The 71,597-nt window shown below is 38.3% G+C and overlaps 5 protein-coding genes, 1 long non-coding RNA gene and 1 other non-coding gene across 18 annotated transcripts in view; 4 read left to right on the top strand and 3 right to left on the bottom strand.

Moving 5' to 3' along the window:
- The first annotated feature begins 17,205 nt into the window (after positions 1-17,205).
- On the top strand, positions 17,206-18,882 carry LOC116263127 (EIN3-binding F-box protein 1-like). The gene has a single exon (XM_031642732.2). The coding sequence runs from the start codon at positions 17,206-17,208 to the stop codon at positions 18,880-18,882; it is 1,677 nt and encodes a 558-aa protein (XP_031498592.2).
- A 12,280-nt stretch (positions 18,883-31,162) lies between these two features.
- Positions 31,163-35,271, top strand: LOC116262583 (uncharacterized). 2 transcript variants are annotated; one of them, XR_004174509.2, is made up of 3 exons: positions 31,176-34,341; positions 34,500-34,602; positions 34,698-35,271. It is a non-coding gene; the product is annotated as an uncharacterized LOC116262583 (long non-coding RNA). The 2 variants fall into 2 exon arrangements; XR_007574490.1 differs by having other exon boundaries at positions 31,163-34,602.
- A 2,994-nt stretch (positions 35,272-38,265) lies between these two features.
- Positions 38,266-40,377, bottom strand: LOC116263367 (homeobox-leucine zipper protein ATHB-7). Its single transcript, XM_031643081.2, has 2 exons — positions 39,894-40,377; positions 38,266-38,828 (listed from the first exon to the last, which is right to left on the bottom strand). The coding sequence occupies exons 1-2, from the start codon at positions 40,236-40,238 to the stop codon at positions 38,448-38,450; spliced, it is 726 nt and encodes a 241-aa protein (XP_031498941.1). The 5' UTR covers positions 40,239-40,377; the 3' UTR covers positions 38,266-38,447.
- Positions 40,378-45,856: 5,479 nt separating this feature from the next.
- Positions 45,857-55,681, bottom strand: LOC116262410 (mediator of RNA polymerase II transcription subunit 10b-like). Of its 11 annotated transcripts, none has more exons than XR_007574475.1 (10): positions 52,678-53,074; positions 50,601-50,841; positions 50,432-50,512; positions 50,220-50,322; positions 48,330-48,419; positions 47,840-47,908; positions 47,574-47,651; positions 47,345-47,451; positions 46,251-46,336; positions 45,857-46,150 (listed from the first exon to the last, which is right to left on the bottom strand). XR_007574475.1 is itself a non-coding variant. In XM_050080105.1 (9 exons), the coding sequence occupies exons 4-8, from the start codon at positions 50,795-50,797 to the stop codon at positions 46,265-46,267; spliced, it is 543 nt and encodes a 180-aa protein (XP_049936062.1). In that variant the 5' UTR covers positions 50,798-50,841; positions 54,803-54,942; positions 55,022-55,160; positions 55,252-55,681; the 3' UTR covers positions 45,857-46,150; positions 46,251-46,264. The 11 variants fall into 11 exon arrangements, 6 of the variants coding, with proteins under 6 accessions (XP_049936062.1, XP_049936059.1, XP_049936061.1 ...); XR_007574476.1 differs by having other exon boundaries at positions 47,854-47,908; XR_007574473.1 differs by having other exon boundaries at positions 47,574-47,908.
- A 197-nt stretch (positions 55,682-55,878) lies between these two features.
- On the top strand, positions 55,879-55,958 carry TRNAL-UAG (transfer RNA leucine (anticodon UAG)). Its single transcript has one exon. It is a non-coding gene; the product is annotated as a tRNA-Leu (tRNA).
- Positions 55,959-56,858: 900 nt separating this feature from the next.
- LOC116261847 (pyridoxal reductase, chloroplastic) lies at positions 56,859-62,086 on the top strand. Its single transcript, XM_031640741.2, has 8 exons — positions 56,859-57,083; positions 57,418-57,640; positions 59,384-59,477; positions 59,753-59,876; positions 60,403-60,504; positions 60,615-60,766; positions 60,879-60,972; positions 61,706-62,086. Exons 1-8 carry the CDS (start codon positions 56,952-56,954, stop codon positions 61,889-61,891), a joined length of 1,107 nt encoding a protein of 368 aa, XP_031496601.1. The 5' UTR covers positions 56,859-56,951; the 3' UTR covers positions 61,892-62,086.
- Positions 62,087-70,700: 8,614 nt separating this feature from the next.
- LOC116262838 (cytochrome P450 78A3-like) overlaps positions 70,701-71,597 on the bottom strand; it is a 2,112-nt gene continuing 1,215 nt past the window's right edge. Inside the window, exon 2 of the mRNA XM_031642355.2 lies at positions 70,701-71,580. Within this exon, the coding sequence (XP_031498215.1) occupies positions 70,960-71,580 (621 nt within the window). The 3' untranslated portion in view covers positions 70,701-70,959. The remainder of the gene's footprint in view (positions 71,581-71,597) is intronic.

Raw genomic sequence — 71,597 nt, 5'->3', positions numbered from 1 at the left:
TTTTTTTCGAACCACGTTAATTCTTTTGTTCATCATCTTCATCCTTCCTATTTCTTTTTCAATAAAATATAGTGGAACCTCAACACAGAATTATGAGCTGCTATTGAGAGAAGAGGACTTAGGTTTTATACCGAACCTCTATAATTTGAGTGCCTAATTTCCTTTTTTTCTCTATGCTTTAATAATAATTATCACCTTTACGTGTGCTTTTAACTAACCAGAATGTCGTAGCAATTCAGATATTGGTCAGTGAACTTCGCAGCTGAAATTTGGTAAGATGTTAGTGCTAAAAGGTCTTATACTAGCCTGAACTTGACAATTGCTTATTCTATAATATGAGATTTGACATATGACAGACAACATAACTGCTGCTTGGAAATTCTTGTGATGGTAAAGTCTTGAATCAGAACTATTCAAACATTTGTTCTTGACATTAGTGATCGTTTTTTTATTAATTTACAGAGAACACTAACTGTCCAAATCATGTGGTTTCTACATTGGCAGTGTGGACGCCTCTCTCCAATCTTTTGAACTCTTCGCAGAAGCCCATTGTGCTAGTACTGTTGAGAATGTTCGTTGGTATTTCATTTTACGCATACCGTTAGCTCTTGTGGAGATTCTCTATTTCAAGGTCAGCAATGTCTTCAACCATGTCGGTACTGGTCATTATGGTTCTCCAATTTTCTGTTCTATATATTCATGTACTTATAATGTCGCTAAATGTTATATATATTCATCCATGTCAATACCTGTTAGGAAATTTTGCTAAGATAAATGAGATCGTGTGCATGCCTAAGCAGAACTTACACTGCCTACTTCTGATCATGAAGCTAGAGTAGACAGTGAAGAAATATGATGTCACATTGTAAATCGAAGTTGTAAAAATCAGAACGCTGTATGTAGTTATTTTACTTGTAATATGAGATGTAATGTATAATAACAATGAAACAATTAGTGGTTTTGTTTTAAATAAAGGACTAGCAGTGCTGCTACGTATATTGTTGGTGCTATTTAACATACATTAGAAAGGAGATAGATCTATATAACTGTAATGTATTAGAAGCAGGTAGGACAAGATGGTAAATTAGATAGTCGCCCTTCAATTGTGCTAGGTTTTTCGTAGATGGATTCATTCATTGACGATGAGACATTATCTTCTTGAAAAGATTAAAAAGCACTTTCATATCCGGCTTTCGGAGCTTTAAGCTGTCTTGGGACCTAAGTCACTGGACTCTTCTATTTTACTGCCGCACCCGAGTCGCATCGAGTCGGGTGCGCACCAGACATGGGTGTGGCTCCGACTCACACCCGAGCCCAGTTAGAATGTCATATTATTAAATTACTTATATAATATATGTTGTTTTGATATTTTCCTATACAATACAATTATTCAAGTATGTTATATACATTAATAACTAAATTGTAATAATAATATATATACGTTTATTCTGTTATTTATATAATAAACTAAAAATAATAATAATAATAAAATATCCTCGCCGCACCGTCGCACCTAAATTTTTTAAGATGTGCCGCACCGGCACTGGCACCCGCACCCCGCACTCTGGTGACATAAATTGGGACCTGGGTGAAGTACGGTGTACCTATAAACTTACAGCTCAAGGGAGTACCACTTATGAGAATCAAATGAGGGAGACACATTTTACATGTCACCTACCTAACCAGCTATGCTCTACCCTTTAAGTGGTGCCTCTGCAAGATCATCGATGGCAGCAACAACTACAATGGTACTCGTGACTTGTTTTCCTCATGGAGGTTACAGTTTCTTGAAATTCTTGTAGATTCCTTATTTCAATATTTTAAAAGAATATTGATATTTACAATTATTTTATATATTCCTTCATGATTTTATTTAAAAAATGAGCACATTTTTTTTAATGCTTAGTCATAACCAATTCAGCTGATCCTGAATTGGCAGTCTGACTCATTAAATTTAATTTCTGATTTTTATAGCACCGATAGGTAAAAGAGGCTATGCAGCCGTAGGAATTTTCTGCCTCAATCATAAACAAAGAAAAAATGAGAACACAGTTTTGACTTAAAAACTGCAAAAAGGATCCAAACTTAGCTATTGTACTAAAAAATGAAATGGTGACCCATGTTCGATTGTTCGTCACGCATACTGTTTATCAATTAATTTCGTGATGACAATCTGCAACTCATTTCACAATCAGTTGAATAATCAAATGTATTAATTGGCAGATATTTCTCCAGTTGATCTTCAACTTGGTAGAAAACGTTACTAAAACCTCTTCGCAATGGCTGCGACCCTTGAATTAGTTCTGCACTTCCACATTATTAAATCTTGGAGTTGCCCTACTATTTTATTTAATGATCTTCACGGTCATAACTTCTAATTAATGCAACTTGATCATGTGCCATTTTAATTTTAAGTTGTGCTTCATTCTATGTACCTAACCCGACCTCGATTGAAAAAGAAGAAAAACAAATATATAATTTATTCACTATATTAAAAGTTCTAGTTAGCCTCCAGTTTATTTAATTATGTTTTGTGCGGTATATTCCTTGTCAAATTTCCTACTCTTAAAACAAGTTTTCTTCCAGCAATGAATTACCTTATTATCGTCGCATAAATAATAAATGCAATGATGACGAGTTGATGCCGCTTCATGAACTCTAAAAAGAATTCATTCCAGGTACACATACGTTGTATCATGCTTATTTAATTTATTTGAATATTGGACGAAATTGGAACTTGTAATCAACTTGAGATTTTCTTTCTCATTAAATAACAATGGCACCGTCTAGCTTTGTTAGAAGTTCAAGATGCTCAAGTTGATTCCTAGCTACAGTTGTTTACTAATTTTATCTTAGTATTGAAATTGGATGCTTCATCGATGTCCGGGAAAAGGGGAATAATTAAACGATCAGGATTTGGCGCTAACGTTTTATGTCGAACAACCATTTTCACATTGCTTCTCTTCTGTCATCATCCCTTGTTTTCTCATGGTAGAAGGATTAGAATTAACAATTAATGGCAGCCGCGTTTCGTTCTTGAGGCGCATAAACCAGAATATCTGGTTACTTGGGGGACGTTTTAACGTTGCCCATAATGCATCGCCTCCGAGTTCCGAATAATTTTCGATCTCAACATTTTCAAACAGAGAAAAACTGACTCTGCCATTCTTCTCCTTCAATCTTCTATAACTTTTTCTCTCATTTGTCTTTTGTTTCTTGATCCAGCTTTAACTGACCTCGAGGGAAGACACAGTAGAGGTTGGAGCCATCTGTCAGTTCGTTGGCAGTTGCAGATTACCATTAATGGCGCCCCCGTGAGCGGGTACCATTGATTTCTGAAGTTGAACAAAAAACTGTTGCATACAATCCTTCCGCACAGAACAAGAAACAGAAATTAATATTCGTTTCTGTCAATTGAGATTTTAAATTTTTAGAGTGCAGAATTCGATAAGATTCAGGTCCAGCACCGCGCAGACTTGAATATATTTAATTGAATGGTGAATCAAAAGTCACTCAGCTTGCTCGTTCGTAAGAGATGGTATAAAGAAACACAAAAAATGATTGGTATTGTCGTGTATTATTTCACGCTTTTTTTTTGTTTTCACCGCAATCGTCGATCAATTAGATCGGAAGGCCTTCATGAATGAGCAAGGATTTAAAAAAACATAGTGACCACCGAAAGGACCGTGCAAAATGGGCGAGTGTTTCGGTCTTACCAGACTTACGAGTGCCAGTTGTTATGAACAAGTTGTGCCGCTTTCCCCGCCAAGCCACGAATTTCTGCCATCCGTAGCTTGTATAAACCACAAAATAGACAACGGAAGCGTCAGAAATTTCCTCAATTTCATTCGTCCCATTTCGTAGACCAGACTCCAAAATCAGAGAAGGGGTCAATCTACACCAAAGGGCACCAGTCAAGTCAATGATTTAGCCTTGCATGTATTAAAGAAATGAGGAAAACCGCTGTCTTCCGTTCCCCTTGAATCCGATGTTTTTTTAGCAAATACACAATGAAAACTCCATCAAACAGTTTAGGCTGAAAAGGAAACGGCTGAAACTTTTGAAGCATTGTAAGCCCTTCGCCTAACGTGATCAAACTGCTGAACAGTTGCTCTAACTTTTGCAGGTGACACTGCTGATCAGGGATCTCTTCAGGTTTTAGAATTAAGAACATACTATACAAAAGAATGTCATCAACTACAGAGACTACATATAAGCATTTAACGATTGTCTTTACAATATTCCAGAAGATCAATTTCCAATCTGGGGTTCCAAGGATGAGAACCTCAATCTAAACGCTGCACTGCCAGGGAGCGGCATTGATAATTGATACTCTCAATCAAACCAACCCTGCCTGCCTGCCTTCCTATAATGCGTCACCCATCAATACTCATCAAAGTTCAAAAACATCGATGCAAGATGATGATTGACCAGCTAGAGAGAATCACGACGGACGATCACATATTCTCAAGTATGATCCGATGTCCCTCTCCCCAATGCCTCCCCTTTAATTTCCTGATTCATAAGAAAAGTTACCTTTTGCATGGTAACTCTTCCTCCATGAATCATCGAGAAGATCCTGTTACATATCGAATTAAGAAGTGGATGTAGCGGTGGAGCCTGATACTCCCACCCTCTGCTTATTAATTGTAGTAGTTAATAGTTTATCTGTTACTCTTTCACCAGATAGTTACGTTCCATGAATTGTTCTAATAAGTCTTTTCCCGCTTTATCTCAGTAACCTTTGATATTGCGATCAAGCTGATTTCCGACCAAGCTTATGAAATATTTGATCACACAATAAGAACATACAACGAGGGACTGAATAAATGTTCATCAATGAAAATGGATCATGAAATAAGATATTGCATCTTACCACTGTATTCATGCAACCATAAATAATATTGGTGTTTGATGACTAGTAGATGATATGTCAAACTAAATGCTTTATTAGATCATTTTGTTTGTTATTCTTCAATTATAAGTTCTTCAATTCATGTGACAGTGATTAAAAGATATTCTCCAGTGAGTCAGTTCATTGTATTTTATCAGATATGTTTAGTGTATTCGGTGTCCATGTCGGCGATATTATATATTTAGTTGACCATTATAACATTTCTCAATTTTTGTGTCGGCATTATTTTCAGCACTCTAATTCGTCTTTAATATGATCAATACAATGCAGGATCGTAATGAAATCATCTAATCATTAAGGCATATAATGGTATCACAAAATACCAATACGATACCAAACACCAAGCTAGTACAGTCCATATTTCACATTTTCGCACGCAGTTTTTGAAGGTTGATCTTTTTATAAAATTTAATTAGGCGTTTTCACATCATTCAATCATCCCCATTATATGTATTCGACTACATCGTCTTCATAGTCACAGCTAGTGCCGCGCAATATATATGTCCTCAGAAAATGAGAACAAAAGAAAATAGGATATCCATTTTGCTCCAAGTCCAATTTGGAGCGTGAAAAATATAAACGTACAAATCTAATTATGGGGATGTTGATCCATAAATCAAGTTTGGACCAATACTAGTTTATATTTCAAAACTAATACAAACTAAGATGAGTCTCTAATCCTAATATTGAAAATTATTCAAAAAAGGAAAGCATATGATTCCCATTCAAATGGAGTTTATTACCTAAGGGAGTGTTTGTTGGTCTTGAATTTTGATTCTAGAATTAAAATTCTATAAACAAAATCCTACCTCTAACTGGAATTGGAATGAAAACTCCAGTTATAGTTTCCCTTTGTGATTGGTAGTCTGGAATTTTAATTCTGGAACTGAAAATGACGTGTTTGATAATCAAGGGTTAAAAAATCTATAATTGATGAATTAAAACCATCACTATAGCTGCCCAAAAGAGAAATGGAAGAAATTCTAAAATTCTGGAATCATAATTCCACTCCCTAGGGTAGAAATCACAATTCCAAAATTTTGATTCAAGAATGAACCTACAATTCAGGATTCAAAATTCTTTGTTTGATAATGCAATTCCTATTTCATTAAAAATGTGAATATTAATTTTAGAATTCCAAAATTCCAGCATCATCAGACACCCCCCAAAGGTATTCCAATAAATTTATGCGCATAGGACCATGAGATCCACAGTGTCCTGCCCTGAAGATCACGAGATTGATACGAATCTATACAATTAGCATGTTGAATTGTGTATGCATCTGATAAATGGTATTGGCATCAACTTATTAACCATCGTTCTTAAAACAAACATTGTGTCTACATAAAGTCTCATGAATTTGGGGCAAACCATTTACGGGTTGTTTGGAAACAATAAAACATTGTTCCTGCCTCATGATCTGCCCTAAAAAATATGAAACATTTTAACGAGTATCCCATGAATTTGTCCTATACTTTGGTGTAAATTCATTGGATAGAAACAGTGTGACCCATTAGGTTAGCGGTAGATCACGTTCAGTTACTTGTTCATGACCAATCTCATCTGCCTACTTCATTCAAGCTTTGGCATCACCAAGATGATCCTTATGGAGCTGAATGTCGTTAGCTAAAGGCTAAAGCATCCTAATGAGGATCAAGCAGACTTATGTTGACTCCTTCCAACTTAAAGAACGTCCTTACCATGGGCATCCGTTTGGCAGCTTCCAATCTCAGGCCCGGTTGTCAATCTCACCACATTCTGCATACAAGAAGTTCAACAGGGTACAGGGTGTACCCTAAAGATAAATCTTGTCCTGTTCAGATTGTGACTTGATTTTTGTCATGGTATCTCTTAGTAGTCTAGTCATATTGGTAGAATAACAAATAATGCAATTATAAAAGCTTTCATATAGCCATGAATAGTCTCAAGTTTACACATCAAAAACACCTCTAATTAATAGTTGAATTTTTAGCTGGATTTATTACATGGACAAATCGCACATGGATGATGAGACTTCGTTTATTTTCCTAGGGACAAGAACTTTGTGCCTACATATTATACCTGTTTTTGCTTGTATGGAGATTTGATGACCATGGAGCTTGAACCACAATTACGTGTCCCCTAAAAACTAGTTTGGACGTAGTAACCTTTACTGCATTATTTTGATAATATAGTTCGTCAAACGGTTTAGAGTGGTTTTGATGACCCTTTCACATATTTTAGTTAGTATGCACTAGTTCCTGATCAAGTACGCATGCTATAGAAATATGAACATGAATACTATTGTAGCATGATGAATATATATATGTATATATATATATATTCATCATGCTACAATAGCATAAGTAGCTAGCTATTAAACTCTCATGATAACGTATACTTTCTTCTTCTTTTTTTTTGTTCTTCTTTACCTCATATATCAAATTGGTGGGAACTATATGATCCATCGATTTGAAAGAGCTTGGATGGTTGATATTAGGTTGAGAAAAATAAAAGCCAAGTTCTATTTTCAAGAGTCAGAAATATCCTCGTAGGAGGAAACAATTCAGGTTCCTCAATTGAGATCTTTGCCTTCTTTCGAAGAGTATTTATTTCTACTCTTAAAAATGCAACTTGGTTTCTATTTTTCTTTTCAACTGGTATGTCATTTAATCTCCTCAAAATTGATGGCTGATACGATTTCAATCAAATTTGATATATAAAGGTGTGGTGGGTATCTTTTTTTCCTATATATATCCATCCGCTGATTAATGAACTCGCAAAATTGACAAGAATAGTAACTGTTCAAAAAGTTGGAATCACAACTAGCTGATGAATTCAAAGATCAAATTCTGATATGGCAAATAGAAGTCTGGATAAGAAGAGTGGATAAACTCGTAAGCTGTAAGTGCATATGCATAAGAAAACGTTCAATTCATAATTCATGAGAACACAGTCGGCAGACCTGCGAATGAGGACTCACCACCGACTCCCTCGATATATATATATATATATATATATATATATATATATATATATAATGCTTGTGCTGAAAGGACTAACCCCAACCACACATCCTTCCCAATGAGGTGGAGAAAATCATTTTCCCGAATAAGAGAAGGATTGGAATGTCTGTGGAATGAGGACAAATACACCAGCTAACTCACTGGTTCGACAACCAAGAAAAAGATAGGGAGAGAGAGTGGCAGAATAATTTAAACACGTGCATCTCCTACTTGAGGAGGGAACCGGTCGTCGTTGTTAGGTTTGGACTGTTGCAGAGTCCCTTTCCGATATGGACGCTGGCGTGCGACAGACGGTTAATCTGACGGACTGCCTCCCAACCTGGGTCCCCTTCTTTCGCCAAACCATTGGCTGCCAAGATGGTTTTCCAGCCTCAACCCACAGTTTTATATATATATATATATATATATATATATATATATATATATATGAGAGAGAAAGGAAAAAAAAAAGAAAGTGAAAGGAAATGATGATTTGATTATTAAAACTACTCAGTCATTTAACCACGGCCTTTCAATAAAGAAGAGAAAAACAAAAAAAAAATGTGAACTAAAACAACATGACAGAAATACCTATCATTTTTTCTTTTCTTTGACGGTATAATGAGATCGGACGGTTATTGAATGGCTAGGTGACATTATAAAGCCAAAGTCACAATTATATATATATACATAATATATATAATAGATTTCTTCATCCAAAGTTAAACAAAAAAAATCTTCTATCCTCTCATAACATACCGTATGAGTAACATGTTTAATCATACCTACCTAATACAATGTATTGAACAGCCATTACTGGAAGGAGCTCAAGCTCAACAAGCCCGGAAGACTTCAGTCCCATATATATAATCACCTAATGATCTTATGGATCTGTGCACATGATGCAGGGTGTGTTCCTGATATATGTGGAATAACTAAAAGTAGAGATTTCGATTAATTTGATTTCCATTCCATATGCAGTTTCACAATTATATCAGAATTCAAGTCCAATATCTGATTGAAATCCAGGAAATGTCCAACTTAATTCGAAACTCGTTTACAGAGTAAGTTCTGGAGTTCGAGTAAAAGGTAAATAAAGCTGGTTTTTTTACTATTGTACATCAAATATTAACTAAAAAGGCTTATTTTACTGCCATGTTCAAATTGTATTACTATGATTAATCAGAAATCATATTAGATCCAACTTCAGTGTCTGAAAATTAATAGGATGCAACTTACCTTATCACGTATTACATGATGTAGAAGTTATTTCCTATTTTGTTTATCGTAAACAAATGTTTACATACCCGAGTTCCAATGCTTTAGAAGACGATAATGTGACTATTGTTTCTATGATTTGTACGTAGTTTGATGTTCTCTCCTCCTTTACGATACTGTGACGATTGTTTCTAGGATTTGTCTATAATTTGATGCTCTGTCCCTTTAGCATTTAATGTAAGGGAAAATAAGCACAGTTGTTATGGTGTCATTTTATATACATACATATATAATTTAGAATTGATAATTATAATTGAAGAATGCACATGATTGATACCAACATAAAGAAGGGCAAGTAGTAGTAGGTGCACTGTTGAATTCAGATGAACAGAATCGATCGACGTTAAAATAATATCGTTTCAAGCAATGGTTTTAGTGGTTTTGTTGGAGAAACAATGGGCAGTGATAGTATTAAATCTGATGCTACGATTAGTTTATTTCATGTCATGAGTTGTCGGTCCTTGGAGGGGCCGCTTCGTTCTTTTTTTTAACAATCCCGACATATTCGGTCTACGTTTCTGGTCAGACTGGTTCGAACGTGAGTGCTGCTGACAGTAAGACCAGCGTCACAATTGCCCTATATATATATATATATATATATATATATACACGAAGCTTTTGTGTGTTTTGTATCACAGTAAATATTATGGTTATTGGACAGAAATATGCAACCAAATATCAGATGGACGAAAAATCTGCATGGTGAACAAATTAAACTTATTAGTTGTCCTAATAGTCATTTCTTTACTACACCTTGCATCAAAATAGAAAGTATATTTAATTACTGGCAGCCTGTGGTCCGTTTATTATACTTTCATTGTGTTCTTAAACTTACTCATTGTTTTGATTAACCAAAGTCGATTATAACGCGCCTGGATATGGAGAACAACGGCTGGCCAATATTTTAAATTAAAGTCTTCGCATTAGGTCCCATCATGTTTCAATCCTTGCATGATCCGATGAGCATCGGCCGGTGGGGACTGATACTGCTTAAACTCTCCAGTTATAATAAGGGAGGAAGAAAATGGCATTTTGTCGACCAGCTTTTCCATAAATTTTAAAGATAAATTTTAACTTCAAAAGGCAATCTCCCAAACTACAAGCCTTCCACCTTTTCGAACATAAAATTTTGGCCAAAAGGTTAGGTCGAGATTTCCTCTTTCTTTTCTTCATTTTTTTTTCTTTATTAAGTTTCTGGAGCGCAACTCCTCCGATTGCAAACGGTAGGTAAAAGAAAACAACTTGAGTTTATGTTAAATAATATTTTAACATATGAAGCAACTAATGCAAGGTCTAGATTGTTACACGAGTTCGGTTTGTGGCCATACAAAAAACCAGACAACTTGAGTTTATGTTAAAAATATATTAGAGGTGAATATGCTATAACATGTTGATATATATATATATATATATATATATATATGAAAACCAAAACTTAGGTGACTTTGGGTAAGTCAATATGATCAATAAAAATACATCTAATGATCCACATATTCCGTTTTTAATAAAATCAGACCAACCTAATGCACCATGTTGGAGGGGACTGTTTGGCCATAAGGTGTACGATTTAATCAAATTGGGAGACCGCCAGCGACTTTCGTGCAATTCTCACGTTTCTTAATGCTCGTACTTACGTAGCTTGGCATCCTATAAGGAAGATATCTACACTCGACATGCCTCCTATTCCACGGCTCGATTTTTTTCCTATAACCTATTGGTCTTCAATATTTAAAAGCTCGTTACTTTCAAAGTTTAATATTTACAATATAAATTTTCTGAAGATGCTCACCACCATCCTCATGTTTAGTTTACAACTTAAGTTAATGCAACATGGAGTTGCGTTTCCTTACTCTCTTTAAAGCATACATATATACCTATCCCACCCTAGTTGAGCATCTTAGTCTTGGGTAGTCATCTTTTGAGGATAAGAAGTTAGCCACCTAATTTCTTGGAAGATGGGTGATGGGTAGTTTGGTAGTAGGAACACTTTGTAAATGTCTCATAAATCTGAACCTGGTTATATGTACTGGCTCTTGTGTATATTATGTACTCATAAAAATGGGCTATGGGTCCAATGAAAGCACGCTAGGAATACAGTTGTCATGCCTCAAAAGCTGCACACAGCCGTGCACGTAACTCCTCCCGTAAATCTATCCCAAAAAGTGTGGTACATTTGTAGAACTCTGGAACATTCCAATCTTTAGGGCAAATTCATATAAATGTCCCTATTACCAAACAACCTCCAAGTGGCAGAAGCACAGCGAACCTAATTGGGGATTGTTCTCTCTTGTTGGGTACTGACTAAAGTACTGGTGAGTTTCATGCACACTTATAATAGTTGGACAAGCCTTGTTATATATAAAGTGATCTATGACTCCCACATCGCTTACTGCAACAAGACTTTATTTACCCTATTTACCTGATGATAAGCTTGTATGGGACCTCACGGATGTCACCACCCTTGACAGCAGCACTATGTATGACCTCCTTAGAGCACGTAAGAATGGAAGACAATGTTGTGGAAGACAATGTTGTAGACTAGCATTGCCTCATTCTCTTCAATTTGGTTCCTTTACCATGTTTGGCAAGGCATGTAACAACTCAGCCCACTCTTTTAGAAGGCTTCAGTCTCTTGTTTGATGAATCTCAATTTGTCCCCTAACCGTTTCTATTTCAATCCTAAGAAGATTAAAAACGAGGTCAACAAACCACTTAACAACCTCGTAAGTTTCTCATGATTTTCAATGTGGAACTAAACTTATTAAAGTGTGGCATTATAACCTCGTCTCTTCCTCTTAAAACACACGCGTACCTACATGTAGGTCTGCAGGTAAAAGTATTGAACCATGATCTGACCTTATATACTCCAACATTGGGCTTGAGCGTTGGTCTGATGGATCCCAATCCACCGGCTAGCAGCTTCTGTTCCGACTCAAAAGTGTTACAAACAAGGGCAACTGGCCATTTTTTATAAATTTAGCCTCGTGTCAAATATTGTTAGTCATTCAAAGGCTTATAAATAGGTTGTTTGTCAAATATTGTGAGTCATTCAAAGCCTTATAAATAGGTTGTTAAGTAATTGATTGTTTTGGTTCTTAATCCTTTTAGTTTAAATTGAAACTATTAGATGATTGATTGGGAAGTCGGTTGTTACAAGACAAGCTCCTAACATTGCACAGACATAAAGAACTTGGTTTTTCCTAAGATTGCAGAGACATAAAGAACTTGGTTTTCTTTGGCTAATAAGTGTAGTATGTGGCAATCTCGAGGAAGAACTGACCTATCATTTATTCTAAAGAAATTTTGGATATTCTTCTTGGATAAATTTGGGATTATCCTCTCTCCTATTACCAGTGTCGAAGAGCTTATGATGAAAAGGGTGACACGTATGTACCAAAAAAGGGTGACACGTGCCTTTAGAAGAGATTTGCTAAATGAAATGTGAAGAATGGTGCCAGCCCTAGTGGTAGCCTATTAGGTTGCTTGACAGGATTCTTTCCATAGTTGTTCGCCGGAGTCTTGGGAAGATATCAAAAGCAAGTGGGTGGGAGAAGGAGGTGGTTAGATTGGAAGGAGAAGAGGTAATGTTGTGATTTGGAACCTAAAATTCTTCCTAGATGAAGTGAGTGGCCAGGTATCAGCTACATCAATTGTGTAAGTACTGATCATGCTCGAAACTGGGAGGACAAATAAGATAGATTCTGAAACTAAAAGCCAAGTTGGATGCGTAGAGAGATGGTGTTAGCTTGTGGCAATTGAAAACCCCTGTAGATTTTTCATTTTTTAAGTTTATATATGACCATATTCTTAGACAGATTCAAACTCCCTTTGCACCAATTGATATGCATTAGGTTCGCATATGCACTAACCCTAGAGGACCATGGGGGAGAAGAGGGGGAAGGGGAGGATCTCTCCTCCGGCATCACAGCCCCATGATGTTTGCATTAGACATTTGATTCTCATTGTTAAATGCAACCGAGCCATTGACGTCGTCATATTGCTCCTCTCAAACCACATGGTCTCGCCGTGGGCAGGTCTTGAGTCTCTCCTCATCAGTTATATATAAGAGTTTACTGATCGATTTTTTTTTCTTCTAAATTTTGTGTCAGTATTTTTTTAGCAATAAAAGCGACGGCAGAGCGCTGCCCGCTTGGTTGCACCTGAAGTTACTGTGAGTTAATTTGTTTTCCATAATATTATGGTGATTCTCGCTACAAGAAATGGGTGGAATCAGTGACGCTGAAAAAGTGCCTCAAATGCGCTTTGCTAAATGACCATCATACAGTTTCGTACTTTCATCACGTAATGCTGTTATGCATAGCTAGTAAAGAAGATTTTTACGAAAATGTTTATTATGTTCCACATTTTGTAAATTAACAAGAAATATGTTGATACTCCATCTCTGTCAGATTCTAGTCGTCGAAAAGAAGGAACATATTTTGAAGCTTGCACAACATGTGTTGCAAATTTCTCTTGATTCTTACAAAATTAGTCATCAAATTAAAAACCACTTGTGCAGTCAGCCTTCTGCTGAAAAAATATCTATGACAGCATTAGAATCACGTTCTCAATATTCAAATACTTTATTTCCCCATTGTACCCAAATCAAGATAGCTGTGTTAGGGTAAGAAGTACCCATACCTACGGTTGGTTTAATTAATCATTTTCACATTTAACAAAATCCTAGCACAAAGCTAAACACAATTTTCAGTTTCAGTTCCGTCAGCTGGTACTAGACTAAGATATGTGTTACTATCAAGTGCCTTCATCACACGAGTCCCCAAAATTAATTAATATAAGATCATTTCATTTCCAGTTTATTTTCCTTTCATTTTCCTCCTAAAGAATTAAGGGGTGGATTCGCATAGCTGAAAATAAAATAAAAGACATGCATATACCGACTAACAAGTTTTGTCTTTATCTAATCTCAAAATCTTTTTTTTCTGGTTTTTTTTATCCCTATTATCCCTACAAAAAGTTTTTTTTGTTTCTTGTCATTATTAAATCAGCTTTTGCAGTTAGATGCATTGCATTGGGACACACTCATGAGTAAAAGCTGCCTGGCTGAATGAATGACTACAGTATGGGAGGATCTACATACAACGATCAGAAGAGGGATGCTATGCATCAGAAACAAAAAAAACGCACAAAGAACTAGCAAATAGAACCGCTAATGCCTTCGATCAGCGCCAATATCAAGGAACAAGTCAATCAGCAAACCAAAACCATCAAAAGACAACCACCCAAGCAAATAGAACCGCTAATGCCTTCGATCAGCGCCAATATCAAGGAACATGTCAATCAGCAAACCAAAACCATCAAAAGACAACCACCCAAGATCGTCTGTTGCTAATCTTCAGTACTCAGCACCATACCAAGAAATTGACGAGTTTTAGTTTTCAGTCAATCGGAAGTCGGTTCGGATGGGGGACATGTGCCTGTCAGTGCATTAAAAAACAAGAAACTTGCAACTGAGTCAGAGCAAGTGGAGCCAAAGTTTCGTGTTCCAGGACAAGAAGGGTACTGTGGTAGATTACATTCCTAGGAGACCATCAAGTTGTTATAATCTTTTCCCAAAAAAAAAAAAATCAAATATTAGATCATTTTATGTAGCTGATATGCACAATGGCCCCAGCTCGCTATAAAGATCCATAGGCGAGCACTTGTCATGGTGGGATTAGATAATGATTCCAGCCAGTCTCGAATAAAGCTTCCCTGTCACTCAAGTTGCAGAACCTATCATTTAATGTTGGCTGTCCGCATATGGGTGATGAACTGCATGTAGTCTTGAAGGGGGAGGGTGCCTGGTAAACGGGTCGTAACAGACGGTCCAAGCGGCTAGCTAGATCATTAGTTGGTTCAGAAGAACCAGACAAGTGCAGTAAATTTAAGTCCCGTCTTGCTTTTTACCGGATTAGTTTGGCAGTAAAGATCGCTGCAGTTTAACTCTGTAACATGATGACACTTATGTGACCACTTTGAGATTGGTTGGTCACTGTTTGAGGAAAATGAAGGCGGTGAGCAACTGGCTTGTTCACATGCAAGTAGAAGAATCCTGCGCATGGCTTTCACTATTGACATGGGCAAGCAAGTGGAAGTAAATATCCACTTTTCCTGATCAAGGATGAAGTGATGATTCATATGGTTTTTGATAGTTAACATAGGTTGATGGTGAGGAGAATGAAGGAGGTCGTGGAGATACAGTGGTTGGTGGTTCCCTAGGAAAGAATAATTGGTGGATAGAGAGGAAAGAAATTGATACTAACTGCTCTCTTGAATACATTTATTGTCCCGTATCTCGCGATTAAATTATGGAATAAACTATGAAGAGCCACCTCAACTTTTAGAACTTATCTCTTCATCCGTTTACAGAAGCCAAAAAAAAGAGGGAAACTTGCTTAAGAACGCTCCCATATTAACCATGACAAATTTGGAAGGATGGCATTCATCAATATCTATTCAAGAACAAATATAAAACGGCCGAGCCAAGAAGATTCATTGTCAATCCATCAGGCCCTGTTCGCAATCAATTAAGGAAAGAAAAAGAAAGAAAATTCGTTATCCTGTCAGTGTCCTGTTTGGGTTTGATTAATCCATCTAAAATTAGAATTTGCTGGGAAAGACAAAATCTATTTTACCCCCATAGATTATTGGGAAGGTAACCGAGATTAGCACAGATCAGAGATGAAAATTAACAATTTACAGCACGCACGGTCATTTCCTTTATGAAGGGTTCAAGAAGTAAAGTCCTACAGATCACTTTCCTGAGGCTTTAGTTCAAGTAGAAGAAGAATTTTAATGCCTTTCCAGTTTTCTCGTGTTGATGAATCCTGTGTCTTCTTCGTTCCTCATTCATGCTCTCTTGTCTCTATTATTTTCGGCCTTCTTCATATAGTTATTATCCTCCTTTTTTCCATATTTCTCGACAAGGAATCGTCCAAGTTGCATTCTGCAAAAAAGAAGGGCAGAAGGAAATGCCATCTGAATTGGTGCTTTTGAGACACCCCCATATAAATAATGAACCCACTTGTTCAAGTTGGGCTGCTCATTTTCAGCAGAGGTCGGTCCAAAAACATTCATAATGGTGATTCAGTAGGGCACACAGGCTCAGTTACTTGAACCAACTTGATCGCTTTCTCGTTAATGACGTTGAATTCCGTGATACAACTTGCAATGGGAGGCCGGCCAGGCTCGACCAGACATGGTTTCAAGCGTCCGGGCCGCACCATGAAAGCTCATTTTGAAAATCTAGCAACAAATATCCTTTCGCATATGAATCTCTAAAGGTCGAAGCTTCACTTGCGCAAAGGGACAGTTTGATCCAGTTTGGCTAGTATGAGCTTAAGTTGGTTCGGTTCAGGACTCCCCACCAAAATTAGCTAGGTTTGTCAAACTCAAACCAGTAGGAGTCTCAATTGAAAGGCCGAAAAGTTTGCCAGACTGAGCCAACTCCAAGTAGCTACTTGTAAAAGCTTCTGGTTCTCATGAACTGTCATCTCGGTTTGTGCATCGACGTCGGCGGTGCAGAAGGAGCAAATACGATTGCCCTTCATTCTGATAAAGGGGGTCAACACGCACACGGACTATGACAAGCAAATGGACGAAATTTTCCATTATAGAAGAACTGTTTGGCACAAATTGCGCGAGCAGAAAAACGAGAAGGCCTCCTTTTCTCTTCTTTTTTTTTTAGCTTCCATTGGTCGCTTGAGCAGCTGTACTGTTTCTTTATGCTTTCTATTATTAAAGGAAGAGAGAGAGAGAGAGGACAAAAGGGTGCGGCCCTCATAGCCTGCGATTTTGATTTTGCAGTTCTGATTCCCTCTTTTAATCTTCAAAAAACCATCCAACTTCTTTCTGCATACGAGACTCCCCCATATCAGGATTGCTTCTAATCGATAAGTAGCCTCTGCACTGCCTCCATTTTTAGAGACCACCTTCCTTCTTTCTCTTGCTACCGCTCAAAAAACCTCTCTCTCTTGTATGGGGTTTGGGTCTTCCAGGGGGAAGAAGACCAGAAAGACCATGAAGATGGAGAAGGACGACAGTGACAATAGAGGGAACCCATTCAATGGTCTGCCGGATGAGTGCATCCTTGAGATATTCAGCTTCAACCCTGGCCCTGCAGATCGTTGGCAGTGCGCAGCGGTGTGCAAGAAATGGCTTCTGCTGCAAGCCCACATGAAGAGATCAGACTTCAAGATGGAGCCGCCCAGCCAATCCAGCCGCCTGAGAAGGTGCCTGGAGGGGAGCCATGCAGTGGACACAAGGCTGGCTGCCATGGCCGTCCGCAAGTGGGGTAGGGGCATAGTTGGCGACCTGAGTATCAGAGGTGATTTCTTGGAGGAGTCGAGCTGCTTACCACCTTACGGCGTCACCGACCGTGGGCTTGACATAGTCGGCTCCGGCTTCCCTTGCCTGAGATCACTGTCCCTTTGGGGCTGCCTTCATATCACCAACAAGGGTCTGGTTTGTGTCTCGAAGGGATGTGCTCAACTAGAAAAGCTTGATCTGTGCGAGTGCCCTTTGATCACAGACGAGGGCATGGTGGCTGTGGCCAGAGGGCTCAAGAAGCTGACCACATTGAGCCTGGACTCATGCCAAAGCATCGGAAACATCAGCCTCAAGGCCTTTGGGACGCACACCCCTACGCTACATTCAATATCAGTGAAGGGATGTCGCCTGGTGGGGGATGAGGGTGTGCTTGCAATCCTAGCAGGCCTGCCCAATTTGAAGAGGCTCAGGCTCGCCCAGCTCCGCTCAAACCTGCACGCAGTGCTGGCAATATTGCGGCACTGCAAGACCCTAACGTCCCTCTCGCTGGAAGACTGCAGCTTCCAGTCTTCCGGCGCCGGCCAAAGGGATAGCAATTGCACCATTGGGGAGGACCAAGGGGTCGGTTTCCCGGAGAGTCCTAGCAGGTGGGGATTGACTAGGATCGGAGCTCTTGGAAAAGAGTGTGCCAACCTGAAGAATGTAACCATTAGTGGGTGCACAACATTGAATGATGAGGAATTGATAGAGTTAGGCCAAAGGGTGGTTGGCCTAGAGAAATTGACATTAGAGGGATGTAAAAGGGTTTCTTTCAGTGGATTGGTGGAGTTCCTTACCAGGCATGCTAAGAACTTGAAGGCTCTTAAGTTAGTCAAGTGCAGCAGGGTTGTGGAACCAAGAAACTGGTTGCCTCCAACCTCATCACCTTCATGCAACAGATTAGAATCCCTGACTGTTGGGTTCTGCTTCAGTCTAAGAGACGGTTTCTTTGGATGGCTTGGGAGAGTGTGTTGTAATGTACGTGAAGTTGAATTGGTTGGCTTAAGAGACCTCTCAGATAGGGGAGTTACAGGCCTGCTCATGGGCTGTGGTAAGAGAACCAGAACCTTAGATAGAGTGGGCTTGAATGGTTGCAGTGGGTTGACGGATCTGGCCATCCTCGAGATTGCTCGTTCCTTTGGTGCGGAACTTAAGTCGGTAGGCCTAAGCGAATGTGTGGGACTGACCAGCCTAAGCTTGCAGATCATTGCATTTTACTGCGCAGAGCTGAGAGATCTAGACGCTTCTGGAAATGCTCTTAAAGATGGTGACTTGGTCCATCTCGATAGACTAGTATGGCTGACCAATTTGAACCTGAAGAACTGCCCCGGTCTCAGCAAGAAGGCACTTAATTCCTTTGAAGGGAGCCATTTTGAATGCGATCTAGTTTACTAGAAGTTTGGCAGTCGCAAATCTTTAAGAATTGTATCATACTCATCCTGACTCCTTTGAAGGGAACCATTTTGAATGCGATCTAGTTTAGTAGAAGTCTGGTAATCGCAAATGTTTCAGAATTGTATTATATTCATCCTGTATCAGAGGCTTATTGAGAGGAAGCTGTTTCCTTCTTTTTCTTTTTCTTTTCCTTTTTTTCTTTCATCAAAGATTAGTCACGGAAGAAGCTTTTGCATATATCCATTTCTCACTCTTTTTTTTTTGACGTTCTGTCTTTTCTCATCTTTTTCCTGGTCAGTGCGCCTGACAGTGGACCTAATGCTCTTCCACGAAGTGACGGATAAAACTATTGGTGCATTGAAATCTAGGAGACACTTGGCAAGGGAAAATGAGGTGGGGAGGAGCTCAAGGCCCACCTAAGCTTGATTTTGGGCTTGGCATAAAAAATATTCATATTGTAGAGCAGAGGCACAGGGTCCTTCTTCCCACCGCATCCAAAAGACTTAATCATTTCAAAGTAGCTTTATCCCCCTTTTTCTCCATATCCCAAAGCGACAAGGAAAAGCGAGAACATGACAAGAAGCTCCGGGAAGGAATGAAGTTTTAGTTCAAAATACCCAGTACTAGGAGGTAAGTTTTTATGTGATCTGTTCTGCCTCTTACGGATCTTTGCTTCCGTGTGACAATTTTCTCGCTTTTCTCTTGAAACGTCTAGGCGTCCAGTACTTCAGAATGGGCATAAGGAGCAGACTGCGTATTTTGGCAGAAGACAGGTCGTGATGAATTAGCTGCTCTTGGGTCAGAAATCAATGTGCTGAAGAGCAGTGTAAATGTACTTTGCCCAAAGTATGTACTTGAGCATTCCGGTAGATTGAATTAGTTGTTCTTCGGTCAGAAAATAAAGTGCTAAAGTCCATAGTAGTAGACGTACTTTGCCCAAAGAACGTATCTGAGCATCCAAAGTTATTGGGGCTACCAGCCTGAAGAGTACCCTTTTGGAGCTACACGGTGAATGTGATTTCCTTTTGATATTGGGTCCGGTTGGTAACACTTTGTGAGAACGCTCTTTACGTAGTAAGCCAGAAATTTTCCGGACACTAGGAGATACAAATGAGTGGACATGTGGATAAGGAAGAAAAAGGATGAGCACAACTATTGAAGCGAGTAAACAATTAGGAAGTAGGAACCGGGAGTTCAGAACTTATTATAATAACTATCTATCAGTTTATGTATATATTACTAGACATACCAGAACCGAGTAGTCCTGCTTCCCACCATAGAGCATCTAGCTGACACATAGCGACAGCACAAGTGCGATGCTTCCAATTTCCAAGCACGCCTTACAGAAAGTGGATTTAATTTCTAGGCCCTGAAAAGCACTGTTAGTCATGTTTGACGTGTAGAAATTACAGGAACGAGAACGAGAACAGTGGCTACAGATGAGGTTGCAGATTTTTGGAAACTGGTGAGAAATGTTTGTTATTCGGGCCGGATACAGGATTCGTTTTTCACCCAACTTCCAGTTTATTTGATCTTCTGAAGGCATTTGCGTGCTATCCCTGTAGCTAATAAGCTATATTTGGCTGAAAATGGTTACTTTTCTTAACCCAACTTCCAGAGTATTTAATCTTTCTGAATGCAGTAGTAGATTTATATTTGGCTGAAAATGGTTACTTTTCTTAACCCAACTTCCAGTGTATTTAATCTTTCTGAATGCAGTAGTAGTTTTGCATCCCTACATCTAATTTAGCCACAGGTTATACGTCCTATCACATCGGGCAGTATGGATCATATGCATGGTCGCCATAAGGATCGCAAGAGAACGATACCAAGAAAGAGATTCTAATTGCCTCCACTGAAAAACTTGAAAACGTATAAGGTTGCTTCAGTTCATGAACCAAACGTGTCTGAAAAGAATGTGAAGAATCCCCGAATCAAACTGTTGTCCGTAACTTCTGTGAAATACTCATCAAGTTGCTTCACGTCGTCTCTGCTCTTTCGCGCTCTTGAGTTGGCTTTGTCATTTTCGAGTTTCCTTGTCTGAATGCAAGAGTTTCCTTCACATCAACTATATGTATATATACAGTAAGTGCCTTGATGAAGTGAGCTCTCAGTGACATATGTCTAACTTGTGGATATTTTAAGCCATTTGAATTTCTGGAGCGCTCAGAGGCATTGAATTATGAGGTGGAAGTTCCTTTCTGGTTTGTCAGTTTATAAACGTTTCAGCAACGGCTTGATTGGAGGTAATGCTATATACGAGGCGAGATATAGACATTAGTTTTGCCCCGCTAGCTACTAGAAAATGCGTTTCCGATGCAAATCAATTTGTCGGGAGACTAGTGGAAAAATGCCTCTATAAGAAAAAAATTATATTTTTGAACAATGCTGTCAATGCACATACGTATGAAAACAAAAGCTACAGCATGATTACATATTACTGCCAATAAATCCTTAGATGATTCTCATCATTAAGAAGGTGACAGGAAGGAAATCAATGGGGTTCAATCATCAAACTATCAACGCGGATAGGGACCAAAAATAAATGATGTAATTAGCTACTTTTATTTAGCAGATATGATCCTCATTTTTTTTTTCTAAATTTTTTGTTGTGTGGTCAGATATATTTGCACAGAACCAAGAATCAAGAAGGTTGGCATATTTCCCACTCCTTTGGTTTTCTTAATGGCCCTGCATGATCTCATTTGTCCTTTTCCAATTTGTTTGATCAGTAAATGTATATCTTTTTTCAACTTTTTGTTCTTGATTGTATAATTGTTGACAAAGCCTTAAAAATAATCAACAAGGATGTTTAATGCGGTTTTTCGCCACTGAAGGCCACCATCAATCTAGAGTCGATGGTGTGCTTGGTAATTGACATTTATACATTTTTTGTGCTACATTAACATTCAGAAGATTCTTCTCCTATGACTAAGGGACTGTTACACAGTAACCGATTTGCCTCAGATTTGTTTTCCCAGATTTATTGCTATGCCAGAAGTTATCATCAATAACTTCCTGCACATTCAACAACTTCCTTAATGTTGGTATTTCTTTATCCTTAATAGTAGCATGATTATTTCCTTCTTGAAAGTTCTAGTTTTCTGTTCAGATCGCTTTGGTAAATAAGATGCCGATCTCTTTGCTGACGTCTAGATCTTCTTCAACACAAGTATTTTTATTCTCCACACTGCAGAATCCGTCCTGACTTGAGCCTCGCTTCAAAATCAAGATCAATCTGCTGTGCTCACTATGGTTTGGGATGTGAAGATCCTACTTTGTTATCAAGTTGGAAAATACAAAGTAAATAAAAATGATTGAAGGTGATTTTTTGCCATGACCGCAATCGATAGAGCGGTCATCTCTTTCCTATATATGCTCTTCTACCATGGATATCTTCTTGTTTTAAGGATCAATATAAGAGAATTACTGTCAGCATTAAACAGCAATTCCTTGATTTGTGCATTACCTTTAACCATTCCCCCCAGATCCATCGTAATCTCCATCTTACTGGGATCATTGTTAATGCCTCTTTCTGTGCTGCTATGTTGACCGTAACTTTACTGCTTTCAATAAATTATATATGTTCAAGAAAGTACACGAGCATAAGCTTTTTTTTCTTTTTTTCCTGTCTCTTGGAGAGAAGGAAGGGTCGCATCAAATTTGGGTGCTGCTTCCAAACAAGTTTGATGCAGCAGAATCACTGTCAGATCTTGGAAATTTGTAACTGGTATGATTGATACCAGTGTTCCGTCTATTAGCATGAGGATATCAAAAGGAATTAAATTATGCCGCTTCTACTTGGAAGGGTTCATTTGGATGTATCTAGAAAGTGTCATTGGGTATTTGATTGGCTCACTTAGTGCAAGCGTTATTCATATATGTAGCTCCTAATTTGGAACTGAAGTTATAGTTCTCACCTTAGGTTAATGTGCTATTCTTAAAAAATGACACGGTTTGAAAAAACCCGGTTTTTCAAAACGTGAAAACTTGACCTCCTCATATTATTCACAAAAAAGTTGGTTTTGGGTGTCTCTTACAAACACACAAACTAGATTCCCTAAAACTTGGTTTCAAGAAATTAAGTTTTTAGAAAACTGGGTTAAATGCGGGTGTCATCCAAAGGCCCGATCTGGTGAAGCTTATGGATTAAACGAACATGACATCCATGTCCAATAATGAGATGGAGGTGCCTCTTTAGAAAGAGGAGACAAAGAAATTTTGATCATTGAAACCCCACTGGTTCTAAGAAAGAAAAGTGGCGTCAAATTGAGAATCTTAGACCAATTTTCAAGTCTGCAACTCAATTTGTTTTGTAACATTTCGTGGTCGGCGCTCGTCTGAAGCTTTCCATGCTGAATGGCAGCTTTGGCCTCCTGGCGAAGGGCAGCATTATCAGATCCTGAATCGGCCCATTCGAATAGTCGAGATCATTCCCAAGACTATTCGATGCAGGCATCTGTTTTTAAATATTTTCTATAAATATTATATCATTTTCTATTATTTCTTAATATTTGATGAAGATTATGCGATGGATCAGTAGCTTCACCGCTTAGCTTCAGTTGCTAAGCTAAACGAGCTCATGGGCATCAAATTTTTATGATATCCCATCTTTTGATATGTGCCGTTCTCTTACCAACGAGTAGAAATGCTCTGGAAATCAGATTTTGGATCAGAATTTTCCAAATGCAATAGAACTGTCTACAGTTTTACACCCGTTGTGGAGAAAATTGCGCCTCTAATGCTTTTGTATATATAATAAAAAGGGAGAATTAGCCTTCCTCACTCCCGTATCCATCCATGACGTGATCCTCTTCTAATAATTTCTTCCAACTTCAGGATGCCAGACTTCTCTGCACAATCAAGCAAGCGTAAGCTCTGAGAGCAAGAGCGAGGAGATTTTAATACCATCATGCTGTTCTTGTTTGGCAACAATAACGTACTGTTTCTTTGTTCCAAAAAATAAAGTAGATTCATGAAACCAAGGATGAAGATAGATGGAGTCTTTGGGCCATGTGCCCCATAGGGCTAATCTAAAACTTTAAATCTATAGTTGGATTTAGGTAAGTTTGTGTCCAATTTTATGGGCAGTTCCACAAAACCCATGTCACTACCCCACGAACCTGGATGAGCTTTGTTGTTAACTATCTATTTAATGCCCCAGTAATATATGGAACGCTTGTCAAAAGTATTTCATGAACCTGCCTTACTTTCTATACTAGATTCATAGGATATTACAATGTGGTATTGTTGCCAAGAAGCAATGCAGACTCTCAACTTGGTTCGTGGCTTTCACACAAAAATAGAGCTCAAAAAATATTTGAGTTATATTTTCAAGAGTCATAATATCGGTCTAAGCCAACTTGGAACTGAGCAATTACGATTTTGAATGTTCTAAAACATAGACAGATTCCAGAAAGGAAAAGCTGGTTAATGTTTTAAAATTAATAAGTAAATATTGAATGATAGAGTTCTTCAATCAACAGTACTGGAACAGAAAATCTAAACAATTACTGAGTAACAATAAAGGTGTTGCAACACTAATCAAATAACAACTAGACAGTGCCAATTAGCTTAATAGATGCATTTACTGGATTGTCTTTGGATCCTTCCGATTGCTGCGAAACGTAAGGACATAGATTCAGGTGATAAAAAGATCTTGTCCCTCGTCAAAGGATGAAAACCAAATCCCACACCGGCTCTCAAACAACAAGACAAACTAGAAGCCAGAACCAGCGCGATGTCTGTAGCAATTGCTAGTAATCCTGATTTAGATTAGTAGTGATTGCATGATCCCATTGAGCCTCGACCGTAAATTGGGTTCGATTCACTATTATTTTTTGTTGAATCAAATCTGACCCTGATTCAAAGGCGAAGCTAGGAAATTTTTTGTAAAGGAAACTGAATTATAGTTTCGAAATTTTAATAGGGGTCAAAATATCATTTGTCAAAATTTTTATATAAGAAAAATGAATTTTTTTAATTTTTTTTTTTTTTTAAAGGAAACCAGGACCCCTGCTAGCCGCGTGGCTCGGCCCCTGCCCCGATCTGACTGCCCCATGTACTCAGCTGATTCAATCTGTCAGGTAAGTCTCTACTACAATTGATCAATTTATTTTAGATAGCCTGATGATGATAGATGTAGAGAATTATATAAAAATTGGCACATTGCTCAAGGTCAACCCAAGCACACCCTGACCAAGCTTGGTTCATGGACTTACACAACAAATCTCAGTTCCTCGATGAACAACAATTTTAGGGCTGTCAATGCTACAACAAGAAATATGGAGTTTCTCAGATGTTTGCATTCTGTGTTATTATTGGCTTTGAAATTAGAATTGATTCGAACTGGATCTCAACCACCAATTTGGAAGCGGTACCAGTAGATCAATCTCTTGGTGCACTTCCCTAACCTCATCGGCGCACAATATATTATTACCGCTTCAGTTTCTGCAATCTAAGAGTGATGCTCATGGGAGTTCTCTACAATTCAAAAGCTGAAGTGTGCCCCTTTATAATACTGGCCTCCCAAATACGTACAATTTATAGTTCATTGTCCGTGAAGGAAGCACTACGTCAAGCTTGAAGACAGTTGGGTAGTTTGGTGAGTAGGAGAAGTATTTCATCTTGTTGGATTGCCCAACAAGAAGACTGAAGCCCCAACATACGAAATTAAGTTCAAACGAAATTGTGCATGTAAATCGAGAAAACAAATCCGGTAGGATCTGAAATCCATTCTCGAAAAGCATAAATACAAACTTAGAAAAGAAAAACATAGACTTGTTTATGCGGATTTACTTAAGATCTTGTTATTCATTAGATTCCCAAGCAATATTTTGCTCCGTGATTGAAGTCCACGAATCGAGTCTAAACCCAAATCAAATCCAATTTAAACGAGATTTGACTTGGTTGAGCTCTGGTCCGAATCAACAAGCTCTCTTCGATTGTTTTGTAGGACAAAAGGAGCCGAGGGGGTGAGCTGCGGGTGTTCGATGGTTTGGAATTTTGATTTAGTAATGAAAATTCCAGAATATGGAATCAAAACTTATAAGTTTTAGTTTCTTAATTCTGAAAACAAAATACCATGTTTGTGGCATTTCCCTTTCTTTTCCGGCATCTCAAGGAGGAGGACTGAAGGGGGAAGAAGCCAAAGGGAAAGAAACAAAACATGAGGGAAGAGATGATTGCAGGCAAAGAAGAAAGAGCCAGGGAAGGGAAGGAGTGGGCAAAAGCAAAAAGAGAGAAAGAAAGCAGGAAGATCTACAGGTGCAGGTGGGGATTCCAAGGCAAGAACAAATTTCCCTCGCAAAGGGAAAAGGCGACAATGGGGAAGAAGTCGGTCTTCCTTTTTCCTTTCTTAAATTTTATTTCAGTTGTCCATAGAAACTTCCACAAACTGATTTTGCCATAAGATTCGATGATGGAGAAGATCTGCCTTAGCTTTCCAACTGTTGGCGAATTAAAAATCATACTTCATTCTGTTCATCTTTTATCCTTTGATACTAATGCAAATTAACGAGTCAAAGAATCTGAAATACCTTTCGATTAAGTTAGCTTTCCTTTTTTTTTTTGTTTTTGCTGGCTAACATGTTGTGATTGACGTTGCTTTATAGCGAAGTAGTATCTAATCTGGAACCATTTTTACATGAAATCTAGATCCATGTCTCGAATTTTCGCCCCGGCATCAACAGTTATTAGTTACCAAAGTCAGTGGATCAAGATCGTCGTCATCAACGAGATGAAAGAATGAACTTCCATGTTTGTCTTCTGCTCTTCCTAACAAGCATAAAAATTACGCAAGCAAGCACTAAAATCACTATTGAAGCTTATATCATGTGCTGATTTGGTATTTTGGAGTACAACATGTATGCTCTACATCCATTCAACTATATAGTTTTCACTCATTTTAGACCTTTTGTAGCAGGTCCTGATGTCTTCCCAAATCCATATATTGCCTTTCAACACTTGAAAAAAACAAAAAAAAAACCATATAGAAGAAAGGTCATTGATGTTGTAAAAGGCGATAAAGAGTGGCAAGGCATCGAGCTGAGTGTGAGGCGAGGCGTAGGCCTCGAGGCCTTCAAGTGTAAGTTTCTCGTTCAAAATAGTCAGATATATAATATTTATAATTATAATCAGTAAATTAAAAAACCACAATCAAGTTACTACATCGATGGTGCCCTAGAAAGCATGTTCAAGCTAACAAAGAAAGAAAAAAAAAAAAAACTGTCTCATTAAAATAACTTTCTAACCAGATGTGTTAACTAAGTAAATGAGTTGAACCGTGTAAAGAGACGAAACAAAAGGTGAAATAACTAAACAAAAAAAAAAAAAACAGTCTCTTTTTGAAAAAAGGTTGCTTAAGTAATTGATGGCCATGCCGGAAAGTTCAAGGAATGCTTTAAAAAATGAGATTTTTTTAAACTAAAAAATTTTGATTGATAAAATGAGAATTGTGTTATCAAATAAAAAATTTTGGTTCCAGGATTATAGGCTCATTTTTTAATCAAGTTTCAGAATATTGATTGTGTGATAGGGGATGGATTTGTGATTCTACAATTATCGAATTTTTCATCTCTTTAGGGCAAATGTCATGAAGGTTTTGATTTATCAATGCCATAAATTTAATTACCTTTTATCAAACACATCATTTTCAATCTTGAAATCAAAATTCCATATTGTCAAACTCACAAGAAAAACAGAACTAGAATTTTCATTCCAATTCTAGTTTTGAGGTAAAATTTTGTTTTTAGAATTTAAAATAAAATTCAAGATTATCAAACACCCTCTAAAAATCGCTATTCACCATCTAAGAAGAAGAAGAAGAAGATCTGAGAGTAGAAAGAACATTAGCAAAATCCATTTCAACGTCTTTTGTTCAAATTCATTCCCAAAATCTTCCAAATTGATCTAAAAAACCTTTAGCACGAAAGCCACATCGACTCCTGCCAAAAAAAATTAAGATTTTCCGTTTGAAACCATTTAAAAATTGCTGGCAGCAGAAACAACAATATTCTGGTGCAAATATGAATTTTCAACACTTAAAACTTAGTCTTTTACCAAATTTTTTATATGAAATCGGGTGTTGTTTGATAAGGCTGGAATTATGGAATTCTATAACCAAAATTCTCATTTTTTATGAAATGAGAATTACGTTGTCAAATAAACAATTTTGATACCGAAATTATAGGTTCATTCTTGAATCAAAATTCTAAATTTGTGATTCTACCTCCTAAGAATGAAATTATGATTCTGAAATTTTAGAATTTTTTTAACCTCCCTTTAAAGCACATACCACAAACATTTTAATTCATTAATTCTATAATTTTAATTCATGTTTTATCAAACACTTCATTTTCAATTCTGAAATCATAATTCCATACTATCAAACACAAAGGCAAACTAAAAATGAAATTTTCATTCCAATTCCAATTTGAGGTGGAAATTTGTTTCTTGAATTTTAGTGTAAAAAATAAAAAACTCAAGGTCATCAAACGCCTCTAAGATATTGAAGAGCTTACTCCGATTGGCGAGTTAATCCCCAAAATCAAACAAAAAATATTCTCCATTTAACACTGCTTTTCAAAAAACCAGTTTATTATTATTATTGGTATTTTTTAACATGTCGTTCTTGAGGCAAAGTGTGTCACACGGCTACGCTTCAAGGCGTTTGAATGGAAAAAAGACCCGAGGCGTGAAGCGTACGCCTTTAACAACAAGGAATCACTCTCGCGTGACCCAACGACCTCAAGTCCAACATTCTATCATGCCAAACGGATGTTGTATTAACGCATTTGGGATGAAATTTATGTAATTTATGGATGGAAATAACCAAAATACCCCTCATTAAAATAATAAAAAAATAATTTAAAAAGGGTAAAAAAGGAATTTAAAATGTGAAAATGTCTAAAATCTCTACTTCTGCATGGAGTATCTATCATTAACACAAAAAATAAATTTACAAGCTGTGATGTGTGAAACAATATTTGAAGTTAAAATTATTAGTTCCCGTGGGTTTATTTGTGTGCGTCCGGGTGCACGCATGTAACGTGTGATACATATATTATATATATATATATATATATATATAAGAGAGAAGGAGAGAGAGAGAGAGATGTACGTGGAACAGTGTTGATTTTTGACTGATTGGACTTGTCACACCCATTTTGGACTTCTTTTTACTACTTTTTGCAAAATCTTCCGTATAAATGCCAGTATGACTCCCAAAACGTTACAAGTCCACATAAAATATAGTTTTCCAATAACGCTCTGCTAAGAGTTGAAGAGTGTTTTTTGCTCGAATTTCTATGTCAATTTCATGTTGGTATAATTATCTTAATTTCTTAAAAAATCTTAAAGAGATTCACTTACTTTAGGTCCCATACCTTCGTAATGTATACATATAAAAGGTTGATTTCAAGCAAATTAGTGTGAAGGGACCTTTAAATTGTGTTTGTTCAATGCACAGTAAAAAAGTATAGCCCGGGAGAACTCTACGTCTGGAAGTATGCGTTGAAACCAATACAAAATTAAATGCACGAGGAACGACCGTATTTTCACAACAGTGTTTGAAGTTGTTTCCCTCTCTCTCTCTTTTAAGACTGACAAAGGAAAGGCAGCACAGTTTCTTTCCGTAGGGCTTTCTGACTGAGGGGCTCAGCAACGCGGCAGAGGAGAATGGACCCCTCGTCCGACCATTCAAAGCTTTCCCCGTCGTCAGGCGCCTCAGACGATACAACGGCGGATCTACCGCCCTTTTTATTTTCTCCGGCGAGCATTCAATCAATGTAAAACGAGAGAACTGGACTCACTTTATGAGGTGAACTCGAGCTCGACTTGTTTAAGCTATTGTAGTGTAACTTGAACTCAACTCGTTTGTAACTTGAGTTTTAACTCAAGATTGAGCTTACATAGGTGAGTTTGAATCGAATTCGAGTTAACTCGACTAGTTGTTGTGCATCTTTAATCTCTGATTTTTGCTGGACCTATGGGATCCTCGTCCAATGGTGCGAACATTAAATGAAGACCAACTTCTTTGCATGGAAAAGAAATAAATGGGAGACGACGCAGAGTTATTGCTTGCATCCGATGTCTGGGTTCTTTCGCGGTGCAGGTCTTTGGTCGACGTGTCCTCGGCACTGTCAGCTTGATTTTCCAACAGGCTTACGATTGTTAACGTCATTGTTCACGTGAATTTCGAGTTTCAAAAAAGCAAGAAAAATTAAGTTTTATTTTGGGGAGCAACCGTAGAGCGGTGGGAAAGCCTCGCACGGAGGGTGGACTTGGTGAAATTTTAAAATGAAATAAACTTTCGAAATTGAAAATCCAGAAGAGAAAAGGAGAACCCTAGATAGAAAAAAATTCTTACCACCGGTGGTGAAAAAGCTATTTATCTTTTCCTGCCCCGCGACAGGTGCAATTATTTATACACGTTAAATAACGAAGATACCCTTTCATAGAAGGAAGACGTCAACGGGTCGGGTTTGGGTAGGACCCAGTTTTTTTTAATTTTTCTTGGTGTGACTTAATGGGATCTGACCTAATCGGACTCAGTTTTGGATTTTCGGAACACAGACTTGATCCGGTTAGCTTCAAAATTGGATTCTTAGGTGAGATTTCAAAATCGGGCTTAATGAGACCTTGATAAGATCCTTTTCAGGCAATTATAACAAAATATTACTGTTTATTCATGTGTAACAGTAACAACTTGTTAAATCAAAGAAGACTTTTTTTGTTAGACCCAATCCAATGGGTTAGGGGATCGGGTTCACCCCCCTGCCATTGGCATCCTTTTAAGTGGGGGGAAGTAAGTCGACTACTCCATGTAGATCTGGTAAACAAATTCGGATCAGGTTACTAATTAAATCCGGATTCATACGTTTGCCAGGACCGCACCAAACGGTGTCCGGTTAAACCAGACCCGACCCATCGTCATGTTTTTGCTTTTGTATATATCCACATTTTTTTTCTAATAGAAGGTCGAGAGTTTATTGGAACTTCAAATGCAATCAACTCTCTCTCGTGCAGACCACGAATGTCTAGAACCATTTTTGCCCTTCACCGCCCTAAATAAAGCGAAAGGATTGCCCTGATCACGACTTGTAATTTAACACCATGAGGCTGGGTATTTCGGCAATCAAACTCTTCCTGTACCTACGGATTTTATAAACGCAAGGAAAATTGGAAAGGATGGAGATCACGTGTCTCCGTATATAATATATATATATATAAAAGGGCACGGTGATTCCTGTAGGTAGCATTAACTGGTTGTCCTTTTCTGTCTTTTACGAGTCATCCTCTTATCGATTTTTCTATCCCTCCTCCCCTTTCCCTTGCCGTCTCTTTCTCTTGCCTTGTGAATCCTCCTAAACTTCTCTCTCCGCTTCTCCTGCTACTCTCTCCCCTCCCGCTCATCATCATATCATGATGATGGATGGGTGGTGGTCATTCTTGTTGCAGACGAAACCAGCAGAGGGAGGAGCTTTTTGCAGCGCGAGCGTCGGGAAGAAACCCCTCTTCCCGCGGCCCCTTTTTTAAGCGAGACTTTTGGGAGGTTTTTCTCCGTTTGTGGGGAATGTTGTCTGGCTCGAGGCCACTCACACGTGTGGGAGGAGAAGCAGGAAAAGGAAATGGAAAAATAAAGCTTCCCCTTCCTTCCTAGTTCCTTCCTTCCCCCCGCCTTTCCTCCCCCTGCTTTTCCTTTTTCCGTTTCCGTTTGCTTTGCTCGTGTGAGTGCCGTCGGACCAGGCTTCATTCCCCTCAAAACCTCACTCCCCGCTCTGAGCCCCAAATCTCTCCTTAGATTCTGATTTTGTTGATGAATAAGGTAAGTTCATCGATCCCCATCTCGTTATCTTTATTCTTTTTGCCCTTTTTGGTTGGTGTTTTCCCTGATAGGAGTAATGATGGTCGATTTTCGGGTCGATGGAAGGGAAAGATTGGAGTAATGATGGCCGTAAAAAGGCCTGGTCATGATGGATTTCCGGCCATCTGGTGCAAGCATTCATGGTTTTATGATTGTGCGTACTTCTATCATCATTTCTTTACTGGATCTGTGGATTTGTGTTTCTTTTTATGCATATTAATGATTTTTTTCTTCTTTCTGCTCGAATATGAACGAAAATGCTTTCCTTTTTTTTTTTTTTTTACTTCGGCTGCAATAATTCGTCTCCATGAAATTTTTGTTGTTTTTCCCTGTCCAGTTTTTGTTTTTTTCCTCAGGTATAAGGTGTTGGGTGAAGAAGGGCCCTTTCAGTTTTATATTTCTGGCTTTACTTGTTGATTCTTTTGTTGGGTTGTCATTTCTCCTGCATTTTTTTTTTGTTTCCGACTGTTTGTGTGATTGGTTTATGATTCTAAGCGGAGTTTAAGTCTCGTCTCAAAGTCGAAGCAAATGGGTGTGCTTTTCTTATTAACTCGGGAATAATGTGGAGCGCTTAATCGGATATTTCCATTCATTTTTTTCACTCGTGATTTTCCATTATCTATTGTCCTCGCACTTGTGCGGTGTTTGTGTTTGATAGTCATTATCCTGAAACTCAACACACAGACAGACAGACACACAGACAGAGAGAGGGAGGAGATGACGATGAGTTTTAGACTCGTTAGGTTGAGGACTTATTGCAACACTCGATCTGGATGATGGGTGTTCAATTTGCTGATCTCTTGGATCTCAACTGCTTGTTTCTCGCGCTCCTGTTTATCATCTCTTGATGTTTCCTTGATTCTCGCATCATTCACTCTGTCCATGAAGCTGCCTTGTGAGTCTTTCTCTCCCTCCCTCTCTCTGTCCCAAAACGCATTCTCCTGTGCTTATCTTTTTCGATCATTTTACTCCTCCTTTTAATCTCTTTTTGCTTCACACCTGAAGCTTTCATCTTTTTCCCACCGAAACGCCTTTTGTGTAATGGGTACAAAGTTAGCTGAAAGTGGAAGAAAAAGCGAGAGAAAAGAGGGTGATGATGCTCATGGGGGAGGGATGAAGAATCATTGTGAACACGGCCAAACGCAAAGGTGAGAGTGAGAGAGAGAGAGAGAGAGATGCCTGAAAATCATGTTGAACATACCGAAACCCATGAAACAAAGAAGAGAGAGAGAGAGAGATGGGATCTTCAGTCCACAGGCCACGCATCCATAGAAGTTGCTACGTCATGGATTCCAAATGCGCATTTATTCCTTCCATCCCCTTTTTATCACTATCGGTTTCACGCGTAGAACAAGATCAATAGCAAGAAAAATAGCGAAAAAAGAAAGGGATAGCATGTTCCAACCATTTAAGATCGTTCGTTTTTCGAAATTTATGGCTGAAAACAAGCAGTGATTAGAAATTTGAACACGAGTTTGACACTTTGACCGATTTAAGATCGGTCCCTTTTAGGGACTACACTTCCCTATTGGACTAAGCCTAGTGCATTGGGACATCGGGAATTGATCCAATGTGCTTTTTTTAAGTAGCTATTTTTTACTTTGGATATATATATATATATATATATTTTCAGAACGACCGCCATGGTATTAGAATTGTTATTGTAAATATATCAAGAAAGCTGAATCGTGGAGTTGTTGTCCATATAGCTCCTCTGATTTGTCTGTTCTTGAAAATCAATACTGAATGAAAGAGAGAGAGTAGAGCAATGGTGAAGTACCAAGTTTCTAAGATATCATGGCTCGAGGCAAGCTTTCTTAGGACATAAGATCAGGATCGTTCACATTGGCGCCGCTACCCAACGCCTCAAAATCAGGCAGTGCAATAAACGGAGGGAGAGAGAGAGAGAGAGAGAGAGGTTGAAACTTGAAAATGGTGAACATTAATTTGTTAAGTAAACTTTCATGCATATTTTCGTGACTTACTGCGGTGTTCAGCGTGCAGCAATGAATGAATGCATGAATGAATGTGAAAGAGAGAGAAGCAGCAGCAGAAGAAACAGGAAGGGACTGCCCTATCGTTTTTTAAAGCAAAAATTTGTAGTTATCTTTTTCGGAAACCGAAGTTTTGTTGAGTAATTCAATGTTGACAGGATCTTTGACTTGCCCTTGAGCTAGGGTTTCCTCTCGAGTCGTGTCTTTAGAGAGAGAGAAGGATCGACGGGAGAGGCAGAAAAAATTGGAGGTGTCCTGGAGTATGCAGGTGGGGCCCACGTGCACGTACTACTCTTGGACTCCTTTTCTGGTCCGCCTCCAGCTCACGGTTTCGACGAACGGCTGAGATCAGCTGGAAGATAGGAAACGTACGGTCTTGATTTTGTCCGTTTCTCATTTTAAAGCCCTACTGCTGTCATCTTCTCCGCTGTCTTCGTGTTGCAGGAGCTCGCAAAATAGTTGCTGACACACCGAAGCAGGTTTCCCGCAGGGGCGATTCCTCATTTATCTCACTGTAAGACTTTTTACTCATGCAGGTTTAAGGGCCTTGTCTTCACCGATTCTGCAAACTTGGTAGCCTGAAACGTCCTCCACATGCAGGTATCGTCCACCGTTTGTGCCTTCATATCTAGAAAAGTTTTTCCGCTTCGAGTTTGATTTGCGATCCATTGGAGAAAATGAAGATTCTTGCTTAGTTCTCTTCCTCGTTCATAGAAACTATCGTTTATCATAATGTGATGCTTTTTGAGCACGTACAGCGCTTTCGTGCTTCTTCAGAAAGCGCAACGTCAACAGGAGATCCTGTCGCCAACTTCTGTTATGAGTATGAAGATTTTACTTTACAGAACTCTCGATCAGCAGGTGAAAAAATCTTATTATGGGCCATGGCATTAGATTGTGTTTCTGAGCACCAAGTACGTCATTAACTTTCCTCCGCTTCTTTTATATATATATAGCTTCGTCACCACGATAAGCAGACGAACACTGCTGTAAAGATGCTGCATGGAGAAAAGAGTACTGCTGCTCTGGTCAGTGGATGTTTCTAGCATCAACAGCCGTCAGATTTGGAATCCACAGTTTGCGAGATGAACGATCGATATCGCGAAACTGTAATCCTTGCATGCTAAAACCCATGAATCTAATGTCTAAACCTTTCCCTTTGACATTCATAGATTTGGTGACATTTGAAGGCAAGATTCTCAAGTTTACAGTCTGCTAGAACCGTAAAATCGAGATGGGTCCTCGTAAAGCCAGATAATATATATATATATATGTATATATATATATATCTATATATATATATATATATATATATATATATATATTAGAATCAATCAAAGTGTCCGTTAAAAGGTTTGTACAACATGTGTCACTGTCACTGAGGACTATTTTGTTTTCTTTTTTCAACTGCAAATAGTAGCATTGCAACATTGTTGTCTATTGTACTATAAGTCTACTTAGATAAGTCTACTTAGATCCCGAAGCAGTTCTGGTGAAGAGAAGGAGAAAGGGTTTTGCCCTCTTTTGACAGCTTTGACTCATGATAAATATTGTGATTTTATAAGCATTGTTTATATTCTTCCTCATCGTGTGTTCATGCTGCACATATAGGCCATTTGGGCAGAAAGTGAGATGCATGGACAGGGTGGTGCACACAACATATATGGTGGTACAAACAACACATATACACTTAAAAAAAAAAGATGGGAGTTGGGCTATTTAATGGATTTTTCAAAAACAAATGATCTTTTTGGACTTTTAAGTTTTTCCTTACCACTTTTGTCCTAAGACACAAAAAAGTATACTATCATGAGCAGAGGTGTTATGGTGAGTGGTGTGCAATCTTTTGTGCATAAGCTGCGCTTATAACCAGCTTGGATTTGGGTCCCAAAGGAACATTGGCATTTTTTAATGTCCCAGAATCAGCCGATTGCTTTATTCTTAACATTTTTTAGCTTATTATTTTACAATCTGATACCTATATGATAGAATGAGGTTTCATGAATGTTTAGATCGTAAAATTGTTAAAAATGACAGATAACTTTTTTGTTGTAAAACTCATCTTAAATGTGAGAAAGCGTTAGTTTTATGTTCGTCAGTATTTTCCTAAACATGCAGATTGCACCTGCAACATAATGATTTTTAGGAAAAGTTTTATCACACATTACACATATACGTAGATGTGTTGCATGAGTATTATTCCGGGACTTATCAAACCCAGCCTTGTAATTATTTTTTATGGTTTTTAAATTATTAATATAAAAATGAGCTGATATAAAAATCATTGTTTCCATAAAGAGTATTATCAGTTGTAAAAGCCCCAAAAGGTTTCATATCATTCATCTCAAAGTCTTTTAAAATCTTGCTTATACATCTAGAAACGTCAATGTTTTCTATATATCTAATGTTTGCCCTTAATGAACACCTAGATATGGTATATTATTGTTAGAAAAATAAATGAAAAATGTCAGAAATGAGGTATATATTCGTCAAATGTGTGTGTAAAGGGAAAATTCAATATCACAACTTGTTGTAAGATATATAATTCATATAAGCTTTGGGACTATTCAAAAAGCTAAGTTGGGCCAGTTCGAGCTTGGGCTACCCGAGCTAAGCATTAAATCCTTTTTATTTTCAAACAAAAGGTAACTTATATATTTGAATTGAGGGCCTACCTTTCCAAAGGTAAACATAACACTCGGTACACCGGAGGTACTATTTGCATTAACATTTTGAAAAAATATAGTATATATGTGGTTTAAATGAGTCTAGTACTCGAGCCTATATGAGGCAAGCGTGTCCTTCTCGACTCATTAAGAAAACAAGTTTAGTTTTTAGCTCCAATTTTACTTGAATCAAGTTCGCACAAGTTGAGCTCTAACTAGCTTCTCATGTTAATGCAACTAAGCCTATCCTTCCCATTACTAACTTAAATCTGTTCGCTACGGGATTTGCCGGTTTCAACATCCATATTTGGACAGAAAATTTCTTCGGCTTCTCAAAGCATATTGCCTGATGCATTGCAACATATATATAAATATATATATATATAGTGTGGAGACCCAAATGCACATTAGCTAGTATGAACCACCTGTTGGCACAATAAGCGTTGTCATTCATGTCACTGAAACCAGTGTCCAACTACCTACTATATCCCCTAATAAACCCGATGTGGTTTCCCCTCATACATAATCATTCATTTGGAAAATTATATCCTCTTAAATCCATTGATATATCAATGGCATATATGTGCTCACTATATTGAGGTGTATAAAGTATTGTTTTACCTCGTCTAGACTTTTTTTCTTTTTTGTTTTGAAGTAGCTATCTAATTGTTTCAGCTGAAAAGACAGGTCTCTAGTATTATTCTTGTGGATCTCTAGTACTATTCTTGTGGACACTGTATCTTTACGCCTTAAATGGTGGATGTGGTACTTATCTAAGTTGAAGAGTGGACTGCTATCCTCACTGATACTAATGCAACCCAAGATCCTAAGGTTGTGTTTGTTTCACTGTAGATTTGAAATCTACTACAATCTAAGATCTAGATCCATGGATTTAAGATCAAATCAACTTCTTCCCAAATCTATAATTTTTAACATGTAGCATGAATTTAACTGGAATCCTCAGTTTGTTTAAATTGAGGTCCTCTCAAAACATGCCCTTTTATTTGCTTTGGATTTAAGATATGAAACTATCAAACACAACGTAAAGGTAGGGAGAATGGGCATCTTTGGACCTCTTTTTGAGGTAATAGTTGTTAACCTTCTGCCCACCCGAAATTGTCGAAATTGTTGTTTAACATATAAGTGATGTAAGAAAATAACCAGCTACAGGAAATTGTATCAAGTCGTGTAAGAACTTCAAAATTAGATATCAAGTGTAGTTTCTCATTTTGTTTCCTTTTACGATGATGAAGACAAGCCCGGCCACTCAGCCTTGAGAGCACAACACCATGGTTAGGCTCTGGCAGTAAATCAATGGCATGGTTCGGATTTGAGTCTACGTGTTTGACTTGGTACCCTTCACCCTTTTCTGCCCTCATCGCTCACCACCTCCGGAGAAAGACTGCGGGGATTCCTCAGATTTTATTGACAAAAAATATTATCTACAGAGCCAAAAATCGGAGTCTTAAAGAACCTTAGCTATGCATATTACGAATCACCTCAGCCGCCGCAGGAGGATCTTTTCCAACAGAGATCACATGACCGATCGGCCAGACTCGTTGCAGCAGGAACCGAAAAGGTCTTCACCCACTGATAGCATCCATAAGGCGATTTCTCCGCATCCCATTCTTACATTGAATCAAAATATTTCCTTCGATGCCTGAGCTTGCCATCACCACTTCTTTCATGGAGCGAACTTCCGTCTTATCTTTCTGCCACCGAGCTGATGACGGCAGATTGAAGTTTTTTTGTTTTTATCCGATGAGAAGTGGCCATGGCCGAGCACATAGTTCTATAAAACTTGCCATCATTGCATGGGCTGCTTTTTAGAGACAGCCCTTTCCGATTGTTGTGCACGAAAAAAAAAAAAAAAACAAATATAAGTACAAAAAAACAAAAGGGAATTAAAGATCTCTTTACAGCAGTTTGACAATTTTCCCTATACTAATTTCTCAATTCTTTAATCTCGCTTTGACCTGTCTTCCTCTCCTGCTCTACAATTTGAGTCACATACTCAAGGCCACGGTGGGAGTCACATACTCAAGGCCATAGCTCCCACCATTGGTAAGGCTGATCATGACAGCAAAAGGCCTGTAAAACGTAGGATCCATCATCGTCAGTAAATGGGTCGTATCCGGCGCCGCAGCTGCTGACATTGACAAGCTTCCCCACTTCTTCATCCTCTTCTTTCTTCCTACATGTATCAAGAATTTTGCTGCTGCATTCGCTCTCTGCAAACAGAGCCAACCTCAAACCCGATTCTTCTTTCGGCTTAACACCTTTCTCTTCTGACGACTTTCCGTCCACGTTGTCCGACTCACCGTCCTCGGTGTTCGCAGCAGAAACAGGTCGACACGATGCCTTCTTCTCCGTGGAACCCGCTTTGTGTTGCTCTTCTACAAGGCCACTGAGCTTCTGCAACTGTTTAAAGAACCAGCAATTTGGTGATATGTTTCATAGAAGGAAGAAGAGAGGTTCGCCTCGAGCCAAGGTTCGCTAGTTTGCGACCATGGGGTTAGGCTTGGATCGAGCTACCCGTGCTCATTAGATTATGTATCAAAATTTGGGAGTTTGATTTTTTATTCACGTCAGCTATGGATTCAGCAGATTCGTGAAATATGAGAGATGTTATGGTGTTCAAACGGAGGAGCCAGTGTACTACTTTCTTCTTCAACAGCAGCAGAGTATTTTGATGGTGGGTCCCACCAGGAACTAATGGGACCAACAGCTGAATCGTTTTTTCCTTTTCTTTTTTCAGATGAAATGATAAGTCCTTGGCTACTCTGTCCGAGTATTATATTATTTTTTATATGGCATTTTCATCCTTAGTCTGATATGAACTTTTTCGTTTTCTTTGACAAGAACCAACGGATTAGACATTCTCTCCTTCATTCCTAAAGAATGTTTCTTGTAAGAACCATCGAGAGTACACCCAACTTCAACCTTATATTAGGGGAAAGTTCCTGTAGATTTAGGATTCATGGAATCCCATCAGATGATCAGTCCAACTTAGCAGACCCCAACCACAGTGACAAATAGGCCTAATTTCATTGACAAGGGTTCTATTTCCGTGTTTGATTCAACCATCTGATCATGTGAGATTTGAGGAAAAGAAAAAATGAAGAGTGAAAAAGTAGATTATCTAATTAGATCATGTCTACATTAATCAACCCATCTTTGCTCCTCTTTGCATCAAAGTGTATGTGTTTTATATAAGATTGTTTTATATAAGATTGTCTACAATAGGTTTCAATTAACCTCAAACAAAGTCTCTATACCCATCAGAAATGGAATTTATGATGGAAGACGCCCCAACTGAACTACTTAATCGCTGGCATCAGCTATAACAGCATACGATTAGCAAGTTTACTGGTAGAAACTCTAAGGATTTTCATGTCCTCCAGTAGTCTAAGAACGTCTGTATTAAGTACACTGAATTTGGAGATAAATAAGAGCAACAACTGAGCAACTAGAGCAAGAGTTTACCTGCTTCAAGAGAGCTTGCTTCTCCTGCTTAAGGGACTCGCAGCTCGAAAGCAGAGCATCGTAATCTGCCTTGAGCACGCCGTAGTCTCTCTCGATCTGTTTCGCCTTCCAACGGGCCCTCCTGTTCTGAAACCATATGGCAATCTGCCGGGGATGCAGCCCGAGCTCCCGGGCGAGCTGCGCCTTCTTCCTCGGCTCCAGACGTGTCGTCTCCGTCTCGAAGATCCTCTCCAACGACCTGATCTGCTCATCGCTGAACCTCCTCTTCTTGCTTTTCTGCGAGAGATTTATGCTCCCCATTGAATCTGATTCTTCTGCCGTGCTGTAATCTTCCTTCTCCGTCATCCTCTGCACACATGGGAGTGGGAGGCGTTGTGGGGAACGTGCCGGCTTTAGTTTCCCTTGATTGTCTATAATGATGCTTAATTAAGCGAATGATGGGAATGGCTCAGACCAGTCCGGCCATGGCCTATAAATACTAATATAGAACTAATAAACAAGTTTTTCTGATCATATGAATATAATAAGTTGGAATGGGCTTAATGGAGTTTTGAATATGGTGGTGTACATGGACCAATTAAATCACATCGCGTGTTGAATGCTCCTTTGCTTCTTATTCTTTTTGTTCTTTCTTGTTTTCTTCTAAATTGCTGCTTCAAGTTGAGCCACGTCGATGGGGAGGTGGGCTCGCTTGAGATTTTTTTAGGTTGCTTTGCACTTGAAAAAAAAAAAATCGGTCGAAAAACCTAACGCATGTTGCATCTCCATTTTTTTGGTGAAACATGTATAGTTCCAAGTAAAGTAAGGCGTTTAAGACATTTACTTTAGGAAATCACATTAAATCTTCTTATTTCGAAACCATTATCAAATGACTGAACAACCGAGATCAAGTTAATTATGATATTTAGTTGACATTCAAAAAAAAACCCTCGTGTGTCCTATTTTGGGATTTGTTTGGACCTCTTTTAACTCGGGTGTCGTGTTTGTGATTATTTGCACTCAAAACAATAACATTGTTGAAGAGTGATAGCAACCATGGAAGTTCGATGTACTATGCCTCTTTGAGGCCCTTATCAATTTAATTACGACGACGAGTCATTCCTGCAAGATGACAGACAGAGGCGCCCCTTTAAGACTTATAAGATTGTGCACATGATCAATTGTAAGTAGTATTTGATGGAAATTAGAGTATATATTAATCCTTTAATTCCATAGGCAATACTCATGCTCCAGACTTCATGTCCTTGGGTTACTGGTACGATGGAAAACTCTCGATGTGCAGAAACCTTGGGAAAAACACAGAAATATATGATGGTACTGTAGCAATAACTAGTAACTAGTAAGCTTTATTATATGTCTTCGTAGTTAGAAAATTTGGAAAGTATACGTCAAGGTAGTTGATTTTCTGAAACCGTTTTTTTATGTGCAGATAAACTCCGGCAGAAGCTTAGGTCGGGCAGACATCCTCCAGATTACGCCATGCGATGCATCTCGAAATTCTCAGCATAAAGAATAAAAGAAAAGACTCTGTATATTTGATATATATACACACTCAAATTAAGCACTTAATTCGAAGGTGGATTCTCAAGTTGCTGTACGAGGGCAGCAAAAAAAGTTCTCGCTAACAAAGAGCAGCCACTTTGAAAAGCAAGTGTTGAGCAATATGAATGACATTATCAGTCGCCGGGAAGAGTTTGGCTTATTAGTTGACAACTATAAGCAGCGATCCCGCCACATTACCCAACCCCCCATTATTGTCCTCTCCACCAGTACAAGGGACCCTCATGCCACACACACACACACACACACACACATATATATATATATATATATATAAAATATGTATATATGGATTATTTGTAATACAGTTGATATCACGTGCTGATATACATTTTTATTTCTCAAAAATCCTACCTCAAGTATGTGATGTAAAGCTGATTTAGTAGAGATTAATGACCTTTAAAGTGCCATGCAGAACCCGATGCGTATGAAGGCTTTCTTGAAGATCCAAAAACTATAGCAGAGAACACATCTAATTTTAGAAATTATTTTGATATAAAGCCTGATTGCTTTACGCAACCAAATAAACACATTCAGGTTGCTGTGCCTTGTACTGTTTTGGAAGAACTTAAAGAATAATCGCATATAGTTGAGAGTAGAAGGAGCTCGAGAGGGCTCCTGTTACACTGCACCTGATCCGTTCGGCGGGGCTTTATGATGAGGACAACCGGAAAGCTGTATGCATTAGAGAAGACAAAGAAAAGTATGAAGGGCCCGTTGGTGCAATTCCAATCACAACAGCAGGCCAGGAAAAGAACAAAGGAGAAGCAGACAAACGGTCTCATGTAAGAGTGGTGGGGTCGCAGAAGGAAGAAGAAGCCATTAAACAAATTTGAATGAGTTGATCTTTCAATGATGTCCTGACCATTCACGCCTCCTAACGAATGTGATGGCGAGCTTCGTCTTCCACGAAAAAGAGAAAAACTTTCCTTCCTGGTCGCTCTTATCTTCATTCTAGAGAAAGCATGCCCCCGAACATGCAATTTTGGTAGAGAGAGAGAGTGTGTGTTGAAGTTCCTTCGTGATGAGCTCGTTGGGAGAACAAGTCAAACACGAGACGATCAAATGAGCAAGCGAGAGTACTTGTTTTGGCTGGGCTGGTAGAGGCTAGATTTTGTGTTTTGATACTATAATATGTCAATTGGTATGCAACAAAAGTTAGTAATATTTGAGAAACATTTTGGGGGAAATAATGTAAATATTTTTTGTTTTGATTGCACGAGACAACTTAAGCTTGCTTGCGGTTCATGAGTATAAGTTGACAATGCAAAAAAACGACTTATTACTGGCGCTACAAAAAAAAGAAACCGTCTGTAGTAAAGAGATTCTACCGACAGACTATAGTCTTTGTCTGTAAATCGTACTTTTTATTGATGAAAAAACTTAGACGGTGAAACTAGACCTGGTTTTGGTTTCAGTTTCATGGGATGCCCACATTAAACTCGAGTCGATGACTTAATGTGCCACACAACCAAAAAAATCGTAGCCGTGCCATGTACTGCCATATCAAAAGTAGCATTATAAGACCAAAGTGAAAAGAAAAAGAAATTAAATTAAAAACAAACTATACATCTCCATCCATTTGTTTTTGTTCCTTTGGCCTATTGTTCTTTCATATATATATATATATATATATATATATATATATATATGGGTGTCTAATCCTCCATCGGACATCCGTCCAACATTCATGGTCACCCGATGCAATAGATCGGTGGATATAGCTAAACAGAGTGCCTGACGCACTGCATTAGATGGCATGCTGTGAGAGACCAAAAGATTCATTTGTCAAAACCTGAATGGAAAACTCCAAACGAAAGATAGAGAGAGACAGAATTAGAGAGGGAGAGGGGGGGGGGAGAGAGAGAGAGAGAGAGAGTAAACCAAGTTACTTGTATAGTTATATTTCCCAAAATCTCTTAATTGTTAGGTGAGCATTCAACGGTGAGAGTGAAAGTCAATAGGCTCACTTGTCATATTAAATTTAATAAATTGACAAACTTAAAATTGTTAAATAGTCTTAAGTTACATCAATATTTTTCATGTTGTTTTTCAAGTTAATAATCTGTAGATATTGTATGCACATTTCTTCAAGTTAACAAGGTAGATAATGTGTATCGGTTCACATAGCATGTATGATAGATGTACGTGTCTATACGTTTGAGTCAAACACTTGGAACACATCGCCGCAGAAAACACCCTTTGGCCACTAAAGAACCCGTGCAAATCAAGCAATACTAAGACTTTTTGCATCAAGCTGAAAGCGTGACGCAAAACGATGATGACCATGGCATGATGACATTGTAACCTATATATATATATATATATATATATATAGCGAGAGAGAGAGAGAGAGAGAGAGAGAACTAATAGACCTTTATATACCAAATTAGATAGTAATGACATGAGCCCAGTGATTTTGATACGATTGGATGGTTAAGTTGAAAAAAAAAATAGCAATCAGACTGCATTTTCAAGAAATAGAAATACCTCTCATACGAGGAAACAAATTAGTTTCCTTAACCGAGGTCTCTTGCTTCTTTTTTAAGGGCATTTCTATCTCTTAAAAATAAAGTTTGGTTTCTACTTTTTTAAACTTAAATCCACCATCTAATCTCTTTAAGATCAAAAGCTCCTACGATTCCCATCCAGTTTAGCATATACAAGGGTATGATAACTACTTGTTTTCTTTATAGGATTTACATACTTTTCGGCGCGGTTTGGATGGCTACTCGTTTTCCTTATAGGATTTACTGCCTTCCCTAATTTACTATCATAGTCACATTATCATGAAATAGTCACATTATCATGAAATTGGGATTATTTTAAATGGTGGTCGAACTATATCTGAATTGAAGGATGTATAACAAACCCAGCTCCAACCCAAAACCCCAAAAAAAAAAAAAAAATGTGGTCTATCCTCCCACAAACCGCCATTCAACCAAATCTCTTTTTCATGTGTATAAAAATCCAATACCTTCGGTGGGGTAGCTCCTTTCTATCGGAAACCAAGTCCACCACAAAAAATCTTGTAATGGCTTTGAAGTCCATATCAAAAGATACCTTAAATAAACTTAAAGCCAATGTTCAGTAAGCAGAAAAAAGCAATAAAGGTGAAAGCGGAGAGGGGCTGGAGCGGATGAGGTGAGGGTGGAAGGGCGGGGGCCGCAGGAGTCGCCGCCGTCAAACGGTACGTGCACGACTCCGCAACGACGCAGCGAAGGATTGACGGCGACCTGAGCGAAGTCTGGGTTGGTTCTCCTTATGAATAATACCGACAAATTCTAACCTATCGCCATAAATTGATGGCTGCTCGACAGCTGGAGTCCAGAAACAAGGTTGGAAGAAGGGAAGGAGCTGCAGCTGCTGCCGCTGTCATCCGCGTCTGCGCGGAGATCCTTTACACGCCACCACTCGAACGACTGCGATCGCGCCACGCCGCGCCACCCTCCAACCCACCTGTAAGGCCTACATCAAGTCGGCAGACGATGATGTTGGCGCGCATTCCAATTGAACCAGTTTGACCATGCCACGTTGAACATACTTTCTTTGGTTGTTTTACGGATTTTTCTTCAATTTCTGTCTTCCACTTTTCCAATCAGTTCTTCACACATGCCATTCAATTTGAACTAGTTGTGAGTGAACCATGTGTTTTGATCGGTAGTAGTAGTATTAGTATTTGCAAGTGAAATGCATCGTATACATCACGTATACAAAGATTCAGTTTTCATTTTTTTTTTCTATAGATTGCCATCAAACCGTCGCGTGCTGGTATAATATTCCTGAAGGCAAGCTAAAATAGAACCTCATACGCTCTCCGTTTACTCTCTCTTCCTACATATAAACGTGGGTTTAGGCTGATCCTCACTATGTCTACAGACAGGGGCACAGAACTTGGTACTTGAACTACCGACTGTTCCCATATTGAAAACTTCAATTGCAACCTCCTAAATGCGAATCTATTCTTGGCATGTAGGCATACTAAAACCGATACGCATAACAAGTTCTGATCTACTAAAAAGTGATTCCCTTATGCCCGTTATCCAATGAATCTTTCACCAGTGCTTTTCTCTCCTTCCATATATAAACTTGGGTTAGGCAGATAGATCCTCACTAGTCTACAGACAGGGACACAGAACTTGGTACTTGAACTGCCGACTGTTCTCATATTGAAAGCTTCAAATGCAACCTCCTAAATGCCAATCTATTCTTGACATGTAAGCATAATAAAACCGATACGCATAACAAGTTCAGAACTACTAAAAAGTGATTCCCTTATGCCCGTTATCCTATGAATCTTTCACAAGAAAGAAAGTGATTTTGTTCATCACTTCACCAAACCATTGCCTACAGAAAATTTAGAACCAACCATTTCACCAAACCAAAAAGATTCAAGGCATAGGTGGTTGCTGCAGTACTCGAAGGTTGTAGTTTATTGTAGATGCCTATTGTTGTGGCAGTTTTCTGCAATTTAGACAAGTGATGCACACAACATCCCATTTGTAAAATCATACATGGCGGAGTAATTTTGTCATTTTGGTAAACTTATATGTGAGATAATTGGCAGGCAGAGACAATACATGACACCGAAATACAGGAAGAAACAACCAAGACTAAAACTAAAGCCAGAAAATACAATTGTTAGTCCTCTTAGAGCAGCACAGCTGACCAAAGTGGTTGAAATATGGTATACACATCTGCAACCCAACCAGCAGCATATCAATGACGGAAAATAAAATACAGGAAGATAATTTGTCAACTTATGTGCAGAAAATTATCAAAGACAAAGAGGCAGACCATCTTAGCATCAATCAGTGCTCTGAATTGATCTTCATATCACCATTAGGCAAAATGCTCTGTGCCTGTGCTAATCTTTTGGACTCCTGCAATTAAATTTGGCTCAGCATATGAGTCGGGTGAGAAAGAATAGCAAATTCCATTATCAGAAATACAGACATGCTCAGGAAATAGGATTTGCAGCATCGGAATAAAAAAGCATACTATGAGAGCTCTCAGGTTAGGAAAACAGAAAAAAGTGGCAGAGTCATAGGTTCAACATAAACAGAAATAGAACCTGCAACACCCTTTCACAATAACCATAGCCTTACCATACAACTGACCATAGCGGAGCATTTGATAACCCTAAATTTTACTTCAATGTGTACTGTGCAGGTGAAAGTTCACCCACCCATACGAGCTTATACATATTAAACAGGTGAAATTTACTTGAAAATTTTCACCAGCATTACGCCTTCACAGCAAGAAATTCCTAGAAGAAAGTTGACCCCCTTTGAAAACATGTAACTTCCATACAGCTAGACATGTCTCACTTGCTGAACTTTTTTAGTCTGTCACTAAGAACATGCGAACCGAACATGGAAATATGTGAAGAGTTCAGAAAGCAACAAATCAATAAAAAGCATAAAAATAGAGTGAAAAACTGAAAAAACATATGGCCATTTTCCGATCGTCAATGCAGATGAGCAGGTCCAGTATCAATACGCTACTATAACATGGGGCCATGAGAATGGCTGGTCCACTCATCTTGATACGGGCCATACGGCAGCTTGGTAAACCAGACAAACTGGGTACATTTAGGATAGAGTCTAGGTCAGAACCAGGTTTATCCAAACTTTTAAACAATGATTATTTTATTGTGATGATTTTTTTATATTATAAACAATGTTTTAACTTTAATTTAATTGGACTATATGTATGAACTAGTTATTATGTTGTTTTCATGCATTAGTTATAAACTTATGAATTGTTTTTATTCAATTGTGGATTATATATATATATATATATATTGCTGTATCCCACCCTCCATATTTTTAAAAATTGCTGGGTCCAAACATATAGAATCGTAACTGCACCTGCACCCACACCCTTACCTGCCCCCATTTGACTTAGGCTGAATCATGCACACAGACATGCCCATTAATAGGACGTGGACCATTCAACTCTTCCAGGCGAGTACAATCAGGCGCCAATCTGACAGCTTTTTTACCAGTAGAGAGGAAATTACCAGTCATGAAGCCAACCAAAAAAGGCAACAAATCAGGCTTGAGCTTCAATGCAGAATCACTTAAATTGTTCTGAGAGCATAGACAGTTGACTCACTTTTGGCCCAAGGCGGAACCTGACCTCTTCGCCAGTAAGAATACCTTATGGTTCAATCTCAGACTTCTCCAATCCAGTCTGTCCCAAAAAACACACAAGAATGACACCATATAATCTTTATTATTCATTTGTGGCTTAAGGCCTTGAGAGACTGAAGGATGCTGCCCCAATATCCAACAAATTGTGACCATATATTTAGTGATGCTCCAACAAGAAAACTATTCCAATTCGGAGAAAAAAATCCCCAGTACAGAATGAAGACGCACTCTAAGCAAAACACCTTAGCTCAAAAAGGGTTGTAATAATCACCGTCGACAAGCCTTAGACCTGAAACACTGAGGCGCAAGCAAGTCAAAAATACTCCAAAAAGTTGACCATCTCTTTCTTTTCTGGTCCTTGAGAAGTACAAATGCAAGAAGCTCAACAAAGAACGGAAATATGAAAAAGAAAAAGAAAGGAACAAACTATCATGGAGAAAAACACTGCAAAAACAAAAAAACTACAAAATATAATTTAAGAACAATTTCCACATTAAAAAGGGAAACTCGATTGAATGTGCATGCAGGACAAATGATCTTCCATGCTAAAGGTTATCTATACAAGAGAATGGCAGTCATATCTCATTTCTCAAAAATTCACAATTGACATCATGTCATACAATTCTTTGAATCCCTTATGGGCCAAACACACATCACCTACACAGTTTCATCAGATCATAAAGATTAGCATATGAGAGGATGGTTGTGCAATACTTACAGCAGCAGAAGTTGCACGTATCTCCCTATAAACTTCCACTTCTTCAGGAAATGCTTGTTCTAGTTCCTCTAGTAGGTGCTTCCTTAGGCTCTAAAACCAAAAAACATATAAATATATCAGCCACAAAGTTGACCGTTGTAAAAGATTTCACATCAAAACTATGCAAGCAATGAAATGTGATGTGAAGAAGCATATCCATCTTTTGTTGGAAGTAACCAGACCATCCTACCTTGTTCATAATTACTTCCAATTTCTAATTTTATAATGAAAAAAGAAACATCCTTGTTAACTTTTGAATTATGACAAACTTTCTAGGAGTTGTAGTATTATCTGATGATGATAAAGAAACATATGAGATTATGATGAGACTGACAAGCAACAATCTTATACTATTATGTATGAGGAATTTGAGTGTGTTGCGCTATGTACATGCCACATAATACCTATCAACTTCAAAAGACAATATTCTCAGTAGGGCATCCTTAATCTCATACAATTTCCCCCAATTCTTTGTTGCTATAGAAGATATCAGTGTTAGCTCAAGAAATGTTCTTAGAAATTATAAAAGATCCATGAACAGAAGAACACCAGTAAATATCATCCACTGCCTCTTATAGTAAATGCAATAAATATAACTCTCTGGGTACCAAAACTTTACATTGACTGGAGACAACAGAATGATAATAATAAAGCATTTGCTATCTTATATTTATGATCAATATAGTGGACATCATTTAGAAGATAAAAAAAGGATTTAAAGTTGAAATAGTTAATTAAAAGAAACCATTTCATCAGCATCAGAAAATCCTATTATTACCATCAGCCTATTTGCTTGTTAGAATATGGCAGTAAACAGAAAGTAAAAGGAACCAACGTTTCTAAGCTGAAGACCATTGAATTGTATTTAAGTAGGTACCTAATTCCACCAGAAATGTACTGCACTGTAGGTTGTTAGACATTCTCTAATCCTCGATTTCAGTGAAAGCTCAAATGCAATCCCAGTAACAGTTCAAATGCAATCTGAGGTCCAGGAACTGAACACAGCATTTGTACCATATTTTTGGTTCTTGCATGAATGGGTGCATCGTTCTAAACAAGCAACCAATCAAAACAACACAAATGCCAAGGATAATGGAAGCAATCACTACTGTAATAATATGGATGAGAGGTGAATAACTTGGTGGGTTCACAGTTCACAGCTGCCACATCAATAAATTGGAATTCCCCTGTTCAGCCAACCATATTCACTTAAAGTGAATCACCAATTTGCAAAGGTAATGATTCCACGGGAAAAAAAAAAGAACCATGATTATCAAAGGACTCAAAACCGTTAACTTTTTACTTTTCCCAGAATCTTAGCTGAGTACCTCGACTCAATTCTGCCATTAAAACCCACCCTCAACTACGAAACCTGTTCCACCACTTCATCAACGAAAACCAATCAAAACTGAGCAAAATTGCATTTTTTAGATTTCTGGTAGTAGATTTGAAAATAGATACTCCGAACGAGAAGAACCCAACCCCAGTTACACAAATAAAACCTCCCCAAAACCTCCTCAACCGTTATAAATTTATAAGAACCAGAGTTAATGAACACCACTATCAAATGGACAACAAAAGTGAGAAGAAAACAGAAGGAAGCAAGGATCAACACACAAACACCTACTGGAACAACGTTAAGCAAAACAAAGACTATTTATCACTGACAAACCCAATCACCACAGATGCAATCTCCTTTCGCAAAATTCACACCATTAGTTGCAACCAAGTGAAGAAAACAACATCAAAACCATATTAAAAAAAAGAAAATGAAAAAACCTAATTCAGCAATATTGAACAACACCCCAAAAAATACAAGAAACAAAAATATAAGGACGTCTGATTACCAACCTTGAACGCGTCCGTCTTGCCCTTGGTGACCTGATTCCTAGCAATGCAGCTGTTGATGACATCTCTGGTGAACTCGTCTGGGTTCTTCCCATCGTCAATCAAGCTGGACGACCAACCAAATCAAAACACCACAAAAGACAAGCACACCAACAAAAAAGTGCAGAAAGATCAAGAATTGGAGAGAAAGACAGAATGGTAGAAAGAAGACCCACTTGACGACCTCCATGGGCACCTGTATGTTGCAGCTATCAGCGAGCTTCTGCAGCATTTCAAGCTCCAACACAACATCATTCCTAAAGAGAAAAGGAAAGAGAAGAATTAGGGAGAAACAATGAAGTCCACCATAATAATGGCGAGACGAAGAGGGAAAAGGGTGGATACAGGCGTTGGAGGAGGGGGAGCTGGGAGGCCATGTTGAAGGAGGAGACAGTGAGATGGAGCTGATGGAGGAGGCCGAGCGACTGTTGGATGGAATTAAGCACCTTGCTAAGGTTCTGCTTTTGTTGTTGGTCTGGCTCGGATGGAGTTTGAGCTGGCGTCGACGTTGGTGTCGACCCATTACCCGTTGGTGTTGCCATTGTTTTACCCAGTGATGAAGCCAATTTTTTTTCACTGAGGGACACTAATACATAGTAATTAAAAAAAAAACGAACCAATTAAATAATAAACATTGTTTAAAGCTTACAAACTAAATCATGTATGCCTACACATTGGAAATAAAATATCAAAGAAATGAAAAAACATAAAATGTGTACAAAAAAATTTAAAATGAAAGCTTTGGGCACGTCTCACTTACCTTTTGTCCTAAATAAACACCTTTTATTAACACACAGAAACATAATTTTTCATGACAAGGATATTCATAAATTGCAAGCTTTTGGTATGTCTCAAGCATCTCTTTGTCTAAACAAATACATCGTCTCAAATCATGTAAAAGCTTAATGTTTTAAGATAATCATATTAATAAATGGCAACCTTTTGGCCTATCTTATTTATCTCCTTCCCTAACAAATATGTTCTGTGAAAACATGTAAAAACATCACTTTTCAGGATATCCGTATTTGTAGTTTGTAGGCTATACTAAACGAATACCTTCTAGCATATAAAAACATAAGTTTTCATGATATGTGCATTAATAAAGTGCAGGCCTTTAGCTTGTCTCAATTATTTTCTGTCCTAAACAAATATTTTCCGTCAAAGCATTTAATAGCATAACTTTTCATGATAAACATGTAAAAACTGAGTCGTACATATGTTTAATACATTAATCTATCTGGGAACATGAAAAGAAAATCTTAAAGTCTTTGCGATCCTTTGCCCATCAAGATACTATCAAAATCTCAAGTGTCCTACTCCTCAACATGGAAGATAAAGCACATATAGGTTGATAAACACTTCATAAGACAAATATCTAAAACCAAAAGTTTAAATGCATTTCATAAGGACCAAAGATCAAGCAGAGCACTTAAAGCACAAGCATTGATTTTAGACACCGAGACGTTAGAAAACAATGAGGCATTAGAAAACAACTGTCACTACAGAAATCAATTAGACAATGAGAATTTAGAAAAACAATTTTATTACAATTTGTCATCCAGCTCTAAGAATATAACAGATATGATTCTGCTATTAGGAAACCTTAATCTCAATCTTGATAATTGATTAGGTCTAAAAATTAAGCATATTTTTGCTTTTAGATTCTTTAAAATGAAGAAAGCTTTTATAAATGTTTGTCAATACTTCTGTTGTAGCAGGAACAACAAGAAAGTCAAAATTTTTTTATTTTTCCATTACTTTTATATGGTGTTTCAAAAATTTTGAATTGCTATATAATTTCTCTAGGAAGTCCACATTTTTAAGAGAATTTTTTGGAAAAAATTGCATGATATCAAGAAAAGGATGAAAAGAGAACAAATAGAACTGATATAATTCGGGAAAAGGGGTATGAATTGAAGGCTCAAGCAGAGGCAAAGGGGTATTAAATGTTGCCAACTATTCAAGATGTAAAAGCCACTGGTTCTTATAGCTCTATGTTTGTTTTTTCAGTTCAGAATTGGTGGATTTAGCTAACAAGGTATCTGAAAACAAAAAGGCATGAGGAAATAATGAAGCTGAAAATCAGTCAAAACAGGAAAGCGAACATTTTCTTAAAGAATTCCTTTCATGTATCCTCTACTAAAAGTTTATGCACAATGTGAATGGTGGAAATAGTGATTACTGTTCCTTGATTAGTCATAGTTCATAGTTGATCTACCAACTGCAACTTGTATTTTGGGTGAATTATTGAGATAGAAGATCCAAGAACGTATCACTTAGCATAGTCTGTATACAGTCCAAATAATTCTTTTTAAAAAAGAAAAACTCCAGTTCTGAAAGATAGAGAAACAAAAAATCCATTACCAATTCGTTCTGTAAAAAAAAAAAAAAAGACGATTGCAAACATACAGACAACACCTACATGTAAGAGTATTATATGTCATCAGGGTGCGCCGTTTTTGGACCCGCACACGCGACGCGGGTGCGACTCAGATTCGCACCCAAACCGCACCATGTCAGGGAGGTAGGGAGAGAGGGCGGTAGGGAGAGAGAGAGAGTGCGGGAGAGTTGCGAAGGAGGGAGACAGTGCAGGAGAGAGGGCGTGAGAGCTTGCGGGAATGAGAGAGTGCAGACAGAGAGGGGAGACGGACAGAGGGAGAGGGACGACACGATTTGGGGGAACAGGGAGAGCAAGGGTGAGGGGGACCGAAGGCGAGACGAAGAGAGGGTGAGTGAGGAGCGCGGGAGGAAGAGAGTGCAGACAGAGAGGGCTCGGGCGAGACAGGGTGAGAAGGAAGGGGGAAACAGATGGGAGAGAGAAAAACCTAGTTACCCTAATCGCCGCCACACTGCGCCGCCGCGGCCGCTGCTCCTTCCTCCACCTTCTTCGTCTCTGCGTCGGATGCTCACCTGCGGAATGAGAGGGCAACGAAGAGGGAGACAGAGCGGAAGACGAGGAAAGGGGAACCCGCGTCGGTCTTCCTCTTCGAGCGATGGAGTTCGGGTCCGGGTCTGGATCTAAATCCAATTCGACCTACCCAAAACCAAAATCGTTACCTGTAAGTAATTTCTGGGTCTCTAGTTGTTTCCCCTAATCAAGTTTGGCATTTGAGGGCTGCGAAAAATGAGTCCCTCTTAAGAGGTTGTTTGTACAACCCACATTTCTTAGGGAACTATTGATCTTTCTTAAGAAAAAGGAACGAGAAACGAGGTCAATTATCTGGGAAAAGTTTCTCCAAAGGAAGATTGCCTGAGAAAAAGCCCTTTCAAAAGAATTGGCATAGCATTGTGGCTTTCTAAAGATTCTTTTTGTTTTTGTTTCAGTGGTGGGTAAAGGGTGGGAAAAATCCCAAAGCCGGACCTTGATGTTGAGAATTTGCATCATAACCGATGAAAATGAATTCCCATGAATGATGGGACATGGTCATTTTTCCTTGCTCTGATCTTTTTGTTTTGCTCAGGAAAGCTTTTTTCCTATTTGAAAAGGGAAAATGTTTGAAATTGACAAACGTTAGAGGAGAATAGGAGCATTTCCTTGAGAAAATTTTTCCCTACTCCAGCTGCCCATAAAATATAGAAACTTTCACTTGATTATTGGAACTCGTGCGATAATATTCAGATTTGAATCAATCTACGTAGTGCCATTTGAATTATATCTGGATCTAAGATGATTACCTTAATGGGATTTATAAGAATTACTTCGACTGGAAGTCATGAGGAAGCATATCTAGGAAATTAAGTACGTTAAACTTGAATCGGTTACATACCAATTGGTGATCATCACTCTCATCTTTTTTGTAAATGAGAAATAAAAATACAAACAAAATATATGAATTTACAGTCAAACAAGCCCTTAGCAATAAACTTGAATATGTTAAATACAACATCAGAAATCTCAGTGACTACTTACAGTAGTAGAGCCCCATGAGCTTACCATGGGGCTGATGTGCGCAACTGCCTATCCCAGTTTGTGTAAACTTTTGTAAAATTTTTATTTTCACATCTAACCCCACTAATTATTAGTAGTTTTTAACCTCATATAGATCCTTATTTATCTCTTTCATGTAACTAGATCATTTTCCTCATTGCAAGGGTTAACCCAAAAACTGCAAATCACCCACCAATGAAAAGGGTGATATGGAAATCTTTGACATTTTTTGCCCTCTCAAACCCCCCTCCCCCCACACACCCCCAAAAAAAAAAAAAATATTTTTTTAGAAATCTAGTGGAAGCAAGAAGTTAATAAAATCCAGTTGTAGATCATCTCAAAACTTTATGAACTGTTCATTCAAAACAAGTGTATATTTCTTGCTGAATTAATGATTGATAATGATATCATGATTAGTAAACTGTAATTTTGAATTTATTATTTAATATTTTTATGATTTATAAACAATTATATATATATATATATTATAATTAATTAATTAATAATAATAATAAATACTATGCCTCATCTAAATTTTTTGACATGTGCTGCACCAATAAGAACCAGTCCATCACGGCGAATAGATCATAATCAGTCTAGCAAAATAAAAGGAAATTGCCTGAATATGCAGAGGGAGCAGGGGCTGAGAGGTCGCTTGACTGCTGAAGCAGCTGAACAGAATGCTGAACAAAATCTAAATCCCCAAATGCAAAGCAGAAAATCTTCAAATGCTACAGGCTACAGCAAATCGATAAATCCCTAATTAAACAATTAAAATCAATACCAATAAGAACAAAAAAATAGACAATCAGAGAACTGATAAGAAAGCATCACTCACTGCCGATGGTTCGGTCAGCGGTGGAGCAGCAGCGGCTGTCACCTCCTGTCCTCCACAGCAGCATCGCCGTCGCCCATCAGTTCACCAACTGACCGGCAGAGTGGTGGCCAGCAACATCAATCTGTCAAAATTCCTGTGGCTGAGGAAGTGAGAAAGCAGAGAAGAAATGAGAATTAAAAAGAGGCAACGAGTAACAACCCAGGGCAGAGATGGATGAAGAAACTGCTCACCTAGCAGCGCGTTGAAACTCTTTTCCGACCCGAGGAGGTGGTCACCCAGCATCCGGTGACCGGAACCGGCGGATGGGCAAGCCGGCGAGGAGGCGACTGGGAGCCTGCGACGTTTCCTCCAACTTCTGTAGTTCTCTTCTGCTTTGGAAATTCGAGGAGGGATGGACCGTGGGCGTGGTGGGGCATTGGATCCGGGTTCCGTGGGGCATCCGCATCGCATGTAATTGGACCCGGATCCATTCAATAACAGCCATTGAAGGATGGGTTTTTGGGCCATTCGGTGGCTTAAGAGAGAGACCTGCCGTGCCGTCCCTCCGCCCCTGAGAACTGGCGCCGGCGACTTTTGGTCCATTCCGTCAGTGGGTTAAAGAGTGAGTAAGAGAGAGATGGGCATACCTTCCTTCCTTCTGGTTGGGGGCGATGGTGAATTCTTCAGGGGCGGTGAAGGGGAAACGACGGTCGGGTGGCGGAGCACAATGAAGAGGAAGGCAGGGTTTTCACAGCAGGAGGAGAGGATTTCACGCGCGTTCGACGTCCCTCCACAACGCACTTTTGCGTTTCGGAGCGGGACTCTTCGAAATTAAGAACGCAGTAACTAGAAAGAAAGATGACCGCCTAACAAAACCTGACAGTTTGGCCGAGTGGTCTAAGGCGCCAGATTTAGGCTCTGGTCCGAAAGGGCGTGGGTTCAAATCCCACAGCTGTCACCGAAATTTTTTTCTCTTTTGCGCTTTTCAAATCAAAACCGTTTTCTAACCTGGCATCTATAGGTGAACAAATCAATCAATGACTATCTGCCCTCTTATCTATCACAGTCCAGCATCTTCTTCAGCTTAGCCACTCTTTTAACATATCGAGCCCATCCCTTCTTGTAGCACGCATCAAAAAACATGGAAAGGAAGGAAATAGATGGAAGGAAGAAGATAAAGGATTGGATCCTTTCAAACACACTAATTTGAATACTAGCTACAAATTTTATGCTCAATACTAACGCACTTTACTTTCGCCAACTGACATGATTTATACTATAAGAATGAACCAAAGCTATTAAAAATGTTAGATTGATTGTCTTTTAATAGTTTGAGTCATAAGAAGAAGAGGTTTCCTAGAGCCATAAACAACACTGTTGATTTTCTCCATATAACGGTTCTAGGCCTTGACTTGATGATTCATTCTTTAAGCTCGGTGTTTGGTTAATGAGGCTTAGTGTTTGGTTACCATAGTTTCAGTGTCATTGTTATAATTGTAGAACTTTAAGAAGTGTATTACGTAAGCTTTGCTTCATCGAGAAGGCAGCTCGCATAAATGAAGTATCATGCATGTTAATCAGATTCTCAATTCTAAGCTCAAAAGCTCCAACTAGAAGATGTTCTTCAATCCAGTGATTTCCTACGTTCAAACTATTTTTAGAATTAAACTAGTTAGGTAGAATCTCATACTTTTACATGATTTCTTCTTTCATGAGGCAAAAGGAACATTTACCAAGATCATGTATTTAGATGCAATACTTGAACTCGAAAGTGGATTTCTAAGAAACGCTAATAGTTATTGGGCTTCATACGAATCACTTGAAAAACACGATTGGCAACTGAGGATATCTAGACGGTTCAAAAGGGGTGGCTCTGGTTTCCGGGCGACACCGAAGGTCAGAACCTTCCTGTTTTGGCGCCAATTTCTTCCGAACAGAGAACAAAAGGAAGATGGCCTGGGCGATGGTGTCGATTCCTTCATCTGGCTTCACATGCAGAGGTTCGAAAGAGAGCTTCCTCCAAACTCCTAATTTCAAAACTCGCCTTCCTTCCCTACTTCCTCCATTTTGGCCGTGGGAAAAGGTTCTCTCTCTCTCTCTTTTTCTCTTTCTCTGTTGTAACTTCTGGGTATTATAGGTTGCAACTTTTTCTCCATTTGACAAACACTACCCATTATATGTCGGCATTCTTTCACTAGCTGGGTAGGTAGAAAACGCCCACATGTGCATTATCATTGGATAATTTTCAGTCCTCTGTGCTGCGATTCTTGATCACGTCGGCCATTTTATGCTACTTATATGTTTTTCACAGTTGGGCATCTTCACAAATCCATTTCACTTTCAGTTCTTGCTTCCTTGACTGTTCACTGAAGTGTTGCAGCCATTTGTTGGTTGAGAAGCGTCCTATTTCTTTTTAGGTAAAAATTGGACCGTTATCTGTTTCTCCAATGGGGTTTGGAACTTGGGCATGGGGAAACCAGCTCCTTTGGGGTTATCAGGAAGCCATGGACCAGGCACTGCAAGATACGTTTGACTTGGCAATTAGTAAAGGGATAAATCTTTTCGATACAGCCGATTCTTACGGAACTGGCCGACTTAATGGGCAAAGTGAAAAGCTTCTCGGTAGATTTATCAAAGAAGGTTCTGGTTCCTTTCACCTTTCACTTCTTCCTTATAATGCACTGCATTATCTAATCTAATGTTGAAATATGCTTTATTTGTATCTCCTTTGGGCCTTGTATTGGGACGCATCGAATCCACAGGTTTTGGTTATTTGGTGTTTTTACAAGCAAAGATATATTGAGATATTACGTGTAAGTGGATATATCCTTGTTATTTTTCTCTACGTTTGATTATTGTTATTTTAGTTGGAATACCAAACCTCTTTTATTGTTATTTCCTGCATTTTTGGCGTTCTTTGCTGTAACCATTTTGTAGTTCCCTGCCAAGACACGGGCTGCTAATGATACTGTTAGATATGATCTCATTGCTGTTAACAACGTCATTTTATAAAGGACTTACTTGAAAATTAAACAAAAAAGAAGAAGAAGAAGCAATTTTCTGATCTTTAACGATAATATACTGGTTCACTAATATACTGTATGGTATATACATTAAAATTATTCTACATCACCAAAGTTTCGGAAAATGGTGCCTATTGTTTAAATTTTTCCAATTGAAACAGAGGACATTCCTCCAATTCTGAGATCGAGCAATTTCCTGAATCCTTTCTTCTCCATGATCGCCAGGTTGTCCTATATCCTTAATATTATAATTATAGTAAACCAACGTAGAATGGTTGTACAATATGCCTTCGAATGAAAGTAACTATATAGAGGTATGAGGTGCAACATAAATAAGGAATCACGCTGGAGCCTGGAAGGAGATCACGGCACTTGCATATGACCCTTAATCTTTCCTTACTAGATGGGATTCAAGTGCAGGGGGTGTAACAGTTTTTATTCAATGACAATACATCTGAGAAGGAAAGAAAATTGAACATGCAAGCTACCACTCATGGAAAAGGATGAAGACATAAACCACCATATAGCTCTGAAAGCTAGCTGTCAATAACTGACCAATACTTTTCTCTTCAGGTTGAAATGTGATCCTCGTTAACCAGCTAAAAGACTTGGTTTGAGCCTGATGTATTTGATGCACAGTCACAAGTCTCACAACTATCTCTAACATTTCAAAAATATCCCAGTACTATCATGGTTTCAAATCCAGCTAATGATATCTGTGACATATTTCAATAATTGAAAAATATTGCCAGAAATGAAATATTGGGTTATTATTACAATGTTAGCCTGTGTTATTACAATATCTTTCAAAGATTTTGGACCAATAATTTTATCATATCTTTAAAGTTTAATTAAGCATGCAATTTTGTAGTTTTTCTTTTATGTTCTTGGGAAGTTTTTTAGTTGCTTTGTTTATATTTTTGCAAGAAAAATATTATAAAATCCTATTAGTTCATAGATCTTTACCCCTTTTTCTTATTTCTTTATAAGTTTTGAAAGTTCTTTGATATGTTCCCATGAAAAATGATATCTTGAAAAAAATTCCAAAAGAAGCCATGCTGAGTAGGATATTGATGACTATCATTTGATGATAGGTGGGTTATGAATTTGCTGTCAGTCCTTGTAAGACAGAACTAAGAGCAAAGACTAGATAGAGCCTTCCAGTAAAGGCATTCAGTTTTCTTAATATGCACCGAGTTAAGCTAAATAGGATTTAGATGATGAAATGCTTTGTACAATGTGCTCAATGCCTCAACCAAAATATTACTTGCATATGCATTGTAATGTATTACACATGTTAAACAGGAGATGTCCTTACTCTAGTAATTCACCTTCTTATTTATATGGTGTTATATTCCAGGACCAAAGGCTGCAAGGGAAAATATTGTCATCGCTTCAAAATTTGCTGCATATCCTTGGAGGCTCACTCCTGGACAGTTTGTGGATGCTTGCAAGTATGGAACTTTTATTCCCCTTTCTTAACTCCCTTCTGTTTGCATTTCATTACTACAATACATAATCTAGCATATGATTGATTTTAGATGGCTACCTATGTACGGTGGTTAATGCACAAAATATTCAGCTCAAGTGTTTGTTATTATGTTTCCATGTCGTTAGCATGTATTGGAACTGCTGAAAAATCTACAATTGTCTTAAGATGGACATATATTCAGTATTTTCTTTCTGCAGGACTTTCACGTGGAAAGTGACATATGCTCTGGTTCCTCAGGTCTTCTTTAGGACGGTTGCAAATTGAGCAGATTGGAATAGGGCAATTGCATTGGTCAACTGCAAACTATGCTCCTTTTCAGGAGTTAGCTCTTTGGGATGGTCTAGTAGCAATGTACGAGAAGGTTACTGTTCCCATGTCTATTCATTGCTGAACTGATTTGTCTTTGGTTTGTTGTTTTTTTGGTTATCTCTCACCAAAGTCAATCTGTTCACCTTTATGGTTTATCCAAGTCCACTCTTTTATCATGCACGTATAAAAGCTTAGCTAGCTCAACGTGTGAGCTATCCTTGAGTTGACAAGATATGAAGCAACAAATTCCTACGAAAGTTGCCAATGTTAATTCTGCCCATTATATCAAGGAGCTGTGAACTAAGATGGACAGCATAGTGAGGAAACATTGATTTGATTATCTATAAGGAACTATGCCACCATAACAATTGAAAGCTTCTTTCTATTGTTGATTGTGCTGTTTTTTGACACAGCTCTAATCCTAACTGCCAGCAGCTCTAGAATCTTCCTATATTTGCATGGTTTTGTTTTTACATTAAGAGGTTTCAGTGGGAAAATTGCAGCATATATAGTTGACAAACCAATTTATGAAAACAAATATTTAAGATTATCTTATGTACTTTTGATATATCAAGCAGGGCTTAGTCCGTGCAGTTGGTGTAAGCAATTATGGGCCAAAACAGCTCCTTAAAATTCACGACTATCTGAAGGCCCGAGGTGTTCCACTATGCTCAGCCCAGGTACTTTATGTCTTTTACTAAGTAAAAGGTTATGAGATATATTGTGTTGTGGGAGCAGATGTTCTTGCACTAGGTTATGAATCTTATGGCTGGGCAAACCCAACTTTTAGGTACAATTTTCTTTATTGAGTATGGGAGATAGCCAAATGGAGCTGAAAGATATATGTGATTCTCTTGGCATCCGCTTGATTTCATACAGTCCTCTTGGACTGGGAATGCTTACTGGGAAATATACAGCAGCGAATCTTCCAGCTGGACCAAGGTATACAGTTCTCATATTACCCTCATTCAGTCATACTGTAGCATATTGCAAATACCAATCCGAACCCAATCCACAAGTCTAAGTTATCTTCTTTAAACTCTGCTCCCAACAGGGCTTTACTTTTCAGGCAGATTCTTCCAGGGTTAAGGCCCTTGCTTAGTGCATTAGAAGAAATTGCCCAGAAGAGAGGCAAAACGATACCCCAGGTAATGTTTGCTTCAGCTTTATTTTAATTTCCAGAATTATTCAAAACAACTCTTGAACCTATCTTTTTCTTATTGTGATTAATTTTACTGGGTAAGCTTTGTTATTTTTATATTGCTAAATGGTAAATACAGCTGCTTCTATATAAGATTTCAACATGTGACTGGAGAATGTTTTGAAGCTTTCTTCTTTTCCTGAAATGGTTCCTGAACAATTTAATGGTTCTTGTTATCATGATGTCTGCATTTAGCAAATGTAATCAGCTGGACTGGAATGGTTTAATCTCCCATAGAACTCAGACCTCAATAATCAACCAAGCTGCTTTATGACTGTGGAGGCATCATATACAATTAGCCGGTCTTATTCAAGATTGAGTATCTAGGTGCCAGTTTGATGTTCTTATAAGATGCAGGTGCAACTATATTTCTTTCTTATTTACTATCCTTCTTTTGAGGTTTAGTCTCTTACAGTGCATTTTGGGTGCTGTTCATGGGAAAAGAATTCCCTCTGCAAGATATAGTGTTGCAAATTGTCATCTATTGTTTTCCATAATCCAAGAATGGAGCAGTAAATTATGATGTGTATTAACAGTGCACAATCCCCTTGACACCGAGTCCCATTTGTTATTATACTTCAACGTCATTACTCAGTCATCTCTTCAGTGCTTCCTGAATTCTAGCACTATCTGACAATTGGCTTTACAGAGTTTTGATACCTTTCTGCTCATGCTTGCAGGTTGCGATAAACTGGTGTATATGCAAAGGCACTGTTCCCATACCAGGGGTTAAATCAGTTAGTCAAGCTGAGGACAATCTTGGTGCCCTTGGCTGGCGTCTCTCCTCAGATGAGATTTTCCAGTTGGAAGCTGCAGCAAAGGAGTCACCACGTATGATGATCCAGAATGTTTTTCAAACTAGGTGAGATATAGGATGAGATGTTCAAGTGTTGTAGTATACTGTTTGCTAATATTTCTGTTTTATTATCAAGCCAATTAATGCTTTTCATGGCCTTGTTATTGCTCTTTATGTGCCCTTTATTTATTAGCAATACATGTCAAGGACTCTCTATGTGCCCCTTATTTATGTGTTTATAAAATGGGTATTTTGATGAGGATCAGTAGATATGTCTGTGGAGGAAATCAGGCTCAATCAGATTGCTGACTTCTAATTTGCTCTTGTTTAACGTTCAACTTATCATCTCCTGACAAGAGTTGAGTGAAAATGACAGGCCAAGGGTCGTGCCGAAATTCATTGGCTTTTACAGGTTATAACTGTGCACAGTCAGATCCGAACCTAGAAATCTTCTTTGTTCCCAAAATTTTTATTTAAAAATCTTTCTGCTGGTTTAACTCTATTTCGGAATTGCTAGTTATGGAGCCTTGTTGAAGTTTTGCAAAAAAAAAATAAGATGGGTGCACTTCAGTGACTTTGTGAACACCCAAGGCCTTATCCATTAGTTTGCACATATAACTGCAGAGTTCTACATAGAAGATCTATTCCAGTAAGGATATTGGATGTAGGGAGTAAATGCATATCAAACATAAGCTAAGTTACGTGGGTACTTCAGTAAGTTCCACGCACGTGTGTCGCCATTCCAACACTGCAAAGCAGGTACTTGGGCATACTCGGATACTTTTTTGATCAACTGATCTAAACTACTTACTTTTACTTGAGTTAGTTTGTTTTTCAGTTTTCATTATATTTTTGAAAGTTATTGGTCATTAACATATACTATTTTTGTTTTTGTAACTCTTGTTTATTTAAACGTTTCTTTCATTGTAAAATTTTTGTGTTATTTTTCATATATACATATAAATTTCCTACCATACCTCCATACCCAAATTTTTAAAATTGTTGTACCTGTATCTGCATCTCCAAACTTGTACCCGGACCCATACCTGCACCCATGTGACTTAGAACATAAGTTTTCTAGTCATGGAGAGGGTTGGTATACCAACATGATATATATATATATATATATACATATATATATATAAATCCAAAATTATGCTTCCTCAAATATGTTTCCTTAGTGTGCTTCACAGTGTTTTAGTCTTTTTTTCATAAATTTACCATATAATGGATGTATGAGGTACAAAATTAGAAAAAAAAAAGGTTCATGAGTTCTCTAGTTTGGATTTTATGAGAAACTTGAAAACATTATTTTTTAAAACATTATAAACATCTTATTTGCATGCTCTTTTTACTCATATAAATTTAGATATTGTGCATCCGTCTTTACGGTTGGATATGTAAAAAGACAACACTGCATTGCTTGGGAATGCAGTATGTGTGTGGAGAATTTGGTGCTATCCTCCTATACTATCAAAATTTTTAGAGACCCTACCGCAAGTGATCATTTTGCATAAAATGGTTTAGTTTGTATTAGCAGCTTGGTTTGGTCCCATTAATGTGCTTGCCAACAATTTGTGATGCCAGTAGATGGCCTCTCCATATCTAGACCTATCTGTTTACTAGGCCTATTTTTGGGATGAGAAGAGTAATCCTGTTCATATTCTCTACTTTGCCGTTATGAGGTCCTACCTTTTACGTTTGTCTCATAAGTCAAGCTAAAAGCTTACTGCAGTTGAATGAAATGCACTGTACTCTTTTTGGTTTTAACAGAAGTGGCAAATAACTTACTATTTAAACGATATACATGAAAAAATCATATAAATTTAGTATTCATACTCTCTCTCTCTCTCTTCGTTAGATGCCGTCAAATTGGTGTGAAAAAGATGTGAAGAATCACCAAAATCAATTGGATTTTTTCATAATTCCAGTTAAATGATGAAAGTTCTAAAGACTCAAAATTGTGAAGAAGAAAATTTTAGTAAGTTAAGAATGAATAGCAACACACTTGAATCACCGCGTTGTCCTTTTTCTCTTGGTCCAGTTCCAGGCAGCCGCTGGTTTGAATGATTTTAAGAACAGCTACAGACATGGGATTAAGCAGGCTGCATTTGGCAGCCTTGGACTTCGATGAAATTACGGGACTCTACATGTTGGCAAAACATGGTCTTCTATTTATGAAACGTCTAATCCTCGAACGTGTTCGCAAGTACCATACCAAAACATTTTGTTGCCAATTACTACCTAGTTTCAAGGCGAGAATTGCATTGCCAAATCCATCTCCTTTTCCTTTCTTGGCAACAATAGAAGCATCAAGCACTTAACATTGCCTGAAACACCATCTTCCCAGACAGCTTCAGTGCGAGCGAGAGGATCATTTTGTGCCACTTGCTGGGAATGAGAGCTGAAGCTTTAACTAGGGCTGCGTTGATAGCTGGTGTAGTTTAATGTACCATCAACTAGTATAATGTTCTTATTTTATTATATAGCACCTATGGAAATCAAACTGATGACGAAGGAGTTCACCCTATACGTGTCCAACCAGCTATACTAAGTGTCCAACCAGCTATACTAAGTCCTTAAAAGCACAGGACAGTCTCACCACCCATCTCGACAATGTTACAAGATATATCGAAACACAGGAACATAGTCAATGTTCAACCTCACCAATCACCAGGCATCTCGGCCGAGCACAGACATAGATTAAGCCTAAACGCTCCTTTGTCTCCAAATGAGGCAGCAGTGGGGCCCTGTAACAAGTCCCTCTTCGTTGCCAAATGACAAAATGCTGCCTGGCCTTGGGTGATGTTAGGCAAGCCCAGAGACAAACTCGCAGCACAAATTAGCAGTAGATCATAAGCTACTATCGTGTCCAAGAACAGTCATGGACCCTTGGGTTCTCTTTGGGGTACAAGTGCGTTCCCATTTAGCATGGCAGACTCATGTTCACGTACAAGTAGTACTACTCTTCTGCACCTTCTATCCACCATTCTTGTCCCGAACTTTCATGTCTCACCCTTATTCCTCCTCTCCCCTCAGCACATTCATCCAATTTCTGGAACAGTGGGACAGGCACCAGGAATACCAGCCAACGATATGGTCCTATATTTCATGGGTTGCTTGCTAGTTTTCCCCTTAGTCTCCTTCTAGGACCCTTTGATTGGATGGATCCCAGCAGTCTTCCCCCCTCATTAAGGCTAAAAGTTTATCTCTCATTTTTTTCCTCTAAAAAGGTTGAAAGTCAAAACCAAGTTTGGTTCTTTCTTCTTTTATCTTTTGTTTCTACATGTAATCAAAAGTTCAAAGGTTCCAAAGAAATTATATATAAAAAGTGAGTAAATGATCACTCTAACTATCCAGAACCATTCGACATCTAATTATGGAACCTGTAAGTAGATGAAAAGTGTAAGTAGATGAAAAGTAGATGAATAGTTAAAAAAAAACAAGAAGAAACATGTGTGAAATAACAAAAATGCTTTACTTTTTTCTCGTCATAACCATCCATCATATACCATGGATCAGATGACCCTAATTTCCCTATATATATATATATATATATATATATATATATATATATATATATATATATATATATATATATATATATATATATATATAAAATCCTAGAAAAACTTAAAAATAGCAAAAAAAAAATCAGAATCCATAGTGTAACTTGTAAATTGAGAAGATAATGTCATGTTTGACTTTTCCCTTTTCATCGAATGCCAATGTTTGTGAGGAGGAGGTCTATAAAATCGCAAATTAAACGCGGCTTGATCAAAGGTGAAGATGGACGCATATTCTTCTTGAAAACCCCCCCACCCACCCACCCACACACACACACACACACAGAGAGAGAGAGAGAGAGAGAGAGAGAGAGAGAGAGAGAGAGAGAGTATGTGATTTAGAACAAATGTTATTTAGATTTGCTAATAACAAAAAGAAAAAGACATAGCTTTATATTGTTAACGATATTGTTAACGATTCACACAAGATTTTACTGTTAATAAAAAAGGCTCATAAACATATTTTGACTAGTTAAATATTGTTGAACCAATAAAAGACCATTATTTTGAAAATAACATAAAAATATAACTAGATTTGCAGATCCAATTAGGTTTCCTTAAATGGCTTTCTATAGCTATATAATTAATCACATACTAATATCGTATATTGTGTGTGTGTGTGTATATATATATATAGAGACAGAGAGAGAGAGAGAGAGGGAGAGAGAAGGATGTTGATCCCAGCTAATGAACTTGCGTTTGTCTTTGTTATATACATTTTAGTCTTCCTATCACATCGGTCCCAACTTAAGTTAGTAGCAATCGACGTTGATTATTTGACAAAACCTTGTTTTTTTTATTTATTTATTTACAATATTTGAAAAGTTGGTTCTGTTTTTAGCCAAGGCAGTACCTCCTAAGTATTATGCTGATTTAGTACCTTAGGCATTCAACTCTTGACCGTCTTTCAACTTAAAATCTCTTTGGTCGGCTCTAACAAGTGGGGTTTTAAAAGATAGAAGTAAACAAAAATGGGGATCGAGGAGATATATGTGGGCTCGCATGTAGTATGGTTTGCTGATCAATATGTCACTGTCGTTTTTCAGACTAAGCATGAGCCGGAACGGGACAGACAAACAGTGGTCACCGTCCACAATAAGAATAAAGCACGTGACAATGGACCGAAAGCATGACTACTCGGGCTCTCTTAGACTCTTCTCTTGCTGTCTTCCCCACATGTTCCCCCATTGCCTTTTCAAACCAGGGACTAACTTCTGCCTTCCTTTGCTGTGCTACTCGGTAAGGTGAAATGGGTGGTTAAGTGACCCTTACTTTGATAAGCTTTATCCAATGCATATATATGTATATATATATATACTCAAAAAATTGATAGCCAAGTGAGCTTTTGCATGCAACCAATCCCCAAACGGCTTCAAAACATGTAATGTTTTTCTCACCTTTAATCATACTTAAACTCTTTAATTTCTTATGCAATCAAACCAGCATTAATGCACTCGATCCCATCAGAACTCATTAATTTCGTACTTTGCTTGTGTAACAACCCAGTCCACTCCCATATCAGGCCTAGGTTCTTGGTTTGGCAGGTTTAACCTACTCGTAAGAACCGCAATTCCAATTTCAAAAAGGCTAGAATCAGGACAACCTATCACTTTGTAACAAACTTCCTTATAAGCCAATGAAAAATAACAACCATCTTCGATATAAGACTAGGCTTCTTATAACCAAGCTTTGCAATTAGTCATGCACCATAGCGGAGCTACAGTGCGAGCCAATGCCTACACTAGACCTTCAAAAATCCCATTTTAGTAAAGCTAGATTAGGTTTGAATCACATGCCATGCCCACATCAGGCCAAGGTAGACAACTCAAGTGCCCCTCAACCAAAAAAATCCTGGCTCCGCCTCTGGCACCATGGCTTATTACACTCATTTCCTGTTTCAGAATTCATCAAGAAACAAGCCTCAATGTCAAGAGCAGGCTCAAGTTGAAAAATCTATGATGAGCTGCACATATTCAGCTGTATAACTTTTGGGTGGCGTTAACAGCAAGTTGGTAGTACCAGTTGCAGCAAGTTGGTAGCAGAAGATGATGCATTAGGAGGAGGACAATGGGGTCCAGCAATTACAGAAATTTGAAAGGACAGAACAGGATGCAAGAAACAAGAGGAGGACAGCAATGTGCAATCAGATTGATTAATTTATTTTTGTGTTTTTGGTTTGTAGCTTATCCCTGGATTGAAGTGGTCATAGTGTGGTCAACTTGGTCTTTCATAACGTTGCACCGTTCTCTGTACTCTTCCATTCATCGTTGTCTAGATGTAGCTGGTCGGATGGAACCTAAAGCAGATCCAATGTTGATGTCCCACCATAGCTGTGTCTCTGGTTACTTGGCCTGGCACTATCAAATTGGTAGGAGGTTGTTTTCATAAGCTTTAGAAAATGGGGAGTTCAGATCCTTCCAGTCTTCCCACAAGGGGGAAAATAATGTATTCAAGGACAAACTCGTAGACTGTATTGAGTATTCTCTCTTATGACTCAAATGGCTCTTTGTGTGAATTATTGCGTCAAGAGACAGGATGCCTAATATGCAAAGTTTGATCACCTAAAGGGATAAAAAATACCAGCTTATGTGTCTTTTTTTTTCATCTGCAACTCTCTCTCACTCTTCCCCAGTCGAGCAAGGGCTACCATATGTGACACGTCCTATTCAATTCCCATCGATACTACTCTTCCTTATTGTATTACTCTCTCTCTCTCTCTCCATCTCTCACCGTCTTTCGTCTACTATTGGGTGATTTTGCTGTTCCGTCGGTCAACTTTCTTTCCACCCCTCTTATTATATTTTATTATGCTCCTAACTTGTATATTATGTTCTTTTATTTTGTTTTTGTGGTTTGTTCTTATAGTATATTCTGTTCTTCTATTTTGTTTTTGCGGTTTGTTCTTGTAATTAGGGGACTTCTTGTGCCCAAATTTTGTTATATATTTTCATTTTATCGACTCTCTCTCTCTCAGATAAGTAAGTTTTGCATCAATGAATGAAATTATTAATGCATCTTCGTTATTTTTTGTTCACACACGGGATGTTCTTTGGATAGAGTTTATCTAATGCCATAGATTTTGAGCTATACAAAATATTCATTATGGTCCCCAACTATAGCAACCGAGAGCATGATCAAGTCACCCAGGTTTTGTAACTTGAAAACGTAAAACACCAAGTTTTTAATAAAAACTTTATATATATATATAGTCCAATGGAGAACACGAAACTAGTTTTTTGTGGTGCTGCAGAGTTACTCAACTTACTCTTGTATGGCGTACCGGAAAAGATGTTGTTATCGGACTGACGTTACTATCAATAAAATTAATAGCTGAGGGTTTTGTTTAATCATATGCGAAAGGAATCCAAGGGGATCTTCGATAGGGCAACATCACATTTCAAAGAGGAAATCTACGAAAGGCTTTAGTTGTTACTCTCTCTCTCTCTCTCTCTCTCTCTCTATATATATATATATATATATATATATATATATATATATATATATATATATATATATAGTAGTTTAATTTTACTTGCTTCGTAAGTAACGTATCTAGCAAGTCAATAATTTAGTATCCATGCGTACATGGTTCATTTGTGTGACCTATGTTAAGCGCAAATATATATATATATATATATATATATATTATGAAATATAAACTAAAAACATTGAAATCAACTAGCTACCTTTATCTTCAAATGAATTTATTTTAATTTTAATTCTGTGTCACTAAAAACCATTTCAAAAAGTGTATTTGTCGACATTGAGTTGTTTGGTGATGGTTTTTAGTGACTGAACGCATCTTTTTATAACAGTTTTTCATGATACAAAATGGGTTAAAAAAACGAGAGTCAGCCATATAAAAATATGATTAGCTTTTCAAAGAGATGATTAGTGTCTGTTACCCTTCTAAATTATAACGTTGTATATCCAAACCTTTAACACCAACTTATATGCAACGGGCTCCATCAATATAAAAATATGAGTATATTATTGTTATGATCACCGCCGATAGGGAGCTGCATATTGGCCGATATTTTAAAGGAGCCACGCCGGCCACCTTCATTTTTCCCTTTATTAGTAATTACATGGTATAATACTAAGCATGCCAGCGGATACGGACCGATTATATATATACACTAATCTTGATTTTCCGGGAGACAGTTCCGGCATGCATGGATTATAGACTTTTCTCTCAATTTCGTCAGGAGACGGGAAAAATCTAATCTAACAGCGCCCTCTCGCTTTCGGACAGGTGTTTGATGATATCTTATCTCTATTTTTTGTGGATGAAAACATTCCCTCCCTTTCCAAGGAGGCTCGCACTCGCTGAAGGTTTGATTGGGTTAGAGAGAAGGGCCTCACTGATAGAGTCTGAACAAAGAAAAATAGAGTAAGAAGGTCCCTGTGTTATGGGTTTTAGTGAGGTCTGGATCTTAGAAAGGACCCAAAAATTGCATGTTTTATCTGGTGGCAGATGCAGATGGTTTCTTGATGAAGCTTCGTTTATATATATATGTATATATCAAAATCGACCAGTTACCTTTATGCCATATCGTTGTTTTTTTTATTTCATGTCACTAAAAACTATAGTACAAAAGGTGCATCTGTCGTAAAGAACCGTGGTCAAGTCATTGACTGAATAAAAACTTTTGTGACGGTTTTTAATGATACAAAATTAAAATAGAAAAAACTCCAGCCAGATTTATTTCAATTCATATATATATATATATATATACCACTAGCCGGATATTGCTAGATAACTAAATATTGAAAAACCGTTGTTAAAATCACCATGCTGCCGGAGCATTTGGATCGATTTATGGTGCAGCAATAGTTTTGTCTGTGTCTTTTGAATTCTCCACCTTAAAACTATTGGATAAGTGTTACGGAAGTATGCCTTCATACTAGAAGTAACTTCTTCCGCTATCTCATATTTATACGTTTTTTATCGAAAGGAAAAAGATTACTAATTGTGAGAGACTTCCTATATATTTCTCTTTTCAACAATAGGACGGTGATCATTAGACAAAGAAATTTTTCCGAATCTAAACTATCTTCGGCAACCAAATGAACAAAATACCATTCCTTCATCCTGGTGCCTCTGCCCAGGACACCTCAAGAACATACTATTTCATTATTTTTTGTCTCTCTTGGATATTGTTTTTTCTTCTTTGTTTCTTTTTTGGAGAAAGAAGGGACGCGTGCATTGAAATAAACGATAGGTAAACCGCGACCACCATTTTTCACGAGCAGAATCCTTTATGTCGGCAGCTTTTTCTGCCTTCTATTTAAGGGATTCTTCTCAAACTGTAATTCTGAAGTGGCTCGATTGCTAACTGTTGTTTAAGAAAAACATTCAGTAATTCACTACAAGCTTTAACTAAGAAGCATAAACGCTATTTCTATAACTACCGGAAAAAAAAAAGGCTCGTACAAAAACTCAGGGCAAGCAAGAAACCCGGAGAAAAAGGAAAAGAGAAGGCGATCCAAAAGCTCATACTCTAAGCATATACACATTCAAACTCAGCACCACCCTTTGCGAAGCAAGTGGGCGTCGGAGATAAGAGAACTACTTCCTGCGGGGCACCACTTTGACGGCGAGCGGCGACGCCATCTCGCACGAGAGCCTCAACACCTCCGATAGGTCCACCGGGCTAGAGCCTGCCGGCAACCAGGTGAACTCGTGGAGCAGAGCCGCGAGCCAGACCTGGACCGTCGCCAGGCCTAGCGCCTTCCCCGGGCAGCTCCTCCGGCCCGAACCGAATGGCGCCAGCCGGAGGTCGGATCCGAGGACGCTGAACTCCGGTTGAGCGCCGGAGGCGAGGAAGCGCTCTGGAGAGAACCTGAGGGGGTCGGGCCAGACGTCTGGGTCCCGAGCGATGGCCCACATGTTCACCATGGCCGTGGTACCCGCGGGCACGTGCCACCCGTCCACGACCGCATCCTCCGTGGCGAGGCGGGCCCACGAGAGGAGTGGGCCAGGCGGGTGCAACCTCAGCACCTCCTTCACCACCGCCGGCAAGTAGCGGAGCCCGGCCACGTCCGCCTCCCTCACCGGCCTCTCCCTCCCCCCCACCACCCTGTCCAGCTCCTCCTGCACCTTCGCCTGCACCTCCCCGTGCATAACCAGCCGCGCCAGTATCCACTCAATCAGCACCGCCACCGTATCCGTACCTCGGAAAATCATTTCCTAAAAAGAGAAAAGGA

Source organism: Nymphaea colorata, chromosome 10, assembly GCF_008831285.2.
Source record: "Nymphaea colorata isolate Beijing-Zhang1983 chromosome 10, ASM883128v2, whole genome shotgun sequence".
NCBI classification, from domain to species: Eukaryota; Viridiplantae; Streptophyta; class Magnoliopsida; order Nymphaeales; family Nymphaeaceae; genus Nymphaea; species Nymphaea colorata.
This window is presented reverse-complemented; position numbering and strand designations above follow the sequence as displayed.

Excerpts from the sequence above, each read along its gene's own strand:
- LOC116263367 (XM_031643081.2), bottom strand. The coding sequence starts at position 40,238 with ATGACGGAGAAGGAAGATTACAGCACGGCAGAAGAATCAGATTCAATG. Across the intron at positions 38,829-39,893 it reads AGCAAGCTCTCTTGAAGCAG|TTGCAGAAGCTCAGTGGCCT; the intron begins GTAAACTCTTGC and ends TTCTTTAAACAG.
- LOC116263127 (XM_031642732.2), top strand. The coding sequence starts at position 17,206 with ATGGAGAAGGACGACAGTGACAATAGAGGGAACCCATTCAATGGTCTG.
- LOC116261847 (XM_031640741.2), top strand. The coding sequence starts at position 56,952 with ATGGCCTGGGCGATGGTGTCGATTCCTTCATCTGGCTTCACATGCAGA. Across the intron at positions 57,641-59,383 it reads CGGTAGATTTATCAAAGAAG|GACCAAAGGCTGCAAGGGAA; the intron begins GTTCTGGTTCCT and ends GTTATATTCCAG. Across the intron at positions 60,505-60,614 it reads TTCCACTATGCTCAGCCCAG|GTACAATTTTCTTTATTGAG; the intron begins GTACTTTATGTC and ends CCCAACTTTTAG.
- LOC116262410 (XM_050080100.1), bottom strand. The coding sequence starts at position 52,699 with ATGACATATAATACTCTTACAT. Across the intron at positions 50,323-50,431 it reads GTGCCCATGGAGGTCGTCAA|CTTGATTGACGATGGGAAGA; the intron begins GTGGGTCTTCTT and ends TTGGTCGTCCAG. Across the intron at positions 48,420-50,219 it reads GCAAGACGGACGCGTTCAAG|AGCCTAAGGAAGCACCTACT; the intron begins GTTGGTAATCAG and ends TTTTGGTTTTAG.